Source organism: Talpa europaea (assembly GCF_964194135.1).
Source record: "Talpa europaea genome assembly, chromosome: 14".
In the NCBI taxonomy this organism is placed as follows: Eukaryota; Metazoa; Chordata; class Mammalia; order Eulipotyphla; family Talpidae; genus Talpa; species Talpa europaea.
Genome location: NC_140082.1, coordinates 61717747 through 61789688, shown reverse-complemented (window position 1 = coordinate 61789688; position 71942 = coordinate 61717747). Strand labels below are relative to the sequence as shown.

Here is a 71942-nt window from a genome sequence, read left to right as displayed (position 1 = left end):
GTGCTTGTATAAATAAGTAAATCTTAAAAAAAAAAAAAAAAAAAGATTGTAATTAAGAGATGAAAACCTAAAAAAAAAAAAAAAAAAAGCTGCCATTGTTATCCTCCCCATGGGTCTCTCACCCACATCTGTGTCAACCAATCCACGACCAAAAGGCAAGCGCAGTTTCTTCATGTGTCTCTCTGCTCCATGTGCCTCCTCCAGCTCTCTGTCCTGCTTCCTTCCTTCCTCAGTCTCCTCTGCAGCTTCTTCTCTCCCTGCTCAGCTCTACCCTCCCTTTGGGTGGTGCAGGAAACCTGGAGCCTCCCCCTTTCCTGGGGACCACCCTATTACAATGCCCCCTTTTAGGTTTTATTCCACTGTATCTATGGTGGCACAGATCTCAGGGTGTAGTCTTAGAAGACAGTCTTTTTTCAGGGTTACAATGTATGTAAGAGAAGCAACAATTAGTCAGCATCAATGTCCATGAATGTCTGGTATGACAGTTTTCCATTACTGGAAAATAGTCTACTATACAAGCCAAAAGAAAAAAAAAAATTTGGAGGCATTAGCCAAAACAAGACAGCAAATATATCAAAATCACAGGGAAAAAAATCTTAAAATTGGTTCAACTTATCTAAAAACAAGTTCTCTCAACCTTGATCCCAAATTGTTTCAACAGTGAAAGTTTCGGCGCCGTAAAGAAAAGGAGAGCCAGCATAAATTTCTCAAAAGAGGGGAAAATTTATTGCGCCCCCGGGTGAAATTCATGGACCCAAGGTGGGGTCAGTGAATTCGCACCTGTTGTTGGGGGAGATGTCCTTTCATAGGGTGAGGAGAGTTTAGACAGGAAAACTGGGTTGGCAGGGGTGGGAACAAGTTTAGGTGGAACAAAGTTGTCTTCCGTGGAGCTGAGTTGTTTTTCTCCTGTTTATGGCTTCAGTTTCAGTTTGATGGTATCAGTGGTACTGATGTCAGGATCATCTTGTTTTTTTCTATGTGGGCTTCCTCATTTCTGGCCCCTGCATCGACCTTTCAAACAGCATTGCAAAAGTTTGCAAACTAAATCTAATTTTTAACCATATTACCCATTTTTGCATAAAATCAGGGCAGAATAACTCAACAGCAATTTTAGCTGGCTTTGTTGGAACACTCTATATAACATCAGAGCAAACTTGACATTTGGTCCAAGTAGGCTTCAAGAACAAAGTTGGCTTCATCAGACTCCACCTGGCCTTCCTTTTCTCGAGGGTATGAGGGCTTTTCCTTTTTCCAGGTTGTCCAGTCCTGCCTATGGAAGCAGCTTCCTTACCTCCTTTGGAGGTCTCTGGAGCCTAGACAAATAGCGGGTTCTCCTCTTCTTGGTCCAGCTCTGTTTCATCTTCCTGGAAGATTCCACTCACAGCCACACAATGACACTCATCTCCAATTTTTTTGTTTTAAGCAGACAAAATCCCTATAGAAGTTATGCAAAAATAGACACTGACATGAGTAGTAAAAATTACTGCCACTATTTTCATGCTGTGTTGGTATCAAGGGGAAAGAAAATGCAAACACAAGTTAGCTTTTCTGAGAAAAGAAAAAATAATTTAACATTGCTGCAGGCCCTGGTCAGTCAAAACAAGAAAACTTTGTGGATTCAGAGCAAAAATGAAAAAAAAAAAAAAAAACCCAGTATTATGTCTAAGAAAACATAGTAAAAATAAGGTATATTTCCAGGTCTATTCAGTTCTTTGTAGCAAATTTTTACTCTCAACAGTTCCATCAATAGTAATCTGTTGAGCAAAGAAAATAATCCAGTCAAAAAATGGGCAGAAGAGCTAAAAAGAAACTTCTCTGAAGAAGAAATGCAAATGGCCAACAGGCATATGAAAAAATGTTCAACATCACTTGTCATCAGGGAAATGCAAATCAAAACTACCATGAGATACCATCTTACACCAGTGAGAATGGCACATATTAAAAAAACTAGCAACAACAAATGTTGGTGAGGGTGTGGAGAAAAAGGAACTCTCCTGCGCTGTTGGTGGGAGTGCAAACTGGTCCAACCACTATGGAGAGCTGTGTGGAGATTTCTGGACCTACTAAACATAGAGCTTCCATATGATCCAGCAATTCCACTCCTAGGTATTTACCCAAAGGACACAGAAACATCAATTCCAAAGAATACCTGCACCCCTATGTTTATAGCAGCACTGTTTACAATAGCTAAGCTTTGGAAACAGCCCAAATGCCCAAAAATAGATGACTGGATCAAGAAGATGTGGTACATATATACCATGGAATATTATTCAGCATTCAAAAAAGATAAACACATGCAATTTGCAGCAACATGGATGGCGCTGGAAGGGATCATGCTCAGTGAAATAAGCCAGAAAGAAAAAGAAAAATACCGGATGGTCTCACTCATAGCAGGAATCTAGAAAACTTAAATAAGGGACCAGGAAAATGAATAACTATAAGAAAGTGAAAATCAAAATCAACAAAAAACTATGAACCAGAGACACTTTTCGGGGGGTGGGGGGGCGGGAGGGGAGGGATTGGGATCAGAACGGGGGGGTTGCAATTGTATGGGGAATATAAAAATAAAATTTATTATTGAAAAAAAAAGAAGGTATTGGATAGAACAAGGAGAATGGACATATAGCTCATTTAAGAGCAAAGAAGAAATAATACTGTCTTTGGAGACAGGTAGGCCTGGGTTTGAATCCTTGCAGAAGTAATTTAACCTTTCTAAGTTTAGATTTCCTCACCTGTAAAAAAGAATTTATAATTTCTCATTGGATTTTATGGATTTAATGAATGTATACAAAACATTTAACATAAGATATATACAAAGATTGATATAAGAATTTGTGGAGAATATTTAATAGTGAAATAAAACATTATCCTTGGGGAAAAAAAAAATAGTAATCCGCTGAGGCCTTCCCCCCCTATTTTCTCGAGAAACAATTTCTGTAGATATCAAACAATTGAAGTATATAATATTGCAAGGTGACAATCACCATTGACAATTTACATACATATCAGATACTGGGAGATTTTATACACATTTTGGAAAACCAATATTAACATTTCTGTACATGTCAAGTTTTACCATTTTCCCAAGTGACAATGCTTCCTTTCTGTTTTACTTTACTAGGTAAACCAAATGGGACAAATTCATCTAATGCCTTTCCCTGGAGGAAAGGGAGAAATTTCGTGGAGTGTCTCAGGAGCTCTACTGAGGTTCCACAAAATTTCCTTCTGTCATCCAAATGACAGGCTACCACATTTTTACTTGAATTTAAGTTTCTGGGAAGCTTAGCCATAAATATCAGAAAACAGCAGAAACATCAATATTCAATCTCTTTGAAGGCACCAGCTTAGTTCAGTATTACAATGTTCACAATCAAACCATAACCTTTAGTTTTTTCCTCATAACTGGAGACTCTTTTTTTTTTTCAATGTCTATAGGCACCATGTATACTGAGAGAGACACAAGGACATACAGGCATACAACATATAGACAGACAGTTTTTTTTTAGTTATGACACATGGAATATGTTATGTAACTGCAGTTTTACTCCATAGACTCAGAAAAAAAATCTCAACTCCAAAAAAATGTGGAGTGTTGCTGGCAGAAATCACATATTCCAGTTGTCATCCTGTTATAGGACAGGGAGAGGGGCAGCCCAAGCCCCGCAAACCTGCCTATTTTAAATGGGTTCTGCCATCCGCCGCATCAACACAAAACATATGAGACTTTAATGGGAAGGAACTTTAATAAAACTAGGAAACAATACAGGTAAGGCAGAGTCTAGTTTCTAAATGAAGCATCCAGAGTTACCCGTCCCCTCGTGGGTAAAAGTCCATCCAAATGGGATTGGCCCAGAACAAGGCCCCAAGGCCTGCCACAAGTCTAAAGCATCTTCCAGTGGGGACCCACAGAAAAGGATCACAAACAACCAAACAAGCCCAGAAGGAAAAGAGCAAAATCAACATCAAGATAAAAGCTGCCATGGTCACCTCTCCACGGTCTCATCCACATCTGTGTCACCCAGTCCACGACCAAAAGACAAGCGCAGTTTCTTCACGTGTCTCTAGGCTCCATGCGCCTCCTCCAGGTCTCCTGGCTCCATCCTGCTTCCTTCCTCAGTCTCTTCTGCAGCTTCTCCTCTTCCTGCTCAGCTCCACCCTTCCTTGGGTGGGGCAGGGAACCTGGAACCTCCCCCTTTCCTGGGGACCACCCTGTTACAATCCTACAAACCTAAGACTCTGGAAATAGGAAGAAAAAGTTTTATTAATTACAAGAGTTACATGACCTTGTTTATCACTTTAGGGTTTTCAGTGTCAAGCCTTTTTATTAGAAGCCAATCCTGGGGTATCCTGTACAGCAGCTGTCTTTCAGCAAAATCAACAGTTAACTTTTAAGCAAAAGGAGTTGCCTCTTGTTAGCCACCAAGCAGGCAATCCTTGGGCTTTCTAGAACAGAACCTGAAAAAGCAAAACCAAAATATCAGCAATTAACTTTCAATTAAAAGGAGTCATCTCCTTACTTCTGTTAGCCACTCTGGGTCAAGGTGAAAGTGTTAGGGGGGAAGGATGTCCTGAGCTAATCCCATACAGGCTTTGTGGACTCCACCCCCACTCCAGACCAAAGCCATCAAGACATTGGGAAAGACAAATCCCATCACCACCAAGGGGAAGGTGGCTGGGACCTGAGGGTGGAGTTACCCAGCCAGGTTTGGTATAAAAACCAGACATGTGGGCCTTGGGGTTTGGCTCTCGCCTCTTGGCTTCTCAGCTGTTGGCTTACCACCAGCTCTCAGAGTGCCATTTGGGATTCCAGATCAGGGGAACAGGTAGGACGCATTTAAGACTTTATCTCCCACTTTTCTCCCTGAGTTGTACATTTCTTCATTTCCCCTTACCTTGTGAATAAGGGGGGGGGGTGGGGGGGGGGTGGGGGGTGAGGACCCACAGTCAGGCAACTCTTTTATATTGGGGCTGCCCTGTAACAAAAGAGCAGATTCAACATCAAAGCACAGATTACACCTCCCCCACACTAGGGAGGGACAGCAACAAAATGGGTATGAAAACCTGGTAGTTACATAATGCACCATAAAGAGTGCTTTCCACAACAGACCTTCCTCAGTAGGAAGCAGAAACTTAGAATCTTGTCTTACACCAGCAATTAAATCCAGAATTCAAATGGCAAACATGCCCAAAACAAATTGTGTAGACATAATTCACAGCAGCAAATCCTTTCAGACTCATACAAAATCTTTTTGATTTTTCTAATCCAGACGTTTGCAAAAATTCAAGTTATATTCAAGAATCCATCAAGGCTACCAGCAACTGCTCAAGGCTACTTTTTTGTTAACAGCCAGGCATACATTTGCTAATTTAAACACCATTGGTCCACAGTTGGCTTGCAAAACCCCTCAGGCAGAGGTCAGGAAGTAGTTGAAGTCAAAGCAATATATCACTGAAGAATCATTATTGCCTTTAGAAATGCTAATGAGACAGCAGAAATCACAAAAAGAAAAAAGGTCCAAAGTCCTAGCAACAAGAACCTGAGTTTTACAAGAGCCTACCAAGTGGCCTCAGATGCCATCTTTGATCTGGCCACATGGTCCAACATACTACCTAATCTTTTGAGTAAAACTGCTGCACAGAACAATTTCCACAAAATCAAATCTCTTAGCAAGTCACTACAAACAAATTACACACAGACACAAAGAATCTTCACAAAGCCCAAGCCAGTTTTTCAACACCAAATCTACATATGAAACAAACACACCAGAGAAACCGGAAAATCACATTTGCGCTTATGGTAACCAGTGCCATAGGGAAGCACAATTTCCCCATGAGGCTAACTAACCACGGATGGCTCTGTCCTAAATCATGTTGGGCACCAAATCTGTTACAGGGCAAGGAGAAGGGCACCCTAGACCCTGCAAACCTGCCTGCTCTAAATGCTGCCATCCGCCGCATCAACACAAAACATATGAGACTTCAATGAAAAGGAACTTTAATACAATTAGTAAACAATATGTTGTAGAGCAACCCCAATACAAAACAGGGAGCCTGACTGTAGGTCCTCACCCGCGCTTAAAAGGACTTATCAATGCTCTACTGCAGGCACACGCGAAAGGTTAATAAAAGGTTTATTTACAAGGGAAGGGGAAATGAGGAAATGTACAGCTCAGGGAGAAAAGTGGGAGACAAAGTTTTAATGAGTCCTACCCGATCCGCCGATCAGGAATCCCAAATGGCGCTCTGAGAGCTGGCCGCCAGCCAGGAGCCGTGAAGCAGGGAGGCGAGCGATAGCCAGCCCCCCAAGGCCCACGTGTTTGGTTTTTATACCCAACCTGGCTGCTTAACTCCACCCTCAGGTCCCAGCCACCCTCCCTTTGGTGGTGATGGGATTTGTCTTTCCCAATGTCCTGATGGCTTTAGTCTGGAGTGGGGGTGGAGTCCACAAAGCCTGTATGGGATTAGCTCAGGACATCCTTTCCCCCTAACAAATACAGGGAAGGCAAAGAACATAGTTTCTAAATCAAGCACCCAAAGTTAACCATCCCCTCATGGGTAAAAGTTCACCCAAGCAGGATTGGCCCAGAGCAAGGCCCCAAAGCCTGCCACAAGTCTAAAGCACCTTCCAGTGGGGACCCACAGAAAAGGATCAGAAACAACAAAACAAGTCTGGGAGGAAGAGAGCAAAATCAAAATCAAGACAAAAACCACCATTGTCACCTCCCCACAAGTCTCACCCACATCTGTGTCACCCAGTCTATGACGAAAAGGCAAGCGCAGTTTCTTCACGTGTCTCTCAGCTCCATGTGCTTCCTCCAGGTCTCCTTCTGGCTCCATCCTACTTCTTTCCTTCCTCAGTCTCCTCTGCAGCTTCTTCTCTCCCTGCTCAGCTCTGCCCTCCCTTTGGGTGGGGCAGGAAATCTGGAACCTCCCCCTTTCCTGGGGACCATCCTGTTACACTGGGTCCCCCAGAAGCTGACCCTGGGAGCCACTGCTCTCAGCGCAGTGCCCTAAGTACCCTGGAGACCTGGGAGCCCAGCAGCAGGGCTTCTAAATCAACCCAAAGTTTTGCTCAGTGAGCTTGAGGTTTCTAGGAGAAGGTGACATGGTTAAGCTTTCTTTTTTTTTTTAAGGTTTGTTTATTTATGCATACAAGAACTGGGGTACAGGCTAGAGGTGTGGGTGATGAGAGGATTCACCAGAGACAGAACTGGAAACAGAACAGGCAGACAGACAAAAAACACTGCTGAGGGGAGCAACGGGCAAGACAGGAGAGGTCTGTTGTGCCATGTGGGTAGCTCCCTGGCAGGCTGGGGATCGAACTCGAACTCAACTAGTGCTTGCAGTCGCTGAGGATAGCTTCAGAGTGCTGAAGCTTAACCCCTTGCATCACCAGGGAGGTCCACAGCTTAAGTTTTCAGGGTAATAGTGTAACAGTGTACTTTCCATGGAAAGGGGAGGTTCCATGGTCCCTGCCCATCTAGTGAAGGGTGGAACTGAGCAGCGAGAGGAAGCTAAAAATGGACCTGAAGGAGACACGTGGAGCAGAGACATGTGAAGAAGAATCCTTGCTTGCTTCTTAGCCCTAGACTTTTATCAGGGACTTGGGGGACATGGAAAGATGTTGCATCAGCAATACTGCACTGATAAAGTAGAGAAACAGGACTTGTGGAGCAGGCTATAGGATGCAGGATGCTGCAGAACAGCAAGATCCTGGCATTGTACTAATAAAAGAACAAAAAAGAAAAAAAGGGCTGGGCAAACTGAAAGTAAGATTGTTATTTAGGGACTTCAGTAGCCCTGTTTTGGGTCAGCCCTGTTTTGGGTCAACCCTCTTTGGCTGGGCATTTACCCACAAGGGGAGGGTAACTTTGTGTGTCTCATTGGGAAACTTTTTAAATTATATTCTTTCTCTTCTCTATTGCACACTAATTCTATTAAAGTTCTTACGCACCAAGAGCATGTTTTGTCTGTATGTGGCAGATGGCAGAACTTATTTAAAATGCACAAGATTTGGGGTGTCCTTCAATCTGCATGCTGACAATAGGGATCCCGAGAAGCTTTCTCAGACTTTGACAGCCTGATCACCACGTCTTTCCCCGTGACTGCTGCATGCTGCTCCTTGCCTCTACCTGGTGTCAAATAGACTGTTCACAGCTGCCTCTGCAAACAGAAACAAGGCTGTTCTTTCTTTTTATTTTAATATTTTCTTTTTTCTTTTTTTTTAAAGATTTATGTATTTTTATACAAGGGCTGGGGTATAGGCCAGAAGCACGGGAGGGTGAGAGGATTCACCAGAGAGAGAGTGGGGAGCAGAACAAGCAGATGACCGAAGATACCACTGAGGGGAGCAGTGGGTGAGACAGGAGAGGTCTGCCGCACCATGTGGGAATCTCCCTGGCTGGCGAATTGAACCTGCACTGCAGAGACTGCAGAGAGCTTCACAGCACTGCACTCAACCCGCTGCGCCACCAGGGAGGCCGAGGCTGTTCTTTCTTATTAACCCCATAACCACAGGGCCTTGCACTGTGCCCGGCACAGAGTAGGCACCTGGTGAGTGGTCGTTGCACTTTGTTGGGGAAGGGGCATAAAGCTAAGGCCTTCCTTGAGGCCATATACTCAGGCCTGGAGCTCAGCCCTCCAGATCTCTCTGTCATGGGGGCTTATAAGTGCTCTGGGCACTGGTGGGGAGAAGGTACAGGAGCCAAGTATAGGCAGAGGATGGTGTGTTCAGGGGAAAGCTCTGGAACTGTGACCTCCTCAGGCCCTGAAGACCATCAGCAAGATGGGTGAGGAAGGCTGGGAGCCACAGCTGTGGCCTGAGGCATGCACGTGGGGTGAGGTGGCGACCAGATGCCCACACCATGAAGAGAGCAGAGCAGGGTGCCGGGAACAGCCTCTTGGAGGGCACCTGCTAGATGGGGCTGCTTGCATAGAGGACCAGAGACAACTCCACAGACGTGCACCGAGGCTGTGGCCAGTCCACAGGAGGGGAAAGGACAAGGAGAGAAGCTGGCAGGGCCTGGGAATATTCTGTAAAAATAAAGGGGGGAAGGAGAAGAGAATGTGGGAGGTAGATTGAAGTGATCAGACTTCAAAGTGGAAAAGAGAAACATTGTCTGAGACCATTGGGAGATTTGAGTGGCGAGTGGGGACCTGGTTCCCCTCAGAACAAGACTGCCCAGGCCTCAGCTACCCCCAAACAGAGTGGAAGGGGTGAAGGGATTCACCTGTGGAGATGCTTCACAACACTGGCTCAAGCCCATCTGTCCCAGAGATTTTGACCTGGGCAGGTCCCAAGCTGTGTACTTTGGGGGAAATAAGGAAATTCATGCTTAGAAGGGTACACAGAAACACCTTGTAAATGTTAGCTATTATTCATTATTAATCCACAAAGCATATATTGAATATGTACTCTGTGCAGCCAGTACTACATGTCGGCACTGATAAGCCAACATCTGCCTCCTGGGACTTGTACAAGATTGAAACCAGCAAACTCAAAGTCTGCTGTAACCAGTTAGTCATCGAGGCCTGTCTTTCCTGCCTCCTAAGTCCATCCCCTTCTCTCCACCCCCACTGCCCACAAGCCTGGGCCAGGCCACCATCCCCTCTCACCGCAGCAGTTCCCACAGCCCTCATTTCCTCTGGCCCCAGTCTTGACAGAATCTACAGGGTATCCAAGGGGTGGTGTAAAGGTACATCTTCCCCTTCTCTGTAAGTTCCCCAATCTCTTCTTGAGTGTGCTGCCAGCAAACAAAGCAAAGCCAGCCTGGCTGGGGTAGATTAGATTTTGTGGGTTTCTGTCCCAGGCATCACACCCAGTTAGGCCTTTGCAGTGATGTGTGTGTTGGACGCCACCTAGTGGACAGTAAGGTAACTGTTTCCAGGCCATTAGATAACTCTCCAAGCTCTCCCGGAGTCTATTATCAAAGATTTAGTACACGGCCAAATTTTAAGAGAAAGTAGGAATATTAATATATGGAAACAATATTGAAGAGAGGTTGGGAGGCTAGAGAGAGGCACGCGTGTGAGGATTAGCAAACGATAGGCCCACAGACCTTGCCTCTCACGCCAAGGATGGGAGATGACATAGGAGAGTGTTAGCCGTGCGTTCAGTTTCATGATGTGGGTCTCACCATCAACACACTCTTTCTTCTATTGTTTGTTTCTGAATAAACCCATTTTTTTTTAATAACCAGTTGCTTTTGTTTCAGATGAAACAAAATAGGTTGACCCATACTTGGTGACCCATATGGGGATCTGGAGACAGACTCCCAATAACTGAGGCTGCTGGGAAAGCAGGTATTGGTGGCTGTAGGGCTGAATCAGGCTGGCTGTGTTCTCACGGGCCCTGGAGTTTTTAGGGTATATTTTCTTCTGGATCTGAGATCCCCCAAAATTGGAGTTGTTCTCTTCAGGGAAGTATTTGGAAACTTATTGTTCATTTTAAGTATTTTTTTATTAGCTGGTGGCACCTGTCATGGCATACAGCCACCCCTTTAGCGGTCTTGTTCATCCAGGTGCCCTTATGCTAGCCTAGAAGAGATATTTGAATTCAGGTGACTCTGAATAATGAATAGAGCAGCGAAGGCCTTCAGTCCAACCCAGGAGTTTGCCACAGCTTCAGTGCACCTTCTTCCAACCAGACCTTCCTAATTCCCACTACTGGGACTCCCAGGAACTACATCCCAATCATCCTTCTCAATCAATTTGGAAGTAAAACTCTTTAGACTGACACTGGAGTCACATTTCCAGGGCTTACCCCCACAGTGATAAACAGTCCAATTGTGGGGAATTTATTTTTTTTTTAAAGAAAAGGTCCTATTTCCTTTGTTCAGGCTCTCGAATGATCTTGTCCCTTGCTCCTTAGTTCCTCGGCCCCCACTTACTCGGTTGAGACTTCTAAGAAAAACATGCTATAGTCTTCCTCCTAAAGGGGGAAGTAATTCAAGAGGTTGACAGTAGTGATTAGGATAGTTAACCAAATGAATTAGATGAAACTTCAACAGCATTTATCTGCCCTGCCTCTGACGGGATGAAAGTTGATTCTGGAGACTCTGATTTAAGTCCCTATTGAATCAGTTACCATTCCCCTTATGGGAAAATTCTTCTATTGATGCTGGCAAAAATCATAGTGCAGGGGTCTCCCTGGTGGTGCAAGGGGTTAAGCGTCAGCACTATGAAGCTATAGCAGCCTCTGCAGCACAAGTTCGATCCCCAGCCAGGGAGCTGACCCACAAAGCACAGCAGAGCTCTCCTGTCTCACCCACTGCTCCCCTCAGCAGTGTATTTCAGTCACTCTGCTCCCTACTCTGTCTCTGGTGAATCCTCTTACCTCCCACACCTCTGGCCTACATCCCAGCTCTTGTATGCATAAATAAGTAAAAAAAAAAAAAATTCATAGTGCACCTGCCATCCAGATTCAAATATATCCCTTTAAAACTTTTTCCAGAATTAATCAATTAATCAACTCTTATAATTAAAAAACCTTCATTGTCTTAAAGGAACATTTAGTAAAACATTCAACATCCCAGTGATCAGACCAAGAAGTGTTCTTGAGGTACTCACCCAGAGAACCATAAGGTACTAGAATCAGCAATGGAGCCCTCCTTGCCTTAGTGTAATTACTGTTCTGCTCTTGTGGTTAAGGCCACTGAGGAAGCATGTGGCTCTCCTCTTAACCGTTTTGTACCTCATGCAAAGAAAGTGCTCCTGAATTCTTTTTTTTTTTTTTATGAAGTAGCATTGTTTTACATCCTTGTTAATATTTTCACAGTATAGGATTTCTCTCCAATCTGGTCACCATCACTTTCCTATCACCAAAGAGCCCATAGTCCTCCACTGTGAATTCTTTTCATCCAAAATTTAGTCAGCTGCCCGACCTTTTGCTGACTGTTCTCCATATAATCCTTTCACATTATTATAACCTTAAGCAATAACGCTCTGACCTGCTAGTGTAGAAGTTCCTCATGACTGAGTGACACTCTTGGGTCATCTCCTACACCGTGGTGATCAGCAAGAATCTCCCTTGGGTAATGCTGGCAGCTCATAGGTCATAGCTGAAAGGTAAAAGTGGTAAATATCTGGCTGGATAAGCAATATTAGCACCTTTGATATTAAAGTGGTACCTTTGACATTGACTACTACAGCCCAAGAAGATAAATAATACATGCATTTACACAGGACTGCCCCCTAGCCAAGGACAAAACTGGCAACATTTATACTGATAGTGGATATGCTTCAGAGTAGCTCATGATTTTGGAATGTTTTGGAAGCAACGTCGCTTGCTTATTTTCTGCCAATACAAAACTCAATATGAACCTTATGTTCAGAAATTGTTGGGTGCTACACTTTTTACCTGCTACCTTAGCTAGTATTAAGATTCCAGGACATTCTAAAGTTGACTCTCTGGAAGCTAGGGAAATCATCTGCTGATATTCCTACATGGAATGCTATTCTTAAAGGAACCAATAGTTGCCAACCTGTGTCATGGTCCAAAGGGACGTTCCTCTTGATTGAAAACTTGGAAGAAATGGCCAGGGAGAGCCAACAATTGGCTCAGAAAAAGAAAAAAGGAAAGCAGGATGAGAAATTCACTAACTGTTGGTATGACAGAAAGCAAGCTCTGGTAACAACCCAGGTCTATCGGAAACTGAAATTTTCACTCCTAACTCCTGTACATGCATTGAACAGTTGGTCCACTAATAAAACAATAGGATTTATGGATCCATATGGGTGCATAAATATTAATAAGGTCACAAAGATACCTAGCTTACCTGTGCCCTCTTTCCAGAATACTCTCCAGGGAAGCCTGTTTGCAAAGCTCCTGGACACTTTAAATTGCCTAACAACGCATTTGAGTTCCTGCAATTGAATTTCATACATTTATCTCCATTGCATAGATATGAATATATTTTCATTATGATCTGTATGTTTTCTTACTGGACTGAGACCTTCCCTTGTTAATGAGCTACTGCTTCATCTGTGGACAAAGTCCTTCTGGAAAAGATGGGGGAGCTCTTCTTGAACTCCACAGTGATTAAGGAACATATTTCACTGGCCAGATCCTCTGACAAGTTTCTGTTTTTATTTTGGGGTTGGTTTTTTTTTTTCAATTATACCACTATTTTCATTGTCCTTATCATCTTCTATTATTTGGTCTAGTTGACTGTACCTAATACTCCTACACTATTATTTTTTAATAATTTTTTGAAGATTTATTTTTACTTACTTATGCTTACAAGAGCTGGGGGTAGGTCAGAGGTTTGGGGGGGTGAGAGGATTCACCAGAGACAGAGTGGGGACCAGAACAGGCAGATCTACTGAAATACCCTGCTGAGGGGAGCAGCGGTGAGACAAGAGAGGTCTGCTGCACCATGTGGGTCAGCTCCCTGGCCAGGCTGGTGACAGCAGCAGCACAGTGCTGAGACTCAACCCCTTGCATCACCAGGGAGGCCCCACCTATAGTACTATTAAAATTCAGTCAGCCAAATTTGTAAAGACCTTTCTGTTTAAAAGGCAGAGGAAATATTTATTGTATTCCAGAGAGTTACATTCAATGCACTTGTTTGGTCAAGTAACACATCATGCCACGGTAGAGTTAGTTCTACCGTAATTCTAAAGATCAAATCTTGGGCCTTGCTGGTGGTGCAAGGGTTAAGTCTCAGCACTATGAAGCTATCAGCAGCCACTGGCCAAGGAGATACTCACAGGGTGCAGCAGACCTCTCCTGTCTTGCCCTCTGCTCCCCTCTTTCTCTGGTGAATCCTCTCACCCCCCTTCATCTCTGGCCTACACCCCAGCTCTTGCATGCATAAATAAAATCTTTTTTTAAAAAAATTAAATCTTAAAATATTAAATTATTTGTTTATTAAGTTATAAATAAATTTGCTGTCCTCTGAAATTGTAGGGAGAGTCACAGAATTTTGATGGCTTTTTTTAAAGTTATTGAAAAATAAATCATAACAGTTGAAAAGTGCCTCTGTGTGAATTTGTTAAGAAGTCTGCACACTGGTTGGACTTATGTAACAATTTCCAAAGCAGCTCTGTTTCATAAACACAGAGTTTCCCAGCTGGATTGTAAAGGAACTATGACTTGGTGAAGCTATTTTCCTCTTGAATTGGTAAACCATCTGTAGTTTTATTTTCTTGCCTTTCCTCCTTCATATGTTTTCTTTTTTAAGAAGTAAGGAGTAAAAGAAGATAGGCTCAGTCACTCAGAGAGTAAGGACAAAGGTCTTCACACCAGAGGTGAGGGGTAAAAATCAGCATTGCTCATGACTTTGCTCTCATTAAAGAAATGAACTTATCACATCAGGCCAGAGTAGGAATGAAGTTCCCACAACCTACAGATCAGGCCGTGATCTCCTGGAAGTTCGCCTCGAGTGTCTCCTTCCACTACAGTGAAACTCTGCTCTTGACAGAACATTAGCATCCCCGACAATTGTGTGGGCTTGGAAGGGAACATAATTTTTCTGAGACAATTGTGAGTTTCTTTATGTCAGCCTAGTGTTTTAAAATAACTGGGCTTATTTGCTTTGTGAGAAATGTGCTTAGGAGGAGCTGTCCTGGTGGGCGGAGTGGTGGTGGCAGCACAGCCTGGCGCTGCGCGCCTGACAACCTGACAAGCCCGCCGCCCAGGCCGTGCAGCCTGTCCACTCTGCTCACACCATGCCTGGTTGCACTTCTCCCAACTTTTAAAACGCAAGTCAAAACACACACACACACACACACACACACACACACGCTTATATATGCATTCATTCCTTCATTCCTCTAGTCACGAATTTATACCTAGGTGGCTACCATGTGCCACATAGTAGGCTAAGGGTTAAGAATTCAAAAGAGGGGCCTCCCTGGTGGCACAAGGGGTTAAGAAGCAACCTATGAAGTTACCCGCAGCCACTGCAGCATGAGTTTGATCCCTGGCCAGGAAGGTGACCCACATGGGTGGCACACCTCTCTTGTCCTGCCCGCTGCTCCCCTCAGCAGTGTATTTCAGTCAATCTGCCTGTTCTGCTCCTCACTTGTCTCTGGTGAATCCTCTCACCACCACCCCCCCCACACACACACACCTCTGGCCTGTACCCCAGTTCTTATATGCTTAAATAAATCAATCTTTTTGAGGAAAAAAAAAGAATTCAAAAGAATCCATGTGTTAAAAATTACCTATATTGCCAAGAAGTAGAGCTGTGTTATTTACTCATTCACTCACAGGGCGCTGGGGGTATAAAATGAGGAAGGTTCTCAAGAAGTGCCAGCTCTTAAAGAATTTACAATGCATAATAGCAAGTGCTGTCATCATGGCTACATGAGGGGGCTGGTGGGGGAGTTTGTGGGCATAGGGGTGGTAAAGCAGGGGCTACCTTCTACTTTCAGGCACATCTAGATGAGTCCTGCTTTGCAGATATTGCGTATCTTACCAATTGAAGCTCTGTAGCAATCCTACGTGAAACAAGTCTGCGGGTGCCATATTTCCAACAGCATGTGCCTCACTTACTGTTTCCCTGTCACATTTAATGAAGGTATTATTGACCTCAGCAAAAGCAATCAGTCATTTGAAACAACAAACGGGGTATATTCAGAAACAACATAAGAAGCACCCACAGGATACATTCATGGCGAAGTCAATCCTCCTCCCGCTGTACTCTACATAACCAGTGGAGGATCACCTCTGGGCTCCCCAGGAAAGGAAAGGTGAGACCATGGGAATTGCAAGGCATGCTGGGTGCTAGAGTTTTCTGATCCCCACTTGTGTGGGTACCCTAGCCTCCCAGCCTCGTTTAAATAGAGTTCTGGATATTAATGTCCACATTAATATTACCTTGATACATATTATGTAATATATTATATCAACATTACATTAACATAGTACCTACTTTTTTGAAGATTTATCTTTATTTATTTATGCATACAAGAGCTGGGGTGTAGGCCAGAGGTGTGGGGGTGAGGGGATTCACCAGAGACAGAGTGGGGAGCAGAATAGGCAGATTGACTGAAATACACTGCTGAGGGGAGCAGCGGGCAAAACAGGAGAGGACTGCTGCGCCATATGTGGGTCACCTCCCTGGCTGGGGAGCAAACTCATGGCAATAGTTTGATAGTGTGGAGACTTAACCCCCGTGCCACTGGGAAGGCCTTACATTGTTTTTTTAGACATAATGGTATTGCACACTTAATAGACTGACTATGTAACTTTTATATGCAGTGGGAAACCAAAACATTCTTGTGACTCAATTTGTTGTAATGTTCACTTTATTGCAATGGCCTGGAACATAACTATCCATATCCCCAAGGTGTGTCTGTGTTCATGAAAGAATGCATCTCAGTATGTGTTTATTACCTAGAGAAGCTGGGGTTTTTTGTTGTTGTTGCCTGTCCCAGGTTTCCCTTTGGAATAATCTATGTTCCAGAGTTGGCAATCCCTCAAAACATATGGCACCTCCATCCCCAGCACTGTCCCTTTTTTTTAATTCATTTTTTTCTTACATTGTTTTTCATTTTTGTATAGTAACTAGTTCCTCCTCTCAGAGGTAGCCCCCATAGTTCTCCTGCCACCATATCCCCATGAACCATCACCATATTCCCTTGTGTTCTTCACTCCTTTATTTTGACCTTCCTCCCTTGCTGTATGCCTCAGATCTATGGTCACCTTGACAGTTGTATCTTTTTCTTGACCTTTTTTGGATTTCTCTATATTCTGCATATAAATGAGACCATCTAATATTTATCCTTTTCCTTCTGATTTTTTTCAGCTAGCATAATCCCTTCCAGCTCCATCCAATTTGCCACAAATGGCATGAGTTTGTCTTTTTTTTTAATCAATGAGTAATATTCTGTTGTGTAAATATACCACAACTTTTTGATCCATTTGTCTATTTTGGGTCATTTGGGTTGTTTCTATATCTTGGCTTTGTAACTATGCACCGTCACTTATTTGAAGTATGGCCTATGGAGGTGTCTTGCAGAAGTGCTGCTGAAGGGTGGGAGAAAACAAGGCCCCAGAGATTCTGGGGAGAATAAAACAGGACCCCAAACTTTCTACCCACCCACCAAAACTTCTCTGAAGTCCACAGGCAGCAGTGAACTCAGAGATGCCTGGGCTCAGACTGTTGGGAAAAGGGTGCTGGGGAAGGGGAACTGGTCTTAACACAGCTGCATCCTGCATTTTAAGCTGAACAGCTAGATTCTCACAGCCATCTCCAGTCCTCCATCCTGGACCCCATGAGGGCCTCATGACCCAGGTACTCCTTCAGCTCAAACCATGCAACTTCCTGTCACATGAGGCTTAGGAAACTGTCCTCAACGTAAGCAGAGACCCCTTGAGTCACCCACAGTCACATTTGTGCAGGGTGTTGCTCCAGGTATCACGGACACAGCAACGAACAAGAATGAGACACAGTGAGCCCCTCCCCATGGGGACTGGTGATGTCTGGAGTAGTTACGAAAATGTTTACTTCTGGGGTAACCCTCAAATATTAGGAGTTCAGGAGTCCTACATGGTTCTGCACACTAGAAATAATTGGTTTTATTGTGTGTTCACAGGCAGCATTTGTTACTTATATAAAAGCAACAACCCTGTTTATATTGTGGTTTTTTAAAAAAAGGAAAACAAGAAAAGGCAGGTGAGGGGTTGTGTGGTGGAGGCAGCCATGGAAACTGAGGCTTTCTCTGCTCTCACACTGCTTGGACCCCTGGCTTCAATCGCCCACCAGTCTCCCTTAATCATGCCTTTCTGCCTTCTGTGTGCAAAAGCATTTTTTCTCACTCTTTTAATAAACCGGGCAACATAATGCATGGTAAAGAGCATTTGGAAATTAAGAGCAAACAGGGAAATAAAGTAAGACATGTTTATATCATTAAAAAAACAACCACCATGAAGCTTAGAGTAAACTAAGTGGGAATGTTTTTATGGGCAAAAGGTAGTGCAGGAACTTCGCAGAAGCTGAAATAGTCAATGAAATATAAAGAGACATTCAATCTTATTGGCAATCAAAACTATGTAAGTAGATAATAGTAAATGTTGGCAAAGATGTGCAATAAGTGAACTTTTGTACACCACTCCTGGGGGTATAACTTGGGACAACCAATTTGGAAAATTGAGCTACTCAAGCTAAACACATGTAAACCCTACAACTCAGGTGTGCAACTCCTAGGTAAGTATCTCACAGAAATCAGAACAAAGGAGTACCAACAGAATACACATTCCAGTGGATCATGATAAGACTTGAAATAGCCAAAAATCTAGAAATTGCCTACGTGTTCATCAACAAAAGATGGGGACTAAACTGAGATATATCCACCGGTGGAATGTTACCCAGAAATCAGATGAACAAACTGTATGAGGTGAATCTCACTGCCATACTACTGAGCAAAAGAAGTCAAGCACAAAAGAATGCATGATATATGGTTCCAAGTGTATGAAGTTTAAAAGCAAGTGTAGCTACAACCATGGAAGTGAACAGTGGTTGGTGGGAGGTCATAGCAGGGAACAGGCATGAGGGATGCTTGTAAGGAGCTGGGAATGTTCTGCATCCTCAACTTGAGGTGGTCAGACAGGGGGGATTCTGGCAGTAAAATGTCATCAAATTGCATACTCAGCATGTGTGCGCTCAAATTATATGCAAATTGTTCAACAGCATCATTATACATAAAATTAGGAAATCATTAGATTCTCAAATTTTAAGGGTCTATGCCCCCCACTTTCACAACAGTGCATGTTAATTTCAAGTACTACTGGGGGAAGCAGAAACTGGTACAGCCTCTTGAAAGGGCAATTTGCCAGATTCCATAAAAAACTTTCAATGTCCATGTAGGGTTAATGAATTAAGGCTTGTTATGCCACTAGCCTCTGTGGCTATCACCTGTGGTCTTGTTGGTGTTAACGCGAGGCACGCATGTCTGATTGTGGATACCTGGAGCATGGGTGTGCACAACTGAGCCTAGAGACAGGGATAAAAGAGGAGAAGACAAGCGGCATGACTACAGAAGGGTGAGACCAAGAGATGACACCAGAGAGAGAATGCCAGAGAGAGCCCAGAGAAAGAGTGTAAAGATTTGTGGGAGACTGGGTTGCCTGCCTGCCTCCCAGGCCCCGCACTACCCTGCCTTGCCAGCATCCTTGCATGCCAGCCTCCCTGCCTGTGTGCCTGGTTCCCTGAGCACGGTAAAGCCTGAAAAATCCAGTGAGGGCTCCGGGACTCTTTATCCATCTGTCTGAATAGGTAATGAACCTGCTTTGTGCACACTGGCACAATACATGTCCTAACTTTTGTAAATAATGCTGCAATAAACATTTAGAACATTTTATTTTTTTCAGTTGATGCTTTAAATTTCTTTGAATAGATGCCTAAGAGTGAGATTATTGGGTCATACAGTATTTCCATTTTTAGCTTAAGATAAATCCAGCTCATTTTCCAAGTTAACTGTACCTGTTTATATTTCCACCAACCATGTCATGGGCTTCCTCTTTCTCCACAACCTCTCCAGCACTTGTTGGGGGCAAGAGATGATATCTCTGTAGGGTAAAGAAAATGTCAGGCTTTTCTGCCCTCCCGCCATCAGGATAGATGATGGATCCTTGAGGTCCTGAATGCATGCCTGATGGCGGGCACCTGGAGTAGGGTGTGGGCATAGGTAGATGGGATTCATCTGGGCTGAGATTGGGCTTTTAAGGGCGGCGTCACGGGGACACCAGCAGAAGCGAAAGAGAAGCCAAGAGAGAAGCAAAACCATAGGAAGAGCAGAGAGAATGTGAGAGAAGGTCGGAGAGCCCAGAGTGAAGATTTGCTGGGGGCTGGGAGGCTGTCAGGCCTCCAGCGCCCCTGACTGCCGTGTACCTGGAAATCTAAATAAAAAACCTGCAAAAGCTACTGAGGACTCTGACTCCTCCTTTACCCGGTCTGCTGGATCAGAAAACCTGCACCGTGTCCATTCCTGACTCTACATCTCATTATGATTTTGACCTCCTATAGTGCCAGCAAGGCAAAGGGCAGGTTCTCTATGCTTTACTAGCACTACAATAGCTTAATTACAGTTTTTTTCACCCCTTTTCACCAAAATCTTGCTCCCAATGTATGCGGTAGTCATCCATTTATCTTTCAGGGATTGTTGGCTTTGTTCTTTGTAATGTAGTTGTGAACAGCATTGTATTTTAAGAGCAAAAAATAAAAAACAATCTAAATATTTTAAAAGTAAAAAATTAGGGGAAGACAGACTACTGTATGTCATCTAAAATCCCTCCCACACTAAATCCTGTGAAATTAGAGAAATGTTTTAGAGTACATGAATGAACTCTTAATAGTTCAGGAAAAAAAGAAAGAATATCACCAGCGTTTCCGGATCACCTCCTATTCATCCTGTTGATGAAAGAGGGAATCCCCAGCCCTAAATAGCAGCTAACACAGGCCAGCCCAACAGATGAGGCTGGCAAGCAGTTACTTATTCACCTACACAACAGACAATATATTCACCTACACAATAGACACTTATTCACCTACACAACAGTCACATGCGGGTTGCACTGGAGAGCAAAGGGAGCAAGCAGCTTCTGTGGGAGGCACACCGGATAGTGACAAGAAGGTGGGTTTGACACTGGAATAGGCTATGTTCTCAGTGCTTCCTGTCACTACCAAAAGCCAATGAGCAGAGACAGGAATTGAATCTATTAGCACTCATAGTTTTCAGAAATCTGAGCAGCAATCTGAGAGAATAGTGGGCATAACACCCTGAAGAAACCATCCAACATCACAACTCAAGCTTTTCTCATTACATTATGTTAAATAAAGACAATCATAAATAAACAGGTCACCAGAAGACTCTGTTTCTGGTATTCAAGTTTAGCCCCCAGAATTTGTTATCAGCCTCTTGGTTATCTTGACCTTGGTACATCTGATGCCATCAATGTCTGTCACTCTTTTGGGCATCATCAGGGCAGGAATCTCAGTTTAAAGCAAGAGTGTTAGTTTAAAGAAAACGGATTGCTGGGGCCTCCCTGATGGTGCAAGGGGTTAAGCACAGCACTATGAAGCAATCTGCAGCCTCTGCAGCATTAGTTTGATCCCTGGTTGGCCAGGGAGCAACACACATGGCACAGCAGACCTCTCCTGTCTCGTCCACTGCTCCCCTCAAGTAGTGTATTTCAGTTGATCTGCCTGTTCTGTTCCCCACTCTGTCTTTGGTGAATCCTATCACACCCCACACCTCTGGCCTGTACCCCAGCTCTTGTATGCATAAATAAATAAATCTTTAAAAAAAAAAAAGAAAATGGATTGTTGATCATGATATGTACGTGGAGCCAATGCCATGTGTACAGATTCCTACACCAGGTGTGGTACCCTCCCCTCCTCCCTAGCCCCCTAACAGGGTAACCCTTGTGTCCCACGGAAAGATATGATAGATTTATTTGAATAATTTATCAGGTTGGCAGGAAGGTAAATCCCATTAGGTTGAGGTCCAGGTGAGTAGTTGGTCCCATTGACAGGGACTCATGGATGGGGAGGCTTGGTGGCTGGGTAGGAGCTTATCTCTTGAAGAAGTCCTCAGTTAGACCTGTGAGACCCACAGATGGCAAAACACAGGGAAACCCAGGCTTTACAATATGAGGTGAACCAACAGTCCAGGAAGCCCAGAAGACAGGATGGGATATGTGGGGAGAAGCCCCAGACAACACCACAGGAGAAGCGTGCTGCAGAGTTAGGAGTGGGTAAGGAGAGGTGCATGCCCAGAGGCTCTTGTGGCTTCACGCTGCTGCTGACCCCAAGGGGAATGGGAACTCCTGCAGCTAGATAACAACCCACAATACCCCATCACAAGAGCACACACCCACCCTTACTCCCCAGACAGCTCCACACACACTAACTAGCCAGATATGGCCAGTGGCAAACAAAACCAGAGTGAATATATATAACCTCAAATATACAAATGAATAGATGAGCAGGGAGCACTATTGTTTGAAGACTGCCAACACTACAACAGCCACACACAGCCAAGACCACAGGCAGCTTGACTTTTCGGATCAGGTGACTGGTGAAGATGCCAAGAAAGACCCCTGGAAACATGGTTGCTGTCCTGAAGGCGCAGACAGTCACATGACCTGAACCCACTCCACTAAAGTGTAAGCCAGGCAGACAGCTGCCCTCAAGTGGATCAAACCACAGTCACGACCAGGGTAGCCTTTGCCCATAGCCACATCCCTAGAAACGACAACTAGCGATAGTTGGAAGGCTCAGAGCGATCGGTCCTTTCATTAACCTCACAACTACACAGCCCCACCTTTTGCCATTTGCCCTTTTGGGGACATTTATCATACTATGGAAGGGTCTTACTGTACGAAACTCAGCAGAAGAACGAACACGTAAGGAAAGACCCATCATACCTCAGTAAATGCAGAGTATATCCATAAAAATACTGGCTAGAGACAGTAGGACATCAAGCATGTAATGGTTAAAAAGCGAAGAAAGGCAGACTGGAGAGCACAGTGGGCACCGCTGTAGCTCTCTTTAGTGCACTGGGAATTGAGCTTAGACAGCCTCTCACCAACTTGCAAAAAGTTAGGGAACAAATGAAAAATTATGAAATTGGGAGAGCACTTCCAAAATGGAGCAAAGCAAACAGTCAAAGCAATGATCGTGAACAAAACCCTGAAGCTGTTAGGGGGAAAAGGATGTCCCAAAGCAAATTCCATATAGGCTTTGTGGACTCCACCCCCACCCCAGGTCAAAGCCAAAGACACTGGGAACTCCAAATCCCATCACCACCAAAGGGAAGGTGTCTGGGACCTGAGGGTGGGGTTAAGCAGCCAGGTGGATACAAAAGGCAGACACGTGGGCTTTGGGGCCGCTCTCCATTTTTGGGCTCTTGGCCAGCAGCAGCGTCCGGCCAGCTCTGAGAGTGACTTTGGGTTTCCAGGTCGTCGGATCGAGTAGGACGCTTTAAAGACTTTATTTCCCTATTTTCTCCCTGAGTTGTACATTTTCCTTATTTCTTTTTCTCTTGTAAATAAACCTTTTATTGACCCTTTTGCGTGTGTCTGTAGTAGAGTATTCATAAGTCCCTTTAAAGCGCGCGGGTGAGGACCCACAGCCAGGAACCCGTTTAATATCGGGGTTGCTCTATAACAAAGCCACAGTAATGAATGGTGACTTCAGAATGCAGGGGAAAATGCTGTCACGATTCTAGTTGTGCCTGTGTTGTTTGTTTTGCTTATTTTAGTTATTCAGTTTTCTCAATGGAAAATCACAATAACCCTCTCAAACACAGTCTCTCTGATTCTCTCTCACCTCACCCCTCACCAACAAGACAATGATATTTGGGCTCAGGGAATCCTGTGGAGTTCCAAGAGACAGTGAGCCCTCAGAACACATTTCCTTGCTTTGTTCAGTCCCTCATCCCCACACCACACCAGAACCTGGGGTTCCTTTGGAGCTGGAAAGAAAACTGACTATAATAGACACCTCTGAAATGCAGAGAAAATTGAAGATGTTTGAAAACATGGAACTAATTCAATAAACACTTTCCTAAGGACCAACTAAATGCCAGGCATCAAGCTGGCACAGAGAGGAAAAATTGAATAAAGCAGAGTTTCTACCAAGAAAGAACATAAACCTGGAGAGGAAGCCAGCTCTGGGTACAGCTGACTACCACGCAAGAATGCCAAAGAGACACCAGAGCTTTCTTTCCCCCACGGGAAATGAGGAAATGAGACTCTGTGAGCTGAGGAAAGGCAGAGGGACTTGGGGCATGCAGATTCATCTCTTGCTACCTCCATTCTCTTAGCTGAGAACGAAAATAGCTCCTGGGATGTAACTTAAAAAGTGAGTGAATAGTAAAAAACACAGATTGAAAAGAGAGGATGGCTGCCAAGCCTTGCGGGAGCCCAGATAGCACGGAAGGTTACATGTAGGTGTTTCAGCTGACAGCCTAGTTGAGCCAGCTGCAGCCACCAAAGGAAGCCTTTGAGGTGACTCTAGTCCCAGACACCACTGGGGTGAGAGGTGAGAGTGAGAACCTCCTAGCCAAAGCCAGACAAGCCCAGAACAGTAATAACCATCAATTATTTTTGTTTTCTACCACATAGTCTTAAACAGTCAACTCTGCAGCAAAAGACAAGGACAATAGGGCAGTAGCAAGAGGCTATACAACGGCAGTGAGAGGGAGGATCATGATCTGTAGAGGGAGCACTCGAGGCTTAATGACTGAGGCTTGAGCCTGTCGCTAGATCTTTTTGGGTTCAGGATCTTATCTGAAAACTGGGATTTAAAAATACCTACATAGAGGGCCTCACCGGTGGTGCAAGGGGTTTAGTATCAGCACTATGAAGTTGTCGTCAGTCAGTGCAGCACGAGTTCCATACCCGGCCAGGGAGCTACCCACATGGCGCAGCAGACCTCCCCTGACTCGCCCACTGCTGCCCACAGCAGTGTATTTCAGTCTGTCACCTGTTCTGCTCCCCACTGTCTCTGGTGAATCCTCTCACTGTCCCGCAACTCTGGGCTCTTGTATGCTCTTTGTTTATTTCCTCCTCATTTCCCGTGGGGAAAGAAAGCTCTGGTGTCTCTTTGGCATTCTTGCGTGGTAGTCAGCTGTACCCAGAGCTGGCTTCCTCTCCAGGTTTATGTTCTTTCTTGGTAGAAACTCTGCTTTATTCAATTTTTCCTCTCTGTGCCAGCTTGATGCCTGGCATTTAGTTGGTTTAGAAAAGTGTTTATTGAATTAGTTCCGTGTTTTCAAACATCTTCAATTTTCACTGCATTTCAGAGGTGTCTATTATAGTCAGTTTTCTTTCCAGCTCCAAAGGAACCCCAGGTTCTGGTGTGGTGTGGGGATGAGGGACTGAACAAACACCCCAGCTCTTGTATGCATATATAAATAAATAAATATTTAAAAAAAAATACCTATGTGGAAACACTGCTGAAGCAAATGAGAGCCCTGGGCAACTGTGTGCCTCACTGAGGAGAAATAACTGGCCATGGGCAAAGGAGGTCCAAGGGAGCCTAGAGACCAAATGTCACCACAGGCATTCTGCACGAACTTCCAGAAGGAGTACAGGAAAAAACATGAAGATGCTTTGGAACATTTTAAGATGTTCTTTAAAGTGCTCTGAAAGATAGCAAGGCTTGTCTGCTAAATGGAGAGGAAGTTGGAGATACAGCAAGAGTAGACAAATTCTGTTATAAAAGAGAAAAGAAAACCTGTGGAAGAAAATAAGGAGAAGTCAGCAGGACCCAGGGAGGGAAAAGCCAGAGACCAGAGTCATCTGTCACGAGCAGTTTCACCGTGGGAGACCCAGCACACCATCATTTCACACTGCGTTGCCACCTCTAGAAATAGTGTTTGAGCAGACACACACACACACACACACACACACACACAGCACCACAATAGACATCCTTTAAGATAAAGGTTTTATGAGCTAAGTCTTGCATTTCTCATGCATAGTTTGCATCTGACTACAAAGATAACCCCCTAAATGTACACATGGACTCCCTACCCCTTATCTTTACCTAAGGGTGTTAGAAGATTGACAGACAGTGATTTCCAAAACAAACACTGTTATAGATAATAGATAATTAATGTGCTCTTTCTATTGCACTCAGCCTGCTCTTCACAATGGTACACAAGCGGTCATCTATCTCAGGAGACTGGGCACCGTGGCCAGAACTCCCTCTCTGGCACTGCTCCCAAGGTTGGTCTTCACTCTGACTCTGGAAACAAATTTCCTTTATTAACCTTTCCTTGTCACAGCAGTGCTTATTTGAGTCGACACCTCCCAAAGTGAAAACGAAAAGATATTCTGGGATTCCCATGTGCCTCATTGGCTGCCCTTTGGCCTTTTTCCCGTGTTCTGAGTGTCACCCCAGAATCAAAGAACACCCTGGCCTGTCCATTGGCACTGAGGCAAAGAAACTGGGAGAGATGTGTGACAGTGCTGCAGATGGCAAGAAGCCTGAAAAGAAGGCTGTTCAGCAGGAAGGAAAATACCAGGGCCTTGCTGTATCCTGGACTAAAGGAAAGCTGACGTGGCAAAAACAAACAAAAAGATGCTGTGAAGGCTGATCGACTCCAGAAAAAAGAGGTAGAAGAGAAAGACAAAAAAGGAGAGGATGACAAGGAAGATGAGGCTGACAAAGTTGATGATGACGATGAATAAGATAAGATAGTTCTAGTTTTTCCCTTTTATGTCTATTGAGCATTTAACCTCCCTGGACACAATTCTTTCCTTTCAAAGAAAAAAATTGAAATGTAAAGCTGTTTATGATTTGTTTTTCATGGTCTTTATTTATTTTTTTTTTTTTGGTGGGGTGGAGGGGAGTATTGTTAATAAGAATTACCAAGAACATTTGTCCCTTGAAGAACATGGGGGTTAGAAGCATCCATACCCTCACCCCCCGTAATTAACAATTCACATGTAATGCTTGACTCCCCAAAAACTTAACTACGCTTCTTCCTTGGTATCTGCAAGGTCCTGGTTTCAGGACACCACCACCTCTGTCTCACCCCCTTTATAGTGTCCTCCGTGTCCTTGGGTTCAGCATTTGCTTGTTCACCAACCAACATCCCAAGTAGTTGACTCGACAAATGTGAAATCCCAAATAGAAAGTCAAATGTAGATGAACCTGCATGGTTCAAACCTTTGCTGCTCAAGAGTCAACCGAAATTCTTTCGACAACCCTGTCCTACTGGTATTTTCAATAGCTGCCAAACTTGCCTGGTTTAGTATGGAATGTGTAAATCAATATGGAAATTCAAAATACATTTGTGGTGCACAGTACAAATTAGTTATATGAAGACGTAGCTGTTTTCTTCATCTTCAGTTGTCTTTCATACAGCTTCTGTACAATAATTATTCCTCTGTTAAGTGAAGACTGCTCTATAATGGAGGGAGGGGATAGTGGGGGTATTGCAGTGTTTTGTGAACAATCTGAATGTTACAGGACAGGGAGGGGCACCCCAGAACTCCCGAAACTGTCCGCTCTAAATAGGTTCTGCCATCTGCCACATCAAGACAAAACATACTCTAGTGTGTAAGACTTTCAATGGAAAGGAACTTTAACACCATTAGTGTGTAATACAGAAAAGGGGAAGAATAAAGTTTTCAAATCAATCACCCAAAGTTACCCATCCCCTTGTGGGTATATGTCCAGCCAAACAGGGCCTCTGAAGTCCAAAAGCCTGCCACAAGTCTAAAGCAATTTCTGGTGGGGACCCATAGAAAAGTGTCAGGGGGCCCAGAACGTCTGGAAGGAAAAGAGCAAATCAAAATCAAAATCAAAGCAGCTATTGTTAGCCTCCCCATGGGTCTCTCACCCACATCTGTTTCATCCAGTTCAGTACTAGAAAGCAAGTGCAGCTTCTTCACGTGTCTCTCTGCTCCATGTGCCTCCTCCAGGCCTCCTTCTGGCTCTCCATCCTGCTTCCTTCCTTCCCCAGTCTCCTCTCCAGCTTCTTCTGCTCAGCTCCACACTCCCTTGGGTGGAACAAGGAACCTGGAACCTCTCCGTTTCCTGAGGACCACCCTGTTATAAGAAGGCCTATAAAGGAAAAACTATTCCACCTATGAGTCTCCTTTACCACTGTCACAGAATTCTTTATTTCAGCTCACCAAATGTGTGGAGATTATTCCCTACAAAAAGAAATTCTCGGTGACACTTAGTGTCCAACAATTTCACTCAGTTCTGACACTGCCTGGAGGTAGAATCAGATGCCCCAGATCAAGGGCTGCATCCAGACTGCCCCCACTTCAGACACCAATTGCAAGCAGTAGGTTCCCAGGTTACCCACAAAAATCTGATTTGACTACAAATCAGGAGTTCCACGATCCCTGCCTTAGGTGCCATTAATTTGCTGGAGAAGCTCACAGCACTCAGAAAATGTGTTTATCAGTTTATTAAAGGGTGTGATAAAGGATACAAATGAATACCTGGATGAAGAGCATAAGGAAAATTAGTAAAATCATGCTATTTTTCACCTTCCACACAGCACAGTCCATACCTTGAAATACCATGTTTTACCATTCAGACATTTAGCAAGCAACTAATGGGCCTTGCATTTGCAACGATATATCTGTTGTGTGACTATGGGCATTTAACAGTGTAAAGGGGGCTAGGCAATGGAATTGCTGTTCTGTCTCAGTGTTCGGTCTCTCTTGCTCTGTCTGCCTGCCTGTGTATACAGCACCGTCTCAGCATTAAAGCTCTGCAAAATCCACTGAAGGCTTTTCATCTGCGAGAATTGACAATGATCCTACTGCTGCAGGAGGTCTTGTTGCCCCAGCCAGATAGGATACTGACAAGCAGCTAAGAGAAAGGGCCTCACACCGTGGGGCTGAAGATCTGACATCCCTTTGCTTTTTGTTCATGGACATAGAGAAAAATTTATCAGAAAGTATATTAGGCAATAAATTATATGTATCAGCATACTGTAAGTAAATAGCACGAAAAATTGTTTGTTTAGCAATTAGTTGTTGGGCTGTTTGGCTCACTTGACAATGGGAGACAAGTTATTGAACATGCCTGACAAGCATTACAATACAATAATCATATTAGGTCCTTCTATTTTGTTTTCTCTTAAAGTTTCTTGGGAAAGTTTTTAATATGAAGCTATTTGAGTTAAAGAATTTCTAGGTAGAAAAAGTTCTGATAGCTGAGCAGCAGCTGGTCTCCGGCTGAAGGTCATGTGAATAGAATAGTCCTTTGATGCTTAGGCTTTAGCTGATAGGGATGCACTGGCGGTTATTCACTGTTTTTAATAATTGTCTAAATGAAAAAATAAGTAGCTTTAATGTTAGGTTAGGTTTATTATCTGTTAACCCTGAGAGCTGCCGTCTAGCTGAGACCTGTAGGGGCCAGTAGTCTATGGGAAACATAATATACTAATTGTTTTTGCTTTACACATGATAATGTATTTCCTTATTATTATTACTAATAATGAATAAAAAAAGACCTGCTGAGTCTCTCGGCAGAAGATACTAGCACCTCACCAAGTGTCAGTGTCTCCTCATTCTACCTCATTCCCCTTCCCCTCAGCCCTTAAGTTTTCAGTTCTTTCGTTTTCGCCTAGGCCGTCTCATCCTTTCAGGAACCCCTGACAAGACGTTTTGTCGGAGGCTGGTCCCCGGCATCCTACCAGCCTGAGATGATGGTTGCACAACAAAGTGACACAGGGTGAGGTCTGAGAGGGTCCTGAGAGCTGGAGTTCCTGTCCCTGTGAGGTTTGGTGCATCGCCATGCCAGTAGAGCTATGTTCAACAAACTGGAAGCTTCCCGAGCCCCATACTGTTAGGATTTTAATAGATGCCCCCTCACAATGCATGGTCAACTGTTAACTCCATTTCCAGACCCTCTTTCCTTTCTGGAGAATGGGGGTGAAGGTGAAAATGAAAATTCCAATCTTCTAATCATGGCTTGGCCTTTCTGGTGACCAGTTCTCCATCCAGGAGCCCATCTAGAACAGGTGGGCTCATTAGAACAAAAGATTCTCTGAATGCTAAATTTCAAACTTGGGAATCAAGGATTTCAGGAGCTTTGTGCCAGGAATGGAGGATAGAGACCAAAATATATATATTCTATTATCTTAGTGCTTCTAAGCAAATACCATTGTTTGTTTTTTGTAAAAATCCTATTTTATGGCCTTATAGTAAGGCGCTAACAAAGTAATATTTTTGGAAGCCCTTTGTAAAATATGAAAATCTGCATGTGTGCAGCAATATTATTAAAAAGTTGGATTATGTGAAGGAAGTGCCATGTATGGGGTTCATTCATTCACAAAATTTTTTTGAGAGCTTGAACTGTTTCAGGTACAGAGGTTACTACAATAAACAAAACAGACAAAACCTCCTGCCCTGTGGAATTTACATTCTGGTGAGAGAGACAGATAATAAGCCTCTTCATGTGTATAAAATATGTTGTTAGGAGTATTAAGTGCAAAGAAGAATATAAGGTGAGCAAGGAGATGAAGACGGGGTATAGGGATGAAGCACCTTAGTGGGTGTGGCAGGTGATATGTGAGCAGAAACAGAGTGAAGGGGTGAGCTGTGTGCTGGGGAGGTGAAGACTGTTTCCAGAAAAATCAATGCAGAAGCTGTGAGGTGGGAGTGGGCTTGAGGGGTTTGAGGAACAGCAGGAGACCCCTCATGCTCTAGGCAGTGGGAATATGGGTGAGGGTGGCAAGGAAGTCAGAGAAATGGCAAGGGTCATTCTAAGTGTTATAAGAAGCAGGGAGGTGAGGTGGGGGGCTACACATGTGAGCAACACAGGTTGAGATCTATAGTGACTTCATTTGCTTACAGGGGAGTGAGACTATAGGAGGCTGGCAAGGAAGGAGACCTGGCAAAAGACTATTGCCGCGGACCAGCACAGCAGTGAACGATGAGGCCGTCTCAGGGTTGAGAGAAGCGTGCAGGGTGGTCAGGGAGTCAGCGAAAGAAATGACAGACACACTTCAAGAGAGTGAAAATCTGAGTGTAATTTTATTTAAGTTAGTGGCCAGTATATATATGTTTTTCCAAAGGCATAGGATTGGTTATCAGTGAACTAAACCAGTTGGCTCATAGGTTTAACTTATTGACAAGGCAGTGATTTATGTTCAGAGTTACATTTGGATCTAGGCACATTCCTAAGCAGTCAGACCATTAGTTTTGTCTTTTGTTTTATATAATTACATTTTCTCCTAGCTAACCACTAAATTCCTTAATCATTATTAATTATAACAGGTGCACTTATTATTTTTTTATGTAATAACACTTTTTCATTAAGGATCAAAGCTAAGGAATTTTAACATATAACAGAGCAATTATTGAACTAACAATTTTGTTGTTACACAAGGTTTAGTGGTGTTTCATTTGAGTCATCCTTGTTACTAGATTTCATATGTTTCTTTAATTTAGCAATCTCTGACCTTTATAGAAGAGAAGGAAGAAGTTTTAGAAAGAGAGTGAAGGGATAAAGTTTGTAGGTCTGAGGAGAGGAGATAAGGCTCCTTTTGGTCAGCATTCTTGTTGATAGGCATCTGTCTTATCTATGTCTTCAGGGAACTTTGCTGTACTCCCCTGCCCTGGTTCCTTGCCCAGCCGGACCTAGGGACCGTGGCGAAAGCCATTAGCCCTAAAGGTCACTGCAGGGGGAGGTGCAGCAGACTATCAGGGAACCACAAGAGATAATGGCCTTTCAAACATGGGTATTTTTGGGGAAATGGCAGAAAGGGATGTCAGGAAGTCAGGATTTAGTGGTGGATCAGATGTGGGACATAAGAGAAAAAGAAGTCAGGTTCGATTCCAAGGTGTTTTGGCTTTAGCAATGTGGAGAATTGTGGGCCATTTCCCGTGATGGGAAGCACTAGTAGGGGTTTTAGACATAGCTGGAGAATTATGTAAAACACCCAAATAGCATATAGCTGGATCTCCTTAGTACCCTACAGCAGAAATTAACTGCTCTATGTCGACCCAAGGACCTCTTATAAATCCACAGATTTTTTTTTTTTTTAAAGATTTATTTATTTATTTATACAAGCACTGGGTACAGTCAGAAGCGCGGGAGGGTGAGAGAATTCACCAGAGCCAGAGGGGAGAGCAGAGCAGGCAGACCGACGAAGTACACTGCTGAGGGGAGCAGTGGGCGGCAGGAGAGGTCTGCGTGCCATGTGGGACCCTCACCCAGTGGCCGGGGATCGAACTGGCGCTGCAGAGGCTACAGGCAGCTTCGCAACCCAGTGCTCAACCGCTGCGCCACTGGGGAGGCCCCACAGATTCTTTTTTTTTTTTAAAGATTTATTTTATTTATTTATGCATATAAGAGCTGGGGTGTCACAGGCCAGAGATGGGGGGCGGTGAAGGATTCACCTGAGACAGAGTAGGGAGCAGAACAGACGGATCTACTAAAATACACTGCTGAGGGGAGCAGTGGGCAAGACAGGCGAGGTCTGCTGTGCCATGTGGGTGGCTCCCTGGCCTGGGATCAATCTGTTGCTGCAGTGGCTGCTGATAGCTTCATAGTGCTGAGACTTGACCCCTTGCACCTCCAGGGAGGCCCAAGTCCTCAGATTCTTGAACCTTAAAGGCAACGGCAGCTTCCAGAGAGACTATCAGGCAAGTTATTCCAGAAGTCAAAACAAAAAGGCTCAAATTCCAAATCAAGATGCTTAAATTACAGAATTGATTGAATCAGTTTAAAACACCTGACTTAACCCTCCTGCCATTAGGGGAAAAACCTGGGATAGATACTCACAGGACAAGGTACAGGGAGGTGAAATGAACAGACCCAGGGTTATATGATGTTTGTATGTTCCTTCTCTTTTTGCCACATCAGCCAGCCCCACTGACTATCGGGTTATAAGGACCAGAGTTGAGGACATTCTGGGCTACTCAACGGAGGGTATCTGTGACTCACAGTAACCAATTAGAGACCCAGGGACAAATATGCCTGGCTTCAGATTTAGCCTGCCAATCAACCTGCTGAACAGATTTTGGTTTTCCCTGCAATTCTTGGGTAAAGTCAGAATATGGAAGCCAGAGTGGGATCATATGTTATCACCAGATATGTGACCATTTAAAGATGACATAGTTGTCAACTGGGAGGTGGAATGATCATGACTTCTGATTTGGTTACTAAGGAAACATCTTATTTGTTCCACCCTATATTTCACTTACTCTATTTCCTTCAACATCCCAAACATACCTACAGGTCTATTTAGGATTCTGTCTGTGTCTCACAACCTACTTGCCTACTCCACATCCACGTCTCTTAAGCTGCTAACTTTCTTCTTTCTATTAAACACGTTTTATGAGTTTCTTTCACCCATTTATTTTTCTTCTCTAAAGCAATGCCAAATATCCTTAAATGCAGCTCATCCCTTCCATGTTAAATAAACAAGGTAACAGGCATAGGATTTTTTAAAATCGTTCCATAAAAATACAGTTATACATTAAATAACAAGATCTAGAAGCAGCAGGACTCAACTACTGCAATTTCAAGTAGTGATGAGCTTAACGGTATTTTGAATTCTAACTGTAAAGTGGCATGAAAACATCTGCAATAACGAATGCCCGCAGTCACAGGTATTTGTATTTAACAGAAATCTCCTTGGGCGCATCAACCACATTCCCCAGCCAGTCCAGCAATTTCCAGACCTGCCCGCCCTCAGGGGAAAGAGGACACACTTATTAAGAGGGGGTGGGCATTAGCTGTGAGAACTGGGGACAAAATGGTTAAAGGGGTGGGGCTAAGCCCTCCCTAGAGTTCCGAGCGCAAAGACGCCCAGCCTCTGACGCCACCCGCCGCGGGCTAAACTCGCGCTGCCGCCGGCGCCGGGGAAGCCCCGCCCCGCCCCGCCCCGCCCCGCCCCGCCCCGCCCCGCCCCGCCCCGCAGCCGCCTGACCGCGCACGCGCCGGCCTCCCCTTCCCCGGAACGCGAGCGCCGGGGGCGTTCCCGCGGCCAGGCATCAGCAATCTATCCGCGAGCGGCGGCGGTCGGCGCGGCGTGGTCGGCGCGGCGTGCTTCTCCGACGGCTCTGGGCTCCCAGGCGCCTGCGGGGAAGTGACCGGGCGGCCGGCGCGCCGTTGACGAGGCGGCGGCGCGTCTCTCCTAGTCGCGGCGGCGGGCTCCCCGGCCTGCGGCGGCACGAGGAGGAGATGGCGGAGTCCTCAGACAAGCTCTACCGGGCCGAGTACGCCAAGAGCGGGCGCGCTTCGTGTAAGAAATGCAGCGAGAGCATCCCCAAGGACTCGCTGCGGATGGCCATCATGGTGCAGGTGCGGCGGGGAGCGCCGCTTTGTGCGCGCCGGGCGCCTCCGCGTGTCCGGTGGGGGCGGGGGCGCCGGCGGCCGCTACCGCCCCGAGCCGCGCGGGCGCTGCTGCGGCCCCTCGGCCAGTGGCCCGCCCGGGGGACCCTCCCGGAAGGTTCTGCTGATCTTGCAGGAAAAGCCCGGGAACTGCAATGTGGGGCTGTTCGTGCCTTTCGCTTCGTAAAAATAAGGAGCCGCTTCTATCCTTGTTTCTGGGTGGTGGAGTTCTTGTTTGTTTTATGCCTAGTGTGCGTGGCCTTTTGAAGCTAATCTAATTTTGACCTACCTTGTCCTGGAAGATTTCTGCCCTACATTGATGGCGACTTGCCCGGAGGATATTTTTTAACGTGTTTTTGGTTATTTTAACACCCACTTACCCTCATTTTTTTTAAATTATGCAAAGCTATGCAAGTCTGATATTTTTGTATAGTGCGTTCACTTTGGGCCTAATTTGTGGTTTAAAATATATTGCCCCCAAACTTTCCGGGTTCAGAGATAGGTTCTTTTGGTAAATTTGCAGCTATCCGGTTTGAGTAAGACTGACTGGAGGCAGGGGTTGGGGTGGGGATTCCATTCTTTATCTCGGTGTTTTAATATTGATAGATTGAGGGTAGGGATCCCCCTGCAGTGTACCCTGAGCTTAGAGATAACCAGCCTGGATGCAGACTGTCTATGGGGTTAGGGTGCTGGGTCTGAAAGCCCCAGCTAAGGTCCAGGGGTCCCTGACTTCTCCACTTTTCCAGTTTACTCATGTCTGCCTATATGACCTGAGTTCACTGCCCTCCCTATCACCAACATAAAGTTACCTGTTATCCAAGCCCAGTACTTATGGCAAAGGTAACTTGGATTTTCCTCCCTGCATTGGAGCAGTAGTGTTATAGGAATAACCACATAGACCTTGCTCGATTTTCAGTACTTAATGGGGTGGGGGGATGTGTGGGGGGTAACACCAAGCATCAAATGTACTTACGTTCTCTCATTTCATCATACCAGGAATTGGGGCTACTATCTTATATCCTCAGGGCCTGCACTCCTCAGTAGCTGGCACTTAGATATTCAGTAAACACAGAGCCCTTAGCAGTTTCCTGGCATCTGTGTTAGGTAGGAGGACCACAAAGAGAGACTCCGCCCTTGGCACCGTTCATTTTGGGTAAAGAGAGAATGGCTGCTGTACAGCAGTGGCTGCCTCCTGATGGAGCTGTGCGGGAGGCGCTGAGAAGTAGATGAGGGTCTAGCTCTAACAGTCTTTGACAGTTCATCCTAAAATTATTGGCAGCCTGGTCTTTTAAAGTTCCCTCCTACTGTTATAGGGCAGGGAACTACTGCAATTTTCTTAATTTCTGGGTCTGTGGATGGCAGGTTCAACCCAAGATATCCAAGTATAGTGATTTTTCATGTCACTTTACAGTGTTTGGGAGTTCTCAAAATATTGTTTACGCTCATTACTACTTCAAAATCACAGCAGCTGTTAGAGCGGGTATTAGATCTCGTTATTGAATGCTTTAAAGCGCGTGGTTTACGGTATCCCAGTAAAGTTTTTAGTGTTTTGATAATTATTTCAATATAATTGGTTCCCTTTGTGAACATGTGTTTTCTTATGCATTTTAAAATGTTACTCCAACAAAGGGACGTCCATGGGCTTCACCAGACAGCCAAAGAGGACCTTGTCCTATTGACAAGGACAAAGCCTAAGTACCTCCTGTGTTGGGACCCTGTAGAATAAAGAGGAGCATTAACTGTCTGGGGGAGCCTGGAACAGCTCCACTGAGGAACCGGTTCCTGAACCAAATAAAATTTAACATTCTGGGCCCTCATTTGGCCAATTTGGTGGTGAAAGACATTCTTTATTATTAAAAGAGAGAGTGATTTTTCTGTAATTGTTATTGGGTATGGAGTTTTGATTCAGAGTGTAAAGTTGGTCTGGTAGGCTGAGATGGTGGAGGCCTTTCTTCTCACTTGGATTTAAATATCTGCTTTTACATTTGTATGGGAGGATTGTTCTCTGACTACCTGCTACTTGGCTGACTCCAGGGGACCTGCTGGACCTTCCAGCCTATTGACTTGGGAGGGGGTTGCCAGTGGGTAATGGGGGAGGGTGGGTTGAGAACAGGTAAGTGGGATCCCTTACCGCCTGGTAACTGTCATTCTGGTCCCTGTGGACTAGGTGAGCCATTGTAAGGCCTGTTTTACACTAAATGAAATAGACTGAGTGGCTGAATGAATCCCCTAGCACTTGGTAAGTGCTCAGCGAGCATCTGCTAAGTACACAGCCCAAGGTTCTCTCTGCTCCTACGTAGTAGGGGAGATAGTGCTACCATCTTGGTCTGTTTTCCTTGCTGCATTAGTCTCAGTTCTAAAGTAAAGCCTTGCTTTGGCCAAGGTTTTTTCCCCCTGGGATCTTTATATTAATGACCAAATTGGGTCTTTTTGTTAATGCCCAGAAAACCAAACTGAACCACAGGAAATGTATTTACATGGAGGAGTTTATTCGAGATGGCCATCATCTGGGATAGGGCACCCCACAAAAAAAAAAAAAAAACCAGCTCCCTGAGAAGTGGGAGCGCTGAGAGTATATAAGGGGTGAGGGAAGAGCAGAGCTTTGTGTTTCCAGGTCCAAGGAGGGTGCTGGGCATTCTGGTGACATGAGTCGAGGTGTTGGACTTTCCCAGGAAGGTGTTTTCTCAGCATTCTGTAGTTGTTTCTGATGCCACTATGAATCCCACAGGGACACAGAAATCTATTAGGGATGTAACACAAATTGCAAGTTCCCAACAATGCAGGTGGATCCAGTTAACAGTTATCATGAGGAGGGGTAAGAGGAGAGAACAAAATTAGAAATAATTCCACTTTTAATTTTTAGTCTAGGGGAGGTTTTTTTGCTTGCAAATTGTGTGGGGGGGGTCCACTTGTATGTACAGTCCCCCAAGCTTGTGCTGTGAGTACATCTTTGGGTAGCTCCTCCCAGGAGCCCAGCACCAGTGGTTGGGGGCACAGCACCCAGACCAAAGCTTAATGGACAGGTGTGGGGCACCAGGAGAGCCAGAGGGAAATGCCACAGCTGTGGGTTCACTTGTGGAACAAAGCCACTGAGCAGGCCCTCCTTTGCATAAGTTTTGCTGGACAGATAGACAAAGGGCACCAAGCATGAAGACCCAGGTCAAGGCTACCGCAGATGAAAGTTTGGGAGTCAGAACATGAGTCTGCTCTCTGAAATGCCATTTGTTGTAGGGTTTGGGGAAAATAAGTTTTCCACATCCTTCCTTCTCTCCAGAATACTTGGGGCCTTCAGCAGATACGTTTTAAGTGTCCTCCCTCCATGAGCAAGCTTTGCCAGGTGCTAGCAAGGCAGGTATCATGGCCTGCAGGGTATTCTAACCCCTAACCCAGTTCCAAACACACGCAGACATGGGTCACTCAAATGTTTCAGTCTTGACTGTGGGGAGGGCACCTAAGGGAAACCTGAGGAAGTGCTATTTGCTCTGAGTAAGGCTGAGGAGTTGTCTGAGCTTGGAAATAACTGATCCTGCTATGAACCCCAGGTTGCTGTGTGCTGAGGAACTCTTGAAGTGTCCCAGCTTTAACCTTACATGTTAATATCAACATCCAGAAAGAGGGCTTTTTGGGAGACCTGTCACTGCTTTTATAGACTATTTCCCCTGTCTCCATAGCGCCATCCTGCAAGTTCTGCAGGGTACTTATTTTAGTGCCGTCTTAACAGTTTTACTCTATTTGCATGACTTTTAATTTTATGTTCTATAAAAGCAGGTGGTGGGCCTCCCTTGCCTCTCAGAACTGTTGGTGTATTTTTAAAGCAGCTTTTCCTGCTGGGCAGTGTAGTGGAAAGGACTCTGATGTCAGATTCAGGTTGGGGCTGATTCACTTGCTGCCTGTGCAGCTTCCCTCACACACACCTCTGAAAAGGGGTTCCCACCCAGAGGCAATTGTGAGGTTACACGTGATGGCTTGTGGAGGACCCCAGCACCAAGTCAATGGGTCTCACTCTTGCCTGGCACTGTTACCACCCCCTGTGAATCCAGGGGAGCGTGAGCCTGGCACTGTCACAGTGAAAGTCCACTGCTCTCACATCAGCCCCAACCCAGGTGGAAGCAACAAAGGAAAGAAAGTCACCGTGAGTAGAAACCACCTTTCCCACATGGCTGGACTTCACATTTCCTTCAGAAGGAAATGCTGCTTCCTGGGGGCCAGGGAGTAAGCTGACAGGCTAACCACAGGACCTGTATCGGCTGCCCTCTAAGTTAAATCATTCTGATCACGTGAGTGTGACTGTTGCAGACTTCACACTTTTTCATATTTTCTGTCTTGCTCATTATCATTGGTGGTGTTACTGCAGAGTCACTTAGAAACTTTTCTAGGATGCACAGACCTGGGTTTGACTGAAGCCGTGGTCTCTAATTCTGGCAGACATGGTAGGATGGGGACACAGCAGCGTCCGTGTGTGCTTGCATTCATAGCTCTCCGAGACACATCCTATCTCTCTGGAATGCAGCAGTGCACAATTAAAAGGCACCTGGGGCTGAGGTCTAGAAAAGGCTCCTTTCCTGTGTTGCGAGTTCTCAGACTACAAGCTTTCCGGGGAGGCAGGGACGACGTGGAGGAGACATGTGGAACCAGATGCTCACTTTGTACCCAAGCTGTGGAGGACATAGGCAAGGCTGTCTTCTCTTGACCAATAAGAAAACAGTGGTTTAATATGTTTAGCTGCTGTGGGCTGGATTGAAGCTAGTTGGAAGTTAACTGCTCATTTACCTCCCTCCAGTCACCCATGTTTGATGGAAAAGTCCCACACTGGTACCACTTCTCCTGCTTCTGGAAGGTTGGCCACTCTATCCGGCATCCTGATGTTGAGGTAGATGGGTTCTCTGAGCTTCGGTGGGATGACCAGCAGAAAATCAAGAAGACGGCGGAGGCTGGAGGAGTAACAGGTATTGGACAAGTTGATTGTGTATTGACAAGTTTACCCACAGGCCATAGTTTGCATTAGAGATTTCATAGTGTTGTAGATTCTGTGGATTTGGATGAATGTGTAATGACAGGTTTTCACCATTGTAGTATCAGTCCAAGTAGTTTCACTGCCCTAAAAGCCCCCTGTGCTCTGCCTATTCATCCTCTTCCTCACCTTGAACCCTGAGTAACCAATGTTTTAATTTCTCCATAGTTATAATTCTTCTAGAATGTTATCTATCTGGAATCTTACTGTATGTATTCTTTTCATATTAGTCTTTCATTTAGTAATATGCATTTAAGCTTCCTGCATATCCTGATAGCTCATTTGTGTTTAGCACTGAATAATATTCCATTGACTGGGTGGACCACAATTTCTGTTTTGATTCACCTACTAAAGATATCTAAGATGCTTCCAAGTTTTGGCAGTTATAAATAAAGCTGCTGTAAACATCCATGCAGGTTTAAGTGTAGATGTGTTTTCGACTCCTTTGGGTAAAAACCAGGGAGTGTGATTGCTGGGCATGTGATAAGAGTATGTTTAGTATTGTAAGAAGCTACCAAACTGTCTTCCAGAGTGGGAGCATTTTGCATTCCCACCATCAGTGAAAGTGCTGTTGCCCCACATCCTCACTAACATTTGTGGTGTCTGGTTTCTAGGTTGTGGCTACTTAATGGTGTGTGTCAGTATCTGGTTGTTTTAATTTGCAGTTCTGTAGTGCTTTATGATGAGCATCTTTTCATATACTTATTTGTATATCTTCTTTGGTGAAGAGTATGTTGTTCAGATATTCTGCCCACTTTTTGTTTACATTCTTGAAGAGTCTTAAGAATTCTTTGTATATCCTGGGTGACAGCCTTTTAGCAAATGTATCTTTTGCAAATATCATTTCGCAGTCTTCTCATCCTCTCTCACAATACAGACATTTACAATTTTAATGAAATTCAGCTTATCAATTACTTCTTTCATGGATTATATCTTTGGTGTTTTATCTGAAGTCATCACCATGACCTTGGGGTCATCTAGATTCTCTCCTGTATCATCCTCTAGGCGTTTTCTCCTTTTGTGTCTTACATTTGAATCTATAATCAATTTAGATCTAATTTTTGTAGTGCGTATAAGATGTCAGATTCGTTTCTCTTTTTTGCATGTGGGTGTGTCCAGTCATTCCAGTAGCACTGTTTCAAGGGCTGTCTTTTCTCCATTGATAGCCTTTGTTCCTTTGTCAGAGATCAGTTGACTCTATTTCTGTGGGTCTGTTTCTGGGGTCTCCTGTCCTGTTTATCTTTGTTTGTTCTTTCACAAGTTCGGTGCTGATTTCTGTGACTCTCCATAAGCCTTGAAGCAGGTGGTGTCAGTCCTCGGGCTTTGCTGTTCTTCATTTTCCCGTTGGGGTCTTCTCCCTCTCCATATAAACTATCAAGTCCGTTTCTTGATATCCACAACTTAGCTCTGCTGAGATGCCTTGAAATTTGAAATAGTTCATTTCTTTCACTTTTTGGAGATCTTCTGAGTCTGCATTCTCATTTCTCTATCTTCCTAAACTTGACCCAGTTTAATGTGTTCTTATGACTGGAGGCTGTCAGTGGGAACATCTGTGATCTTCCCCGCATGGAGCCCTCTGCCTGTGCTAAACTGTTCCTCCTTCTGCGCTCCTTCTTGCAACTGACAGTGTGTTTGTCTCTAGAAACGGAGAGACCAGAAACACAGCTCAGAGTTGTGAATAAAATTAATAGTAATTTTGCCAAGAAAGGATCTAGAAAGTGTGTAGATTTTAGTAGAGGGCAGGTAGGAAAACAAAATTTTGTGTTCTGTGGTTGTTTTCCCTCTTGTCTTCAGGGTTGGGGGGATTATTCATTTTGGTGCCAAGTATATCTAGTTATGATTTATATTTATAAAATTATAAAATTTTATAATTGAAGATACAGTAATTTTACTGTAAATGTGTTTCTTTTGTGAAACTCTCATTGTCATAAAGTTAAGATACTATGTACTAATTTTCCAGAGATGTTTCAGAGAGCCTAACTTCCAAGTATTTGGACATACAAAAATTTTAATTATCTCAGATTCTATAGTTCAGAGACACCATCTTTAAATTGGGCTGCGGGCAGGGGTGGGGACCCCTTAGGACATTTTTTTTCTGTTCAGATACTGATTCGGGGGGGGGGGTGTATGCATGAGTTTTTTTCCCTTTTCCTGCAGAATCTTAATATTTTTTAAATGCTTGCTCTTTTTTTCTGGTAGAATATACATAACGTAGTATTTACTATGAGCATTTTTTAATGTTCATTTCAGTGGCATTGAGTACATTTGTGTTGCTGTGCAACCATCCAGCTTTGGAATTTTGTCATCTTCCCAACCTGAAGCACCATACCCATTCAGCACTGACTCTCCCTTAACCCCGTCCCTGGGAACCTGTGTTCTGTCTCTGAAATAGGTGCCTCATACGAGTGGAATCATAGAATGTCCTTTTGTGTGGGGAGGACTACGGAAGCACACGGAAGGTTCAGGGCCTTAGTGGAGTTCCTGAGACCACAGATTCCACATCTCTATAGCCCCTGTGGACTGTCAGAAAGGCAGGACCTGCCCTGTGTCCAATGTCTTGAAAAACTTTAGCTTTTTTGTCAAAACCAAAGACCTCATAACTGTAGGTCTGTGTCTAGACCATTATTAAGACCCCTGGTGGGGTCTGCCAGTGTCCTCTGTCTTGATAACTGTCACGTTATAGCAAGTCATGAACACACATGGATTGATTCCTCCCACTTTGTTCTTCAATATTATTTTTACCTTTCTAGGATCTTTGTCTAAATCTTGTGACAGAATTGTCGATTTCTTCTTTCAGAAAGTTTGCTAGAAATTTTGCTAGAAATTTGATCAGCATCTCATTGAATCTGTATCAAACTGGGGATAAATTTCTTATTAACAATTGAGTCTTCCATAAGCAAAGGCTTGTCACTTACAGTGTAGGGGTCTTGCATAGCCTATTAAGTTCATTCTAAGTATTTTGTGTGTTTCAATGTTGTATTAAATAGTGGGTTTTAATTCCCTTTTCCAATGTTTATGGCTGGCATATGGAAATATTTTGTGTACTGGAAATATTTTGTGTTTTGCAAATTTGCTGAATTCACCTAGTAGTAATAGCTGGGGTTTTTGTGCCTTCCTAAGTAGTCATGTAGTCATGTCACCTCCAAATAGAGATGACTTGTTATTTTCTGAACTTGCAGCTTTTGTTTCTTTCTCTTGTCTTAATGCTTTTACTAGAACCAGCAGTGCAATGTTGGATAGAAGTGGTAAAAGAAGACATCCTTGCCTTGAAATTTTTTATATAAGAATCTAGTTTTTGCCCCAAATGCTTGACCACTTATCCTCAAAATTATTTACCACATATTTAATTTTTACATATACTTAAATCTAATTCTGTGTTAAAGATACTACCTCTAAATAGGCACTTAACTTTGATAAATGCAAGTGTAATGATTACTAGGAGGTGGCATTGGAATTTGGGGTGGTGTTAAGACTTTCTTATTAAGCACTTGATCAGTACTTTCCAAAGTGAGGGAGAAGGGATGCCTAGGAAATGGAGAGAGGTGGAAGATGAGACAACTACCTGCTACATTGTGCTGCTTCAGAAAGGATGAGAAAGCTTTTTATTTCATTGCCAGAAAAGTAGCTCTGATTACCAACCTCAATTATTAGAAGCAGGTGTAGATGAGCTGGACCAGCTGCAGTTGTCAACTCCCAGTGTTGTCTGAGTGGGAGAATCTGGGGGACAGATGGAATAGGGACTCTCTGGGTCCACACAGAGACTGTTGAGCTGAGCCTTGCTGTTCTTGGTTCTTCAGGCAAAGGCCAAGATGGAGTTGGTGGCAAAGCAGAGAAGACGCTGGGCGACTTCGCAGCAGAATATGCCAAGTCCAACAGAAGCACGTGCAAGGGCTGCATGGAGAAGATCGAAAAGGTGAGGGTGGTGGTGGGGGTCAGGTGTCTGAACTTGCTGGATTTCCTGTATTAAATGTTGTTGGATAGCTCATGAGTAAAGGGAAAATGGGGGCTTTTGGTGAGCTCAGCATCAGTGGTTAAATACAGTGGTGATCTTCCTGGGAATGGGAACTGACACTGGCTCTTCCTCCAAGTCCTTCTGACAGGTCTGGCCCTAATTACTATTGGATTCAGGGTGAAATCCACTCTTAGGAAACCTGGTTGAGTATGGAAACACTTAAACACAAAAGGTCCCTTCTGGCCTCAGCAGTGACTGGAGGAAGGCTGTCTGTGCTGTGTGGTAGGATTAAATTTGTTTAATCCGAAGAAATTCATTAACCAGCTTTTCCTATAGTTCTAGTCCCTGAAGAGTGACAGCCAGTCAGGTAAAATGGACAGTGCTCTGAGCATCCATGGACATGGGTGGGAAGAAGGGCAGGCTGTGTCCTCCATACTTGGAGCCCTCCTCTCGTCTTCTGTAAGCACTGCGATTGATTAGTTTAAGGATTTGCTGGAAGGTTTCTACCTCCCCAGAGTTACACAGGAAATTGAGGTGCACCCTTGGATGGAGTGGTAGGCCTGTGCCCTCCGGCCTTGTCACTCTTCTCTAATCTTACATAAACACTGCATCTGATTAGTTAAGGCAGGGGTTGAAGGTTTCTGCCTCCTCAGAGTGTTGTATAAGAAATTGAAGTGAGCCCGTGGATATTTAGGAAGGAAAAATACTAAGTTGCTAGCTCTTCTCCCGCTACCTACACCGAAAATTTGAGGAAAGAGTTCTAGCAGGAACACTAAGTACAGTTGATCGTTTTCAATAGTGTCAGTGCCCCTCATGCTGAGTTTTCTGGATCTGGGGCTCACAGGTATGAAACTGTCCTAGGAATATCAGGCCTAGAGGTTGTAAACCTGGGCAGGATGGCAGGATTGGGTTCTAGCCTGCATGCTCAGCCACATCTCTGCAGGGTCTTCAGGTGTGTAGAGAGACAGAGTCCATGTCGGGGAGAGGGGTGTTGTAGAAAATCTACTGGCTTGGGGGCTGCTGCGGCTCTTGGGCCTGTGGCGTAATATCCTAGATGTTGCTGCTGGCTCCACCCTGACACACTCTATTATGTGTTCTCTGACTACTCCTAAGCCAGAACATTTTCAGGAAAATGTTATCACTTTCTTACCTGCCCAGGTAAGTAAGTAAAGCTGGAGTTGACTGACTTAATGGGGATGCTGACACACAGTCCCAGCACAAAACTTCCCACAGCCCTTGCATGCCCTTTGGTGTGGATCTCAGGGCCCTAAGCTCATGCCATCCCTGAGCCCTGATATTTTACCATCCTGCCTTGTGTCTCAGTACCACGTTTTTTCCTACAGGGCCAGGTGCGCCTGTCTAAGAAAATGTTGGATCCAGAGAAGCCGCAGTTAGGCATGATTGACCGTTGGTACCACCCAGACTGCTTTGTGAAGAACAGGGAGGAGCTGGGCTTCCGGCCTGAGTACAGCGCAAATCAGCTCAAGGGCTTCAGCCTCCTCACTCCTGAGGACAAGGAAACCTTGAAGAAGCAGCTTCCGGGAGTCAAGAGCGAAGGGTGTGTGGAGGACTATGGAAGCACGTTGGGGGTTCCGTGAGGGACTTGATGGAGGCCCTGAGACCCACAGATTTCCACATTACTACTGTATCCCCTGTGAACTGTCAGAAACCCTGGGACTGCAGACACAGGCCTGGTGGTAGCACAGTTCTGCCTTGTCCCCAGCTGTGAGAGGAGGGCAGGGCCTGCAGGGAGCTCCTATCTCCTCCCCATGCATAGGCAGAACCAGCTGGTCCCATGTCCCACGATACTAACCCTGGACATAGATCACTTTCCTGCCCTGTCTTAAGTTTACCCTTCACCCGGATCAGTCACTGCAGTCGGCCCCTGCATGACCCACTTTCATATCCCCAAGGCACCCTTGTATGTGAACACATTCCTCTGCATGTGGGTCTCTGAGAATGATGCTGGCAGAATTGTGACCATTTATCAGTGGGTCCAGAAGGTCCCTGGTTTAGAACTCAGAATTTTGCAGTTTTGCTGGTATTGACATTGAGGATGGGAAGACCCCTCAGTAACTTATCTTGAGTTGGTGGGCACTTTTCCTTTTTCCTGATGCTGGTTTCTGGGCTCTAGAGTTGGTAATCTGCACACCAAGGGAGTTATGCCAGGGCTTTGGCACACACCGTGTGCCCTGGACAGTGACTGTGGGCTGAATTAGGGTCGTGGGCACCTTGACCTCACCATCATCGACTAGCCATAACATGTTAGTTAAAATCTACCATTTCATTGCACAGCAGATGTGGCCCTGGAATGTGTAATAAAACTGGAAAATCAGACCCATCCATTTAAATCCTCGGGCAGCGCGGCATGTCTGTAGGTGTAGGAATGCATAAGTCCACATTTTTGTCACAGCTGAAATTGAGCGCTTTGGTGTGCTAGGACTGTGCTAGCCCATTATATGGGATATATTATTGCACCACCACTACGGTCCTGTTAGGTAGATGGTACTCTTTTTTTCCCTCTATTGATGAGGAGTATACGGGTTTGAAGTCAGGTCTCTGACAGTTAAAACTAAATGTTAACCACTGTGTCTTTCCTGCCCTTTTTGTAAGGGCTGCTGAGCACCCTCAGTGCCCTCCCACAAGACAGGGCTGATATTACAAGATATTTGCCGCCAGACTGAGGCAAACTGGCCAGTGCCTGCACAGTCTTGTTTGCACTCTAAATGGTAGTGAGATCCTCCTGAGAATGACCTCTGGGCCTTGTAATTTAACTTGAAAATCGTAGCCCCTGGTGTTCATGGTTTTTTTCTCTCTGCAGTCCCTGCCCCTCACAAAATGACTTAGTTTTAGCATATTCCCTGCCAGGATATCTCATTTGCACCAAGAGATACATGTAGTTTCTGACATCACATGGGGCCGAAGCCCTGGATCCTATGCTGGCTTGTAAGGCCTTGGAACAGCCCTGGCTCCTCTCCCTGGTAGCGGAGTATGATGGATGGGGTTGGTTGTGAGTACTGCAGATAGTATTCTGAGGGCATCAGGTGGAATGGGAGGTGCCCGTAGGAGTGATGAATATGAGCAAGGCCTGGCAGACAGGAAAACTAACTTGAACATACCATATCATCCCAAGTCACTGAGTTTTCAGTTTTATCTCTTACCATTCTGTGTCTCTGTCAGAAAAAGAAAAGGTGACGAGGTCGATGGGATAGGTGAAGTGGCAAAGAAGAAATCTAAAAAAGAAAAGGACAAGGATAGCAAGCTAGAAAAGGCCCTCAAGGTGAGTTCTGAACTGTGTGTGTCCATTTACCATCCTGTCTCATTTCTCGTCCTCATTCTGAGAAGGAAATTCAAAATAAGTGTCCCATTTAGCAAGTCCTTTAGCATTCCCAGGTGGATAGCTGTTGTCGGAGTATGGCTTTCCCCCCTAGTTGGTTTCTTTCCTCTTTGGAAGAAATAGTTCTTGCTTGAAAGAGTCCACGCACTCGGTGTGCCATGCAGGCAGGAGCCAAGCCACCTGTCCGCTGCCTCGTGGGACGGTAGATTTGTGCTACAGCGTGGGATACATCGCTGCACCCTGGGAATGTCATCACTTCATAAACATTGTCAACTGAATATGAAATTAAAGTGTACCAGCAGTCCTCAGCATGGAGAGGTAGAGATATTCCGTGTTTTGTAACAAAGAGCTCTCATTAAGAAAAGCGGGCTGAGTGCAGCAAGGTGGGGCTGTCCGCAGCCTCTGCAGCATGGGTTCAATGCCGACCGGGGAGAAACCCACATGGCACGGCAGATCTCTCCTGTCTCGCCCGCTGCTCCCCTCAACAGTGTTTTCGGTCCGTCTACCTGTTCTTTTCCCCGCTCTGTCTCTAGTGAATTCTCTCACCCTCCCGCACCTCTGGCCTGTACCCCAGTTCTTGAATAAATAAATAAATCTTTAAAAAAAAGGAAAAGAAAAGAAAAGCAGTAGAAGGCATGTCGTCATAAAAGAGGAGAAAACTAGTATTTGACTCAGTGGTCACTAACCAGAAAATACTGGATATTTGGGAAACTAGAGGAGAACAGTCAGGCTCTTCCTGGGAACATGATTTCTATGAGCTGTCTGCTTGGCTCTTTCATGTGAGTATTTGCTTTTTGCCTGTGATATGAAAATTGGAAGCAATTTCTGATTTGGTTCCAGGTGGATCTTGGATCAGAATCACAAATTTGGTGGATTGTCTTTCAGTTTTAAAAAATGTGATCGTTGTACACCAAGTCTGGCTGCAGTAGACCTACAGTGCTACTTATACTTAGTCTCTTGCCTTCAGTTGGCTTGGTGTTCTGTCTCTCTGCTGTAAGAGACAAAAAGAAAGTCAGAAAATTTAAATTCCCCCAGCCTCCCCACCCTGGCATGCTGTTTTCTGCTGGTGCCATGAGTTGTCCTCTTGTCCCCTCGTCTTTGTAACCCATGACCCAGCACATGGTGCTTCACAGAGAGGGTGGTAGGGAGAGAGCCCTTACAGTGAACCCACGAGACAGCCACAAATGTGTGGTACAGTTAAAATCCTGCTCGTATGGTGCTGAGAAGGGGCCTCTGGGCCCTGCATTTTCACCTCTTCTGCAGACGTGGGATCTGAGGCAGAGATGTGAATTATTTGCCTCCTAACCTAGTGTGTGGGGAAGGCTAATGCCCTCCTTGGCCAGGTGAGCATCAGGGTATGATAGGTGCACCAGGAAAGGGCACGGTGCAGGTAGGACCAAAGACATTTAAAATTCCATTTACAGGAGAGTGCAGATCTATCCCTGCGTGAAACTGTAATTCACTATGAAGGACATCAGAGATGCTGGGAACCATCCCTACTCTTGCTTTCAGATGCGTGAACAGTGCTTGCCCTGCATCCTTTAGGTGCCAGGTGTTGGGCTGGGGGCAGGGAGATCCACCGAGTGCTTCTGCGCTCTTTCTGTGTCTCCTGGGAGTTGTGTCTGAGGGATTGGTTCCAGTGACTGGTGCCTGAATTCGCCCCTTCCCCTGAGTGGATTCCCCACCTCCCCCAGTATTTGCTGAGAAATCAGGTTTGATTTGAAATCCTCAGGAACTCTCATGAGACTAGCTTTAGAGGGGCAGCTCAGCTGGCTCACAGAGATATGACTGGAGACCAAGCAGCACTAGGGTACAGTCTTCCTCTGTTAGGGTTTCCATCTTTGAACGGAGCTGGTGTCTGAGCTGTTGTGTCTTGTCTGTAGGCCCAGAATGACCTGATCTGGAACATCAAAGATGAGCTGAAGAAAGTGTGTTCAACGAATGACCTGAAAGAGCTCCTCATCTTCAACAAGCAGCAAGTGCCCTCCGGGGAGTCGGCGGTGAGCTGCCTGTGTTAAGCAAGACGTGGGGGGTGGCCAGGTCGTGTGGCATGGTGGTCTTAGAGGAGTATGGGAGGCCCTCCACTGATTCCTGCTTGTGTTGCCTGTGAGCAGCGACAGTTGGTGGCTCTGCTGCATGTTCATCACCATCGTGGTCACAGTTTCCCTGACCAGGCTCTCAGGTCCTTCCAGACGCTCCACATGTAAACCCATGATGGGGGTTTTGGTGAGCCTGAGGAGAGCCACGTTTGCCTTATGTCTTCATGCCACATCACATACTCTGACCAAAGGAGCTTCTTTGCTGCCTTCTACCCAAATCCCCAAGGCCTTTGAGATGTGCAGGGGAGTGGGGACGCCCTCTTAGGAGGCAAGCCCATTTTCCAACCGGACCCTTCCCTGCTGCCGCTCTCTTCTATGTGCAGTAGTACTAAATGCTTTGGGCTCTCCCTTTATTTTTGCATCTCAGTTTTGGGGAAGTGGCAGGAACATTTCACGCATAGAAGTGTCTCCTGGAATACAAAAACCCAACCCCAGATGTAAACCAGCTTCTGGGGTGGGTGCTAAAGCTCATCAAGGTGAGCATTCAGAGTGATTAAAGTCTGGTCAAATTCTTTACCCCACATTCGAAATTGTCCTCTTCAGTAGCTGCCCTTTTCCTCTCTGATGTCTTTCTTCACTGGATTCAGATTTTGGACCGAGTGGCTGATGGCATGGTGTTTGGTGCCCTCCTCCCCTGCGAGGAGTGCTCAGGCCAGCTTGTCTTCAAGAGTGATGCTTATTATTGTACCGGGGATGTCACTGCCTGGACCAAATGTATGGTAAAGACACAGACACCCAACCGGAAGGAATGGGTGACCCCAAAGGTAAGTGGTGGGATGGTGGGGGGAGGATTCATTCTGGGATCTGTCGACAGAAAAACATGGTCCACCTTCTGGGCTTGTCCACACTCCATGACTGCAGTGTAGTGTTCCTCAGACAGGAAATCCTCATAACCAAAATACAAAATTATCTTAGTGGTTCCATACATTTGCAAAGTACACAAATTTAGAACCAAAGCACCTTTACTTGGAGTACAGGTTTATCCACTTGGTGTAAAATACTCTTGCTTGCAAAGAGCATGAATATTTTCATTTTATTTCTGTTTGTTGTGCACCGCATCTTTGCCAGGAGCTGTTGTGGGTATGTAGGGACATGGTGGTGAACAAATGGGTAATAAATCTTGCCTTTGTGATAGCCTTCTTCTTAAGGTTATTTCCTTCCCTTAGTGGTGCTAGAGGAGTAGGGTCCAGATTTCAAGTATCTCCTATAATTGGTCTTTTTTTCTTTCCCCCCCAATGGAACTACATACTGAATTCCTAGAATGTAAAAAGAAAAACCTCAATTCAATTGGGCAACCTCATTTGGAGCCTTGCTGGTGAGGGGCCGGCAGTGGATTTTGGGGTAGTCTTATTTATGGAAGGACTCACCCTGTTCCCCCAGACTCAAATGATCTGACATCCGACTACTGGGGTACATTGTAGGTCCTCCACTCGCTGGGATTTGGGATTTGATCTTCATCCTCAAATTCCTATTCAATATGCTTTGGGGTTGGGAGTAAGCATTTGGAACAGTGACACTCAAGTAAGTGCTTTGTAATTGTCACACTAGCGTCCCATGGACTTATGAACTCTAAATATCTAAGACTGGACAAATTTCCCCCCTGGCCCTCTTGTGCTTGTTGATGTCTTGCTTCTCTCTTCATTAACATCACATTCCCTCCTTCCCAGTCTTTCCCCTATACTTCTTGAGTATTGACTCAAACAAATCTGACCTTGTCATTCCTCCCCTCTTAAAAACTTAGTGACTCCCCATTCCTATAGAAATATTTCCCACCTTTTTTTGAGTTTGCAAATGTTGCAGATTTTTTATGGTATTTGAATCCTTTTTATTCTCTTTGAGAAAACAGTAAGATAATAAAGAATACAAACTATTCTTTTCTTTTTTTTTTTTTTTTAAGATTTATTTATTTTATTTATACAAGCACTGGGTACAGTCAGAAGCGCGGGAGGGTGAGAGAATTCACCAGAGCCAGAGCAGGGAGCAGAGCAGGCAGAAGGACCAAAGCACACTGCTGAGGGGAGCAGCGGGCGGCAGGAGAGGTCTGCGCACCATGTGGGACCCTCCTCCGGTGGCCAGGGAGCAGCCGGGGATCGAACCAGCGCTGCAGAGGCTGCGGGCAGCTTCGCAAGCCAGCGCTCAAACGCTGCGCCACCGGGGAGGCCCAAGAATACAAACTATTCTACATATCAGTTATACAGCACCATTTTATTGTTTGTGTTTTTTTCTTCTTTCCATTTTCACGTAATCTATATATTTATAAATGGTTATTTCTCAAAAGGTTCCTGCATACTGGCCTTCCTGGTGGTGCAGGGGTTAAAGTCTCAGCACAATCCAGCTATCACCACCCACTGCGGCACAAGTTCCATCCCCTGCCAGGGCTATAACCGACACGGCACAGCAGACCTCTTCTGTCTTGCCCACTGTTCCCCTCAGCAGTGTATTTCAGTAAATCCATCTGTTCTGCTCCCCACTCTGTCTCTGATGAATCCTCTCACCCCTGTACCTCTGGCCTATACCCTGATTCCTATAAGCATAAGTAAATAAAAATAAATCTTTTTAAAAAAAATGGTTCCTGCATATGCCGGACACTTTTTCAGATTGAGAGTGCATGCTCTCCACATGACATCACAGAAACACATGCCTCATTCACTGTTTCTATTGGCCCCTGGACTAGGTCTAGATTCAAGGTCAAATCCTTGACTTGGCCCCACACCATCTGTAATTTTGCTCTGCAGCATCTCTTCCTGCCACCTGGTTCTTCTCTAGTATAATTCTCAGTACTTAACCACCCCACACCCCATCCTGCCTCTTAATTCTTCATACTTCCAGCAGCTGGCTGCTACCACCTGGGGTTCCCTGTGTATTGTGATGTGTTAGACAAATGCCTTTACTTGTTTTTTTAGCTCCTGGTTGGGTTAGCAGGTCACTGCCTCTAAGGAGCCTACCCAGCCTTCCCAGTCTTACATCACTTAGCACACCTCAGGTTTAGAACTTAACTCCTGCATTCAAGTTTGGCCTCATATATCTGACTCAACAGGCTGTGCTTTCTCAAGGTCAGAAACTGTCTTTCTAACCTCACTCTGATAATGTGACATTTGTTGGTGCTCTGTACATGTTGGAAACGATACTTTTGGCATCTGAGAATGCTCAAAATTTTTTCCAAAATTAATGGTGACAGACCTCCCCTGTGGCACAGTGGGTTGAGCATAGCGCTTTGAAGCTGTCCGCATCCTCTGCAGCACAGGTTTGATTCCACACCGGCCAGGGAGATTCCCACGTGGCGCAGCACACCTCTCCTGTCACGCCCGCTTCTCCCCTCAGCGGTGTATTTCAGTTGGCTGCCTGTTCTGCTTCCCACTCTGTCTCTGGTGAATCCTCTCACCCTCCCGCGCCTCTGGCCTATACCCCAGCTCTTGTATAAAAATAAACAAATCTGGGCCTCCCTGGTGGCACAGGGATTAAGATGCAGCCTATGAAGCAGTCCACAGCCACTGCAACACGAGTTCGATTCCCGGCCGGCCAGGGAGAAATCCACATGGTGGGACAGACCTCTCCTGTCTTGCCCGCTGCTCCCCTCAGCAGTGTACAACGGTCCGTCTGCCTGTTCTGTTCCCCGCTCTGTCTCTGGTGAATCCTTTCACCCCCTGCATCTCTGGCCTGTACCCCAATTCTTGTATAAAGATAAATTAATCTTTAAAAAATAATAAAAATAAATCTTTAAAATAAAAAAAAAAATTTTTTTAAAAAGCAATGGTGATAATGTTCCCCAGACCCAAAATAACCCACCAGTCATACCAAAATAGGAACCTGCTTTCACATAGCCTGTTCCTCTTTTGTCTAACTGGTATTCACTGAACATGGGAATAGTAGGAAAAAGCTCTTTATTGGAGGAAGCGTTAGGAACATAGAACTGTGATAGTCCCCTGAGTTCAGGTCTTTGCTGTTTATCAAGTGACTGCTTAGAACAAGACCCACTGTAAGTCACCACGATGAAGATGAACTGTGAAGATTACAGGGAAGGGAATTACCCTGATTTTCTTTAGGGTAATAGTCCCTTACCCAGCATGTGTACAGTGTGGGGGGCTTTTGGTCATGGGGTAGATGTGTGACCCCAGAGGGACTTGTTGAGTGTTGAGGCCTGGAGGCTGGAGGAGGAACTAAGTACTGATTTTCCGTAATCCTGAGTTTCATACTAGAAAACACACAATGTCCTATTTTATGTTTATTTATTGAAAGAAGAAAAAAGGAGATTCATTAATTTGGATAAGCCAAATCCCCTTTGCTCTACTAGATAGTTAAGAGAGAACTGGTTTCTTAACTAAAACTCTTTTAATTCTTTAGGAATTCCGAGAAATCTCTTACCTCAAGAAATTAAAGATCAAAAAGCAGGATCGAATATTCCCCCCAGAGACCAGTGTTCCATTGGCAGCGGTGCCCCCACCCTCCACAGTCTCAGCACCCACTGCTGTGAACTCTTCTGCTCCTCCAGGTACAGCTCTGGGGCAAACCTTGGGCAGGATAGGCTGGGATCCCCAATCTTGCAAAGATATTTTTCTTCTGGGTTCTCTTACAGACCTTCAGGAAAACCTTGGTCCTGCCCTCTGCTCCCCCCGCCCCACCACCATCACCACAACTCCCCAGATACACACACACACACACACACACACACACAGAGCAGGAGGAGGAAGATGAGGGTGGGGGGCTTCTAATAGGCCAGGTGGGCAACCTTACCCAGAGTAGCATTTTTAATACCTGCCTAAATGCGTTAAAGAGAAGCATTATAGATCTCCCTCCAGGACTCACCTGCCAGCTTCCAGGTACAGCTCTGTACCCAGAGTTGATTGAGGCTTGGGTCTCTATTGCATAGGGACCTGCTGTATATATTGTCTGACAAAGGGAGTTACTGATGAATGTTAGTAGAAAGTTTTTCATGCCAACAGAGATGAGGTCTCTGGGTTTTGCTGGCAGGAGAGATCCTCTGCCTTTGTTCACTTAGACACTTGGTGTAGTCTAATGGTTAAGCCACAGTTCAGTCTAATGGTTAAGTCAAACAAGGGTTTGGCCCTGATGTGCACTCCTTCCTTCCCCTGGGGAGGGGGCGTTGTGTGGTCATCCTGAGTTTACTCTTCTGCTTGTCACCTGGATCTAGGTGCATGTGTGGTTGGCCAGGCAAGTACTTTGGCCTCCGCTCTGAGGGGTCCCTCGCTTGTAATTCACACAAATGATTATGTCCCCATCTCCACAGCCATTCTTCAGTTAAATGCCAGTGGTGTCCTTCACAGTCCTTCAAATACCTTGAAGGACTTCAAAGGCATTTCTGATTCTAGAAATGTATTACCATTTGCAGTAAATACAAGGCACACTCCTGTCCTGGGGCTTTCTGGCCTGGGACCAATGCTGGACACCAGGGTTCTCAGTGTAGTTGTGCTGACCAAAGCTCTGAGTGACTAACGGACAAGTTGAATTTTTTAAATAGTTACTTTGTATTACTTAAGAATTGCATTTTGCTTGTTGACATGAATAGAGAGAATAGGGAATTTACACAGCCTGCCTTTCTGCTGCCCACCCACTGTTGGTCCTTTGTCCCCAAGAGCAGCCTTCCTGGTCCCACAGCATGCCCGTCCACCCTGGGTCACAGCCTGTTTGTGGGACAGCGTCACTTCCTAACAGCTCCTACCTGGCCTTTTCTGTGCCAGTGGATGCATGTAGGCTCAACAGTGGCAGCTTGCTGGCCTGTCCTCTGCTTTGCCAGTAGCCTTTCTGTTTGCATGGGCCATTCTCTAGGAAGAAGCTGATCAAAAAGTGGGTGCTTAGAGGCCCTCCAGGTTGCTGCATGTGGTCCTAGCCTTTCCCTGGGAATTTGCTACTTTGTTTTCCTACACTGCCCTCTTCCTGGGGAGCAACTATGCCTAATGATTCTGTTCTCCTATAACAGATAAGCCCTTAGCCAACATGAAGATCCTGACTCTTGGGAAACTCTCCCAGAACAAGGATGAAGTGAAAGCCACTATCGAGAAACTCGGGGGGAAGTTGACAGGGACGGCCAACAAGGCTTCCCTGTGCATCAGTACGAAAAGTGAGTTTTGTCTTGTAAAAATGGAGATTATGCGGTCTTCATTTTTTAGGCAAATGAAGACAATGTAATCATTACGTAGGAAATCTAAAAAGCATGTCATGGGTAAATGAGATGAAGTGTGCAGAGCAGTGCCTGACACAGTGTATCTTATCAGCATCATTGTCTGTGGTCTTTATGTAGGAAGCCAGTGTTTGGACGTTGTGTTGTTCTGTGTTTTATCTCTTCACATAGTCTTCTATTCCCAGCTAAAGGCTGTATGTAGGCTGCTATTCTCTTCGCTAACACTCCTCCATAAGACGGGGTAGGTTTGCTGCTAAAACGGAAATTCATAGCTTAAATACGTTTGGAAAATGCAAAGTTAAACTAAGGTAAACCGGTTTCTTTGAAGCTTTATTATGCCAATTACCATTGTAAGTCCTCAAGACTAGAGAAATAATACATGGCATTTTTTATATGTATGTTAGGGTCATTTTCCTGTGGAATGACTGCTAACATCTCGCTCTGTAAAAGGTTTATAGTCAGCAGCCCTAACTCATCATACCCTCAAGGAAAGGGAGTTGCTGGTAAAAGACAGTTGCTAAAGTGGAAAAAGGCCCAGGAACTGAGCACTAGGTTTGGAAGGAAAGGAGCTGTGTGGATGGCAAGGGCTGAAAGTCATAGTGACTCTAGAGATTTGAGATTTAGTTCAGTTTTGAACTTACTGTTTACCTTTTTTCCCCTTCTAATTGAAACAGAGGAAGTAGAAAAGATGAATAAGAAGATGGAGGAGGTGAAGGAAGCCAACATTCGTGTTGTGTCTGAGGATTTCCTCCAGGATGTCACCGCCTCCACCAAGAGCCTTCAGGAGTTGCTCTCAGCCCACATCTTAGCCCCCTGGGGTGCTGAGGTGAAGGCTGAACCTGTTGAAGTAATGGCCCCAAAAGGGAAGTCAGGGGGTGCACTCTCCAAGAAGAGCAAGGGCCCCGTCAAGGAGGAAGGTGAGGCCCGAGATGACCATCACGGAGGGCCAGAAGCCAGAGAAGCAGGTGGCTGCATCCTGCCATTGGTCCCAGGCCTGCATGTCCGCCAGTGCAGCCTCTGCTTTTGTGCCCCTGTAGTGGTCTCTGGGTGCTGCCTAGACCAGTTTCCTTAATTCTCTTTTCCCTGGGCTCAAACTGATAGGGACTTTGGGGTGAAGGGAGGCAATACACAGATGGCATGTTGGCATATGCCGTGAGTGAATATGACTCACTTGCCTTCACTTACTGGGTTGTTTTTTTTTTTTTTTTTAAGATTTATGTATTTATTTATGCATACAAGAACTGTGGTCTAGGCCTGAGGTGCCAGGTGGTGAGAGGATTCACCAGATAGAGTGGGGAGCAGACCAGGTGGATCTGCTGAAATACACTGCTGAGGGGAGTAGCGGTTGAGACAGGAGAGGTCTGCTGCTTCATGTGGGTCACCTTCCTGGCCAGGATCAAACTCAGGCCAACTTAGCAGTGACAGTCATAAGACTTAACCCCTAGGCCACCAGCGAGGCCTTTTCCCTTTTTAATTTATTTTTGATTTCCTGTATACTTCTTCACCTTTCAAGGAATCAACAAATCTGAAAAAAGAATGAAATTAACTCTTAAAGGAGGAGCAGCTGTTGATCCAGATTCTGGTAAGCAGACAGGAATGTGAAAAGAGTGGGCCACACCTTTGCCCGCAAACATCCTTGCAGGCTCCCAACAATTTCCTCCCTACCCCCAATCCTGAGAGCACTCACCTTATGGGGAAACTCTTGAAGTGGTGTTAGTGTACCCAAGCAGCTATAGGCCCTGAGCCTGCAAACTGCTGCTTTTGGAATACACCAGCCCCTCTGGGAGAGGAAACTATAGGGGCTTTGCCTCTGTGACAGGTCTGGAAACCTCTGCACACGTCCTGGAGAAAGGTGGGAAGGTGTTCAGCGCCACCCTCGGCCTGGTGGACATTGTTAAAGGAACCAATTCCTACTACAAGCTGCAGCTCCTGGAGGATGACAAGGAGAGCAGGTGTGTTCTGGGAACAAGAATGTCCAGGCCTGGAATGCCCCGTGAAGGGGTATGCCTGTCAGTGCTGTGCTCTCAGTGGCATAAGATTCAAGTTTCCCTGGCACGTGGGGATTGTCTTTCCTCTAAAAGCGCACTGTGTATTGAGAAGCCTGTAGTGAATGGCAGGAAGCCATCTCCACCACATAGCCTTTCTGGCTGGGCAGTTGTGTCATCTGTGGGCTTGCTTTCTTGTAACTGTTCGAAAAATCTGATAAGCCTTGATTTTAAATTTTAGAACTTGTGAAGCAAAGTAAAGTTTGGCAAAAACTGAATATTTTAATGTTATCGCAAACACGCTTAATTACTAAAGATGTTTGGATCTGCCCTCCTTTAAGCATGGTGGAGATAAGCCAGAGCTGCTATTGAGGTACTAAGGGGTTGGGCTGGCTTTTGCCACCCACACCTTTTTTTTTATATATATATATTTTTTTTTTTTCCCCCTTTTATCTTTTGTAGAACTGGGTTGTAGGCCAGAGGTATAAGGGGGTGAGAGGATTTGACAGAGACAGAGTAGGGAGCAGGACAGGTGGACTGACAAAAATACACTACTCAGGGGAGCAGCAGGTAAGCCAGGAGAAGTCAGTTGTGCCATATGTGGATTAGCTCCCTGGCCGGGGATCGAACTCAGGTTTTAGTGGTGATAGTGCTGAGACTCAACCCCTAGGCCATCAGGGAGGCCTCGTCCACACCTTTCTAGCTGGGGTCGTTCCTCATCACTGAGTTAATTGTCCTGCATCAGAGTCAACTTATGTTAAAAGGTGTGGGACATTTTCTTAATTACTGTTATGTGTTAAATGACTTAATTTATAAGCAAATGAAGACAGTTTAATCATCGCATAGGAAATCTAAAACGCTTTATAAGTTAAGAAGCAAACTGATAATCAGCACCTAATAAATCCTGGCTACCCTCCATTTATAAGCACTGAGATGACTCAGGTTTTTTCTATTTCTTTAGCTTTTATCCAATTTTTTTATTTAAAATGAGCATCAGGGGTGCTCTAAAAGGAGTCTTACTGGCTACTTAACATAGCTGAAGAAATGGACCCTCTGTTATTGAATTTGTTTCCGATTCTTGTCAGATTTGAAAGACAAGAAAAATGGCTTCTTGATTTTAAAGCATACCTTCCAAAAACTAGATCTATATCTTAGTGAAGGAGAAGGAATGGAGTTTTTGTAGACATCTGCAGTAGAGGCTTTTCCTTAAATTCCCTGGTTTTAATCTTTATGATGCATATAAAATTGGGTTTGTGTTCGGGTTCCCATTAGATCTATATTCTGGTGTACAATTAAAGTCATGTTATTTGCATTAAGAAAAGTTAACTCACCCAAAGCTAAGCAGCAAAGCACCTGGAAGTGGATGTGACTTGTCCCCTAGATTGACATGAAAACCGAAAATGGTCACCTGTTTTTGTAGGTAGCTCACCCTGCATGCCAGTGTCCCAACCCCTCCTATTTTGTTGCCTCAGCCTCTGGTTTGAGCCAGAACTTTTTCATTGGTTTCTGGGTACATCATTAGCATTTGCATCACCCTGAGCACTTGATTCTCAAATTGTACTCGCTGTATTTATTGTGGAGAAATCAAGATCTATAGTTCGCAGGATTTGTTCCGTAAACTTGGCTGCCAATCCTGTTCTTTGGCACTTTTTCTAGTCCATTTACCGATATTTGAAGGGGCATTCTTTAATTACTCAAACTTCTTAACCTTTACATAAATAAAAGGTAAAATAAAGGTACTTGATTGTGGTATCGGTTCCTGATGTTCCTCTGTGTCAATCCATTGGTTTGGGGTGTTTGACTTTCTTGCTCACCCAACTAGACTGGCAGGGAAGGGAAATTCATCATGAAGTGTGAACCAGGCAACCCACAAACTTGTATCTGATCCTTGTCCTCTCCTGCCACAGGTATTGGATATTCAGGTCCTGGGGCCGTGTGGGCACTGTGATTGGCAGTAACAAACTGGAGCAGATGCCATCCAAGGAGGATGCCATTGAGCACTTTATGAAATTATATGAAGAGAAAACCGGGAATGCCTGGCACTCCAAAAACTTCACAAAGTATCCCAAAAAGTTCTACCCTCTGGAAATTGACTATGGCCAGGTAATCACTTAATGCTCTTAACACTATTTAATCCTAGTAGAAGGAAGGATACCACATTCTTTAAAAAAACATACCATGGATCAGATGGTATCACTGGTGAATGCTACCATATGCCCAAAGAAGACTTAATATTAGTCCTTCACAAACTCTTCTCAAAAAGTAAGAGTAGGGAATACTTACTAAACTCACTATGAAGCCATTATTACCCTGATACCAAAACTGGACAAAGACATCACCAAAAAGCGATAGACCAGTAGACTATGAATGTAAATATGAAATCCTCAACAAAATACTAACAAGCTAAATTCAGCAGTCTATTGGGATTTATATGCCCTGACCAAGTGGGATTTATCCCAGGAATGTAAGATTGGCTCAACATACAGAAAATCAATCAGTGGATTATAACATGAATGGAATAAAAGATAAAAACCATGTGGTCATCTTGGGAGCCATGTGATCATCTTAATAGATACAGAAAAGCATTAAATAAAATCCAATACTCTTTCATGCATAAAATCTACACCATAGTCCCGATATGAGAACACTGTCAGCATCTTTAAGACCCTCAGGGAGGAGCAGTCTCTGAAGTTGCTCTAGAAACACAACAGGGGTAATTCATAGATTACTAATTAGACTTTTAATCTGAGCCTAGATCATGCCATTTGGTTTATCATCAGGATAGAATTATAGTGATTTGACATGCTCTGCTAGGTCAGTTTTTAGTCCTGAACTTTTCCTAATAATTCCCTAATACCCGTGTTACTTATATTTGTAGTGTGACCATCTCCCCACATATGTTACTAGACAGTCTTGAGTTGTCTCTTGAATGATATTTTTGTGGCCATTTTTTGGGCAAAATGCTTACCTTTTTTAATATGAAAATCTGTTTATGTATAAATATATACATTTATTTTTGCAAAAGGAGAGATTTATAAATCAGTACAGATTTTAATTAGCATGTCTCAAAGAGATTTTCTAGTTTATAGTGTGTCATGAGTTCTCACTCAAAACAAATTCCAAACACTGTTAGTTGCTGGGAACACTGATGGACAGGTTGCAGTCCCTGTCCTCATGGGGTTCAAATCTAAATAGCATTTTCAGTACATCGTGGTCTTAATTTGGCCTGGATTGTCTATGTAGCAGGATAGACTGCAGTTACCAAGGTGGGGGGAGGGGAAAGGATGTGTATTAGGATGCAGTTTAAGGCTGTCAAGCTGCCTGGCAGCAGTGGGACTATAAAGAAGGCTTTATCCACTTGGTCTTACAGCTGACCCTAGGGTGAGGCAGTAAGAGACAGGGTGAATTTGTCCATTAGCTCAGTGTCCCTTTGGTCAAAGATTTGCCCTCATAGCTGCCCAGCACTTACAGATTGGGCTTGAGTGGGCACTGAACAGGTTCCCAGGGTAGAAGGGGATGAGAAAACGAGGAGAGTATGAGTGCCTGCCAGTCAACCCTTGTAAGCTGAGTTTTGCAATGAGTTCTAGCTGCTTGCAACTGGAGTAAAGAGTCTGGAGCAGCTGGAAGGAGTTGGGCTCACATGAGATGTCTCGCTCCCGTAGAAACGCACATGCTCTTCCTGGCAACTGCTGCCTAAAACTTTTTGAATAATGCTCATCCTTTTTTGCTAGTGGCTCTCCATCCCGTATGCAGGACTCACCACTACTTGGCCTGCTTTGTTTGAGTCTCAACAATTTTTTTTTTTCCCTAAAGGATGAAGAAGCTGTGAAGAAACTGACGGTAAACCCCGGCACCAAGTCCAAGCTCCCTAAGCCAGTGCAGGAACTCATTAAGATGATCTTTGATGTGGAAAGTATGAAGAAAGCCATGGTGGAGTATGAGGTTATTGCACTTCATTGTTTTATCTATGAGCATTTACTGAGCTTGATGTTTTGAATGCTGAATTGGTAATGAACTCTGGCTGTTCCTGCTGGCCGTTGGGTCCTCTGATGGGTCCTTCAGCCGGAGCCAGGTTGTGGGAATGCTGAGACAAAGTGCATGCTTTCATAGGGGTCATTAGACCTGCTGTGAGGTGCACAGTACTGTTGAGAGCTGGCACCTGAGTCCCCTGGGCCCTGCTTCTCTTGCACGTTCTCCTCCATGATGGGATATATAGGCATAGTTTTTCTGTGGCCAAACCAAATCAACTGATGGGAGTTGGGGAATCGTGGACAGAGCCTCACTTAGAGTGAAAGACGTGCTAATGTGCTTGCTGCTTCAGATGACATTCATTCTAACTTCCTAAGAGGCTGTGTGGGCAGGAGCACTGGTGGTTGGACTAATCATGTTCCTGTGTAGGTGCTCCCTGTTCTCCCTTCTCCTCTCCTCCCCCAGCGGATGCTTGTAGAAGGGCCTTGTTTTTGCTGTCCTGCTTCCAGAGCGCTTCAGTGCTAGCCCTGGGCGCCTTCAGAAAGGTGGTCCAGGCGCTTTGGTCTCTGGCAGGCAAGCACACCACACAGAACTCTTCTTCCCCAGCCCCTGAACCCAGAAGCTTCCAACTATTCTGAAGAAGGGGCCAGTAAAGAAGGCAAGAATTGCACATCAGACTTGGCCTTTCCACCTGTTCTCTGCGGCTTGCTCCCTTTGTTTCTCCCCAGGTCCCTCATAGAGACTAGCAGCCACCCTCGAAGAAGTGGGGGAGTAGGGACAGATTTGGTTGGTGCGACCATTGTAGCCTCTTCATCCTCACCCCCACATTGCCCTGTCTAGAGCTCAACCTGGTAGGATAGGACAGATCACAGCTCAACCTATTAAACAGATGTTGAGTTACATCCTTGGTGTCCATTATTGGCTTTGAAACCTACCAAGGCTTATTCATTCTTCTTTTCACGTAGATTCGTAACCTGGGGTCTGTCTTGGAAGGCTGACTAGTTTGAACAGTTGCAGATGGACTCACAAAGAATGTGGGTGCATGAAGAAGGGAGAGAAATGTGCTGGGGGCAAGAGCTGCTTCTGTATCATTCATCTTTTAAAAAAAAAAAAAAAAAAACCCCACACCATTTCTGGTTTATCTGCGATTCATAGAATTTCTCAGCTATTATCAGACCCAAGTCTCTTCCTGTAAAATGACATTTTTATGTTGTTTTTCACTTGAACAGGTAGCTAATTTAGCAGGGAAAAAGGGGCAGGGGCTCTGCTGCTGGAATAGGCTGGTGGGCAGCTAGTGGGTAGTGGGGTGCCCACCCCTGGCATGGTGGGTTACATGTTAGCTGGACCACCAGGTGGATGGTAAACATGGAGCTACATACCCAGCAGGTGAACCTGACTCCCTGTGAGCCAGGTAATTCTTGGGTTGAGAGAGAAGTGGGGTCTTGTTCCTTCAGATACAAGGGAGTACGGGAATGCTGTGAGTCAAATGGTATTATGTCCTAGAAGCTGCCTCTGCTGCAGCTGTGCCTCCTTGACCCCAAGAAGTCTCGCCCACTTTTTTACTTCCTTCCTGAACTGAGCTGCTGTGGAGTTGCTGCCTCCAGCCAACAGTCTGGGAATGGGGTCACTTGTGTTGACTGAGCCCTTTTGTTACGGCCTATGTGTGCATTTTGAAGGCTCTAGGGTAAAGAAACCAGATCTTTTTAAAACTCCAGAATGCAAAATGACACAGCTTAGGGATGGTTGGCCCCCTCGGAATATCTGCCCTCGTTCTGGTCACACTGCCCTTGATCAGAACATCTCTCAGAGTTCTTTCCTAAGGATTGCCTTAAGGTGGCATAGGGATTAAGTCTCAGCACTATCACTGTTGCCTGAGTTTGATCCCCAGCCAGGGAGCTAACCCACATGTGGTGTAGCAGACCTCTACTGTCTCACCCGCTGCTCTCTCCTCAGCAGTGTATTTCTTTTCTGCTCCCCATTCTGTCTCTGGTGAATCCTCTCACCCCCTGCACCTCCGGCCTACACCCCAGTTTGTCTATGCATAAATAAATAAATAAATCTTTTTAAAAAATGCTTTCAGAGCCAGTTTATAATCCATTTGAAAGTCATTCACTGTACCTTGTTCTTGGCTTAAAATAAATTATCCATCTTCTACCCCAGATTAATCACCAACTGTTTAACTCTCCCCAGGAACTGGAGCGACCCTCAGGATAGGGAGTTTCCAGTAAGGGTACAGAGAAATGTGTGTGCCATGCCCCTCCTTATCTGTGGTTTGTTACCCTGATAATATTGTGTACAATAAGGTTTTTGGAGAGGAACCTTATTAACTTATTAAAATGTATTGTTAGAATTGTTCTATTTTATTATTAACCCCTCAACTGTCTGTCATAGGTGTGTACTTATAGGGGAAAACATGGTTATACCAGATCCAAGGTTGAGGTGTCCTCTGGGGGCCTTGGAGGTGGCCCCCATAGATATGGGACATTACTGTACATACTCACTGCTGTTCTGGTGAACTGTGAGCACTTTCACATTCTGTAATTGAATTGCCATAGCAGTTCTGTTTCTGAAATGGTCGTTTAGCTCCATCTTTGTTACAGGCACTGGAGGTGCTGGAGGTGAGTGGGTGGCAGGGTACAGTTTCTGGCTCCCGGATGCTCAGAAGGGTCTGAGGAATCATGCTAGAGACAGTGTCTCAGGATACAGAAGATAGGGGTCTAGTGGTGCACAGATGGGGGGGGGGGGGGCCCAAGCAAGGAACAAAGGCCAGGTCACTCACTAAAGAAATGGGTGCCTTTTGAGGAAAGTAGCCCCATTTCGCAGATGCAAAATATACTGAGAGCGGGTTTCTTACAAGCTGACTGATGACCAGGCATTCTGGCCGCACATCTCATGCTTTCCACTCTATCTTGCCGGCTCTCTTGATGATAGTTCCCAAGGTGTGGTGCACAGAAGCAGCATTGTGAGAACAAATGCTTCACCTTTTGGGGTGACTGATTTGAAAGAGACACTATTGACTTGATGTAAATACACTTGTTGGGTAATGTGTCCTTAGGGAAATCATTTTCACCACATCATGGTTTTGTTTTCTGACTGAGAACTACCTTGGCTCTGAGACCTAGGCTGGCCAGCATCACTCTGTATCTTCTTTAGAAGGTCTGGGCTATTTGAAACTAAGTGTAGTTTCAAAACCGTGGAGCGAGCTGAGATTGACATAAATGAAGTGAACAAGAAGCTTCTCCAATTCATACAGACTCTTGTCCCCCACATTGGAGGTTGGGCTGTGTACTCCATGGAATTGGGTCACAGGGTTCTCAGTGTGCTGTGCTAGGCTTTCAAAGGCAAAACCCTCTCCTGTCTCCTCAGATTGACCTTCAGAAAATGCCCTTGGGGAAACTGAGCAAACGGCAGATCCAGGCTGCGTACTCCATCCTTAGTGAGGTTCAGCAGGTAAGCAAGCAGCCAGACCCCACTTCCCACTACCTCGTGGGTCTTCTGGGCCAGCCTCCCCTGAGGGGTACCATTCACTGACGCTTAATGAAATGAACCTAGTGAGCCACATTTATGTTGATTTAGATTTTTTTCCAATTCAACAAATATGCCGAGTGTGCCGTCTCTTAAAAGGTCGCCAGTGTTTTCAGTAATTAGATAGGATCAAGATCAAGAATTTGGTTCTCTTACTTCACAAATGTGTTGATTTTATTTTGCATATCTTTAAAAGACTGAGTTTATTTTTCAGTTAGGAGAAAATCATCAAGTAGAATACTGTAAATATGTTCTTGCTTTCATTCTTGTTCATTCAACATCTACTTACCCTGAACATTTATCAATGTTCCCCCAAGCCCCAGAGCCTTTAGGCTGTGCCCTGGAGCTTCCACTTGTATCTGAGGGTGAATGCAGGTATAGGCTTGCTTGTAAAAAAGACAGGACACAGGAAGCTGAAGTGGGACCAAGAAAGTGCACTTTCTGTCTGGTGCTGGAGAAGAGGCCCTGACACCTAGCTGTGAAGTCCAGTTACAGCTGTGCCTGACAGAACCTCTTCCTTATTATCCACTGATGAGTCTTAAAAGGCTTTTTCCCCAGGCTTGAGCTTTCTCCTGTGCCGGCACCCCTGGGAAGGGCTGGGTTGGTGTCTTCACCCCGTGCACAGGGCAATCTGCAGCACAGTGCCCCTTAGACAAGCCTGAGTTGCCACGAGCAGTATTTGTGGGGCTTCGGACGTGCAGGGTGCCACCTCATTGCCCTTTACCCCTGGAGGCACCCAGAATGTTTGCCAAGGGTGCCGTATCCTACTGGTTCCAATCTTCCCTCCCTTCGTGTATTTATTGTGTACTTTTTGTGTTTAGAGCACTAATTGGCATTGTGGTAGTCAGGGGCCTTAGCCTTTCTATACCTGGCTGCCTGGACCTCCAGGTGCAAGAAAAAGGAATTCTCTGCATTAAAGATGGGGGAGGGGGTCAGGTAATTGCTGAAATTGCACACAATGGGGTTTCTTCCCCTTAAGCATTTTGTTATGAAAAGTATTTGAACATTCAAAAAATTGTAAAAATTTCACAGCAACATAAACCTGCCACATAGATGCTATAACTACATTTTGCATGGTGGTGGGGGCTAGGGTGGTTATGCAGCTGTAACTCCCTAGACAACCAATTCACCGGTGTGACACCCACAGGATGGTGCTCTGAGAATTCCCGTTTCCTGACTCTGGTACACACCAAACTACTTCTGACCTCCACTGTGGTGCCCACCTTCCGGGGAGAAGGCCTAGCCACATGCTGGGGATCGGGAGCTGCTGCCTCAGTCCTTGTTCCTTCTGGCCCCTCCCCTATAGGCAGTGTCCCAGGGCAGCAGCGACTCCCAGATCCTGGATCTCTCCAATCGCTTCTACACCCTGATCCCCCACGACTTTGGGATGAAGAAGCCTCCACTCCTGAACAACACAGACAGTGTGCAGGTAGTACAGTTTGGGGAGGGAGCCAAGGGTCTGGATGTTACTCCTTGGTTCCTTAGATACCAATCTTGATCCATAAGGGCAGGAGTCAGTGCTGGGAAAACTGCCTGTGGGCCCTCATTTTGAAGCGGGGTTTCTGACTACAGGACATAAAATGTGACTTTTCCTGTTCTTGTGCTACCACTTTAGTCTGGAAAGAAGAGTCATCAGAAAGGGAGAGCATTTTCCTCCCTGCTCATCCTCCCCAACTCATTAAGAGGCCAATGATAGGTCTCTGCCTGTTTTGTCTGTACAAGAGGAGAGAGCTCTTAGCATGGCCATGCCTCCTTGGCCTCCTTAGCATTCCTGGAAATCCTTGGGATTGCTCACTGTGAATGGCAGTGACAGGCTTTCCCTAACCAGGTAGGATGTCCCCCTTCATGATCAGTTGGGTGTTGTCTGCATGTAGGTTTTCTGTCCCCGAACTAGCAAGTCCGTGTTCCTCGCTCAGCTTTTTCTCTTGTTCCTGAAGGCCAAGGTGGAAATGCTGGACAACTTGCTGGACATCGAGGTGGCCTACAGCCTGCTCAGGGGTGGGTCTGATGACAGCAGCAAGGACCCCATCGATGTCAACTATGAGAAGCTCAAAACTGACATTAAGGTAACAGGGTCTGCCCTGTCTGCAGCATCCTAACCATTCATCTCAAGGACAAGGGGCCCTAAAACTTGACCATGTGGCAGGATTTCCTAGAGAGATAAAGTGATTGTAGGGGCCCAGGAGTTAGCCTTTCCAACAGTTCCTAAATGGTGTCATTAGTCATCCTTTGAGAACCTCAGAGCATTTCACCTGTCAATAAGCACCTTGTTTGCAAGGTGGGCTTCTAAACCAGAGCCTCTGTTTGGTGTGAACAGGTCTTTGAGGGGTTTTACAGAAAGGTTTTATTTCCCCTTAATGCAGATTGGATCTCTGTTTTTGGAGACTTGTGGGAAGAATTCTGGGTTTGTTACTGGTGTCCCATTTCCAAAGCGGGAATACGTGATAGAAACACAGTACCCGAGTTCGCATTCTCTGTAGTGAATGTTGGCACATAGTCCATGAATTTGCACATGTTGGAATCTTGGGGCAGAAATCACCCCTCCAGGGCCAGGAAGGATTTTTGCCTCAACTCTTGCTTGCCCTTAGGTGGAGCCTGTTCTCGCTTTCCCTCCAGGCTCATTTCTTCAGTCTCGTATCCTCCCCAGCAGTGTACAGGATCTAAGAGTACAGGGTCTGGTGACCCTGGTGTGGTGTGCTTACATCCTTAGGGGAAAAAAGCCTTTGCTTGCTCAGAACAAAGCATGCACCTGTGGGTCTAAGCAGGGTAAGAAATTCAGTGTCACTTCTTTTACCTGCCCCCACACCCCTCAACCCAAATCATCTTGTTGGGAATGTAGTTAGCACAGTTCTTTGTGAAGTGGTTTACTGGTCAGTTAACAAATATGAAACCTTTTATTAAGAGGTTATGAGAAGGGGCCTCCCCGGTGGCGCAGCAGTTGAGCGCTGGGTGGCGAAGCTGCCCGTAGCCTCTGCAGCACCGGTTCCATCCCCGGCTGCTCCCTGGCCACCGGAAGAGGGTCCCACATGGCACACAGACCTCTCCTGCCGCCCGCTGCTCCCCTCAGCAGTGTACTTCAGTCCTTCTGCCTGCTCTGCTCCCCGCTCTGGCTCTGGTGAATTCTCTCACCCTCCCGTGCTTCTGACTGTACCCAGTGCTTCCATAAATCAATAAATAAATCTTTAAAAAAAGAAAAAGAGGTTATGAGAAGACCAGAAGTCCTACTTTGTGAACTTCAGATAAGAACATAAAAATACAAGAGAATATAGTCTTTCCCATAAACGCACTCATGTTCTTTCAGAATAGATTACATTAACTGTTAACACTTAGTTGAGTGTAAGTTCTGAGCCACAATGCACGGCCCTAAGGGTCCCAAAGGATGAAGCATTCTCTCCCATCCTCAACACCCTTACTTAACGGACTTGCCACTTGCAATTACAGGTCTTGGCTGGGGGTCCTTTCCTGCCCTGAGGGCTGAAATGTTACCTGGAAGCCAGCTCCGTGTTCTGGAGGCTCCCTGTCACACACAGCCCCCTCTTTCTAGGTCTCGTGATATGCCAAAGCATAGAATTCGAAGACAAGAAAAACATGAGATCCTGTCATAAACCCAAATTGGTGAAGAAGCTGGTGCCCAGGAAACGGGCTACTGACCAAGTGTCTCGGGGCCTCTCAGGCTGGCTTGGCTTCCACTAAGGGACTGATCTGTGGTGCTGATCTGTGCATTAGCTGAGCCTGCAGTCCTTTTGCTCCCTCGGTGCGCCTCTCCTGGGGTCTCCTTGCCCCGGCTCACAGACACCTTTCTTCTAGGTGGTGGACAGAGATTCTGAAGAAGCGGAGACCATCAGGAAGTATGTGAAGAACACTCATGCGACCACGCACAATGCATACGACCTAGAAGTCGTTGATGTAAGTGTCCCCTTGCCCTTCGATACCCGCCCCTCATGTCCTGTGAGCGTCTCTGTTCCTTCCACCACCCCAGACAGAAAAGAGCAGTTTGCTTTTCTTTAAATAACCAGAGGACATGACTCATGGTGTGTTGAGCAGAAACAGTAGTAGTAGTACAGTTCTGGAGGTGGCTTTTTAAAGGTCATTTCCTATCCCAAAACCTTGTTTTAGAATGGGAAATACCATCAGAAATCCAAAATAAAGTGCCTCCATGTGCTTCTGCTCCGCAAGCATGAGTTTGGATGGGATCTTGAGCCAGTTATGGCACCGTCCTGCCTGCCCGAGCCATGACGTGCTGCAGCACACCTGATGTTTTCTAGCTATAGGGACAGTTGGTCAATTCTGCCTCTAGTCAGATATTTCTGTTAACCACAGTACCAAATGGCTTTGTTCAGCTCTCTCCTTTATTTACTGTCCCCACCAGATCTTTAAGATAGAGCGTGAAGGGGAGAGCCAACGCTACAAGCCCTTCAAGCAGCTGCATAACCGAAGACTGCTATGGCATGGGTCCAGGACCACCAACTTTGCTGGGATCCTGTCCCAGGGGCTCCGGATAGCGCCACCTGAAGCGCCTGTGGTACGTGCCTGGCGGGGGTGGGGGTGGAGGTAAAGGTGGACAGTGCCTATTTCTGCAGCTGTATCCACTAGGAGCTTTTCAGATGCTTGGGTGAGTCATCCATGCACCTCCATGAATAGGGACTCTTGTTTAAAACTGGAGGTGTTGCCCCAGCTGTGGTTGGTGAGATGGAGGTTGCAGGGTTCCAGATCCTTACCTCAGGCTGAGCCTTCCCTGCATTCTCCTAACCCTAAATGTCCACGGTATAGCTACACATGTATTAAGCATAGTTTCTAGAACCAAAGAAGTGTCCATTCCCTGCTGTGTACACTGATGGTTTATGTTGACATGTGAAAGAACAGCCTTGCGGCCAGGCATAAGCTGAGATCAGACCTGCCTCTACCCTTCCCAGCCCTGCAAACTCCATGAGCCGTGGTGTCTTCCTCCTTAATATGTATAACATGTGTAAAGCCTCGCCCAGATGCAAGGAGCTGTTAACACACTTGCTGGATAGTAGGAGTGACCCTTCAGAGACAAATCTTCCAGGTCCATCTTTTATAGTAGTAACAATTAAGGAGCCACGAGATTTAATGACTTGATAGTGCTGTGTGCCATGAGCAGGTGACATGCAAATGACCTAGCCTCTCTGAGCTTCATGTTTTCACTTACAAAAGGAAAATAACAGCCAGCATTTATGAGGTATTTACATGTGCCAGGCACTAGTCCTCATATAGTGTTTACTTGCACATTTAATTTTCCCAGCAGTCCCATGAGGCTCTTACCCAGTTCACAGAAGGGGAGAGTGGGGTCCAGAGAGAGTTAAGTAACTACTTGCAGCCCCAGGTGCCCTGCAGAGGTAGGACCTGAACAGCTGGCTCCTGAGCTTAAGCGTCAATTTGCCCCTTGCGGGTGTGGGGTGGGGGTGGTGAGAATTGGAAATGGGGGGGATGCAGCACTAAGCTTATTGTCCATCACATGGTCAGTGTTTAATAAGTAGGTGGTGCTGCCAACTTTCCATTAGCAGGTTTTCACCTGTCCCTTTTCCAATCCTCCAGACGGGCTACATGTTTGGTAAAGGAATCTATTTCGCTGATATGGTCTCCAAGAGTGCCAACTACTGCCACACGTCTCAGGGAGACCCAATAGGCTTAATCCTGTTGGGAGAAGTTGCCCTTGGAAACATGTGAGTAAGGTTGGCATTGGGGCTGGCAGCACTTGAGGATGACTGGGGTGTACTGTAAGGAGAATTCCCCCTTGGCTGGGAGAGATCTTGGAAATTTTCTGTACCATATTTACAGGACCCACCCATAAGGTGATGGCCCGCAGAAACCAATTCCGAATAAGTGATCAAGGTAGATAAAGTCGTACCTCACAAAACCCAAGGCACAATACAGCCAGGTCTCAGGATCTGGCAGTGTCCATTCTGTGTCCATTCTTCCTGTGAACTGGAAAGCAGGTTGGTCAAATTGCGTAAAGAATGGGCACCCCTGATCTTCCTTCCCCTGCTGATGGTTAGATATTACCTATGAGATCAGCTCAGATCAAATTGGAATCTTAATTCCACTTCCATTTTCCCCACAGAGAAAATCTGATTGGTCCAGTTTGGATTGACTGTCCATCTTGGTCCCATCAACTGTAACCAAATGGCAGGGTCATGTAATAGACCGGGAGGGCTCCAGGGACCGTGGGCTGCACAGAAACCTCCAGAGTAGCCTGCCACACCTCTAACAGGACCTGTCCTTGAAAGTGGCCCTTAGCAGTAATCATTGGCACAAACTATTCCCAAAAAAGTGCACCTTCCATTTCTGGAGCCAGAATGGGAAGGAGCAGTGAACTTGGACTGGATTCTGTAGGTGTTTACTCACATGACTGGTTTGAGAGTCCCTGTCGGGAGCCTCTCCTGAGACTGTCCTCTCTTGACTAGGTATGAACTGAAGCATGCTTCGCACATCAGCAAGTTACCCAAGGGCAAGCACAGTGTCAAAGGTACTGTGTCTGAGCAGCTGCTGCACCAACCCCAGGCACCCTGGATAATACGGACAGAGTGACTTCCCCCGCCAAAAGCCTGCCTCCCTGTAGCTAGCTGCTATGGAAACAGCTGGAGTTCTTTGAAAAATCATTTCACTCTCTGGCTGTGCTAGTAACACAAATGCTGTAGAGAATTGTGTCCCGGTGCCAGTGAGCAGGCCTCTTGGCTTGGGCTTTCACCTGAACATTAGCTCTCCAGCACTGGGGGCCTCTTCCCGGAACAGGTGATTGAGAACCTCCGCTTGGACTCCTGGTTGAAGTGACTGCTTTGTGTTCTACTCAGCAGAAATATCCCCAGGGGAGGGGGTATTGCTGCTATTCTTAAGGTTAATTAAGGCTGATGCCCTGGGAACTTCATATATTTAATCTATAGTTTTATATCAGGAAGGATCGAGTATGGGATTCCTGTCTTTAAAATGAGCACACAGACCCACCATAAAATAGATCACCATGGAATATTTTCAACATCTGTTCTCACGATTCCTATCACCATGGCCTTCTATTTTACAGGTTTGGGCAAGACTACCCCTGACCCTTCAGCTAGTATTACTATGGACGGTGTAGAGGTTCCTCTGGGAACCGGGATTTCGTCTGGGGTTAATGACACCTGCCTGCTGTATAATGAGTATCCTTTTGAAAGTGTGTGGTGCGAGCCCACAGAATTGATGTGTGTGTGCTGCTAGTTTGCCCGGGGCAGACTCACTGGTGACTCTCCTATGATGCGTCTTGTGGTGAGTGCTTCCCCTCACTGCCTCTCCCTGAACCCGGTGAGAGATGTGACTCCGCCCATTATCAGCCAGGTAGGTGTACATGCGGGTGGGATTGCGTGCTCGGGATGGATTGCATCCTTTCCCCTTGGGATACCATTTGTTCCTTGACACGCCTCCCCTCCAGATACATTGTCTACGATATTGCTCAGGTAAATTTGAAGTATCTGCTGAAGCTGAAATTCAATTTTAAGACATCCCTGTGGTGAACTGAGCCATGGCCAAGTCGCAGCTAGTGACTGGTATGAATTCACCTGACACGCAGTGCACCGCTCCCAGGCAGAAACCCGGCTCAGTTGCTGGGGCCAGTATGTTTCCTCAAATCTCCTAGAAAGGATTTTATATGAACACGTGGTCACATGTTAAACAATTTTTCCCAACTTTTCAAATCCCTTGTTTGCATTGGTTTTGAGGGGGGGGGTGGGGGTTGTTTGTTTTTCCCTGGCAGTTACAACCCATGATAGATGAAAAGTTGGGGAGAGGTGTTTGTTTTGCCTAGACTAGTCCTGTGGAAAGAACCGAGCCACATTAGAAGGTCTGCCTTACTGGTTTCCCCGGACAGGGAAAGGATACTTCACCCTACTTTCATCTTTAGTTTTGATTTTGGAAAAATGTTAAGCCTTTATATTGAGGTTAAAAATAAAAACTAATTTCATACTATTTAGATTTTTTATTTTGCATTTCTTGTTACCCTTTTAGTAGTTTTGTTTTTGTTTTGTTTTTTTTTGTGAGGGGTCTGAGGAGACCAAAAGGAGGAATAGCAACAATTTCTCATACTCAGAAACAAAGTGCTTTCCTTTTCTAGAGACACATGAATGTGGAAACTCTCAGAATATGCAGTATACAGTAAATTTAGATG

At 45.3% G+C, this 71942-nt stretch overlaps 1 protein-coding gene across 1 annotated transcript; it reads left to right on the top strand.

The window, feature by feature from the left end:
• Positions 1-33623: 33623 nt before the first annotated feature.
• PARP1 (poly(ADP-ribose) polymerase 1) lies at positions 33624-71292 on the top strand (the record flags this gene model as incomplete). The annotated part of the gene is made up of 23 exons (XM_084253990.1): positions 33624-33743; positions 38554-38719; positions 42582-42697; positions 44080-44294; positions 45917-46016; positions 47957-48073; positions 48760-48936; positions 52514-52661; positions 54108-54248; positions 54983-55225; positions 55822-55890; positions 56128-56260; positions 58201-58396; positions 60107-60235; positions 63629-63712; positions 65094-65216; positions 65725-65853; positions 67595-67693; positions 68157-68309; positions 69344-69471; positions 70213-70274; positions 70827-70941; positions 71211-71292. The coding sequence occupies 23 exons, from the start codon at positions 33624-33626 to the stop codon at positions 71290-71292; spliced, it is 3045 nt and encodes a 1014-aa protein (XP_084110116.1).
• Positions 71293-71942: the final 650 nt, after the last annotated feature.